This window comes from Panonychus citri, unplaced genomic scaffold (assembly GCF_014898815.1).
Source record: "Panonychus citri isolate SS breed McGregor unplaced genomic scaffold, ASM1489881v1 Contig00070, whole genome shotgun sequence".
In the NCBI taxonomy this organism is placed as follows: Eukaryota; Metazoa; Arthropoda; class Arachnida; order Trombidiformes; family Tetranychidae; genus Panonychus; species Panonychus citri.
In genome coordinates this window covers 1-56,194 of record NW_026515475.1, presented here as the reverse complement: position 1 = coordinate 56,194, position 56,194 = coordinate 1, and the positions used below count along the sequence as shown (strand labels likewise).

Sequence of the window (56,194 nt, the reverse complement as noted above, 5' to 3'; positions counted from 1 at the left end):
CAAAGTCAAAGTTATCAACTAACCAATCACCTTGGTTAGCTGGATATGTTGATTTTTGTTACTGAATCGTCAGAAAGCAACAACAGATTTTGAAAGATTTCTGAAATTTAGTTAATTCAATTTACGGCAAGACGATCGAAGATAAGAGAAAGCATGTGAAGGTCGAGATTACTGAAAGATTTAGAAGGAACGATGATGAGGAAGAATCTGGTGAAAAGTTCATCATTCTTGATGAAAGTAAAGTGATTTTCCAGATGAAAAATAGTTCCAAAAATGGATAAACCAATGTGGATTCACTGTGCTTGAAATAGCAAAATTGAAAATGTACCAATTACATTATGGAGAGTTCAAACCTTATTTCAAGATAATATCAAATTATTATATACTGACACCGATAGTTTAATCTATCATATCAACACAAACAATATAGATGAGGATCTCAAGAACTTGTCTCAACTCATGGATTTCTCCAATTACCCCCAGTCACATCATCTTTTCTCTAATGAGAATAAGAAAAAAATTGGATTCATCAAAAACGAAATTGCTGGTGATGAAATCGTTGAGTTTCTTGGTATAAAACCAAAACTCTATACCATTAAAACGTTGTCTGACGTAAAAAAACGAGCCAAAGGAGTCCCAAGAGTTTCACTGAAAAAGATAAATTTTGACGATTATAAAGACTGTTTATTTCATGAAACAACTGAAAGAGGAACAGCTTCTAGAATCCAGTCAACAAACCATAATATTCAAGTTGTTAACCAATCAAAACTAATGATTACCCCCTTTGAAGATAAAAGATTTTATCTTGATAAAATTAATTCATTACCATATGGTCATTACAAAATTTCAAATTTATAATAAGCACATTTAATCAAAAATTCACATATTTATTCAAAAAAATTTATTGTTAATCATTTTGCTAATTCAAAGAATTAAATATTTTTTCAGTACATGAAACAATTTTGTCTCATTATTAATATGTTCACAACCGCGAAACAACTTGTAAAAGTCATTTAGATCATAAACTGAAATTACAAATACAAGACAGAAAAATCCACAAGCAACTGATAAGTTACCTTGATATTTATTAGGTTATAGATAGTAATCAGATATTTTCAATAAATGTAAGTATTGACCCTTGAGGTTTCCTTCCGAATGAATCAAAATAATGGACTATTTTATTCGTATCGAGATACATTGCGACCCAATGACTCTCTTTATAACTTTCATCTAAATTGATAATGATTGCTTTATCTTTACTGAGATTTGTTATAATCGATCGGGAAAACACCAGAACCAGGGAACATCAGTAAGTAATTCAATTATATCGTTTGTAGTCAACATTTTTAGTAATCCAAATTTATGTTATGGTCTTTATCAATTGTAATTAGATTATCGAATTGAGCAAAAACGATAACTTTAAGTGATTGTTTCAATCGATCACTGAATTAAGTCTTTTCAATCCCACCAACACAAACAGCAAATTGAAAGTAGTTATGAAGTGAGTATCATTAATGCAAGTCTTGAATCTAGTAATTTTATGAAATTAATGTCCCAGCAAGTGAAGATTTTACAGATTTGGCATGTACAATGCTCATATTCATCTTAGTGTTAAAACAGTTGCTGGGCAGTACTTATAGAAGCAACAGTTAAAACTGTTACTAATTTTGGCACTGTTATTTGAACAAGTGACTTATCTCTTGGCTCAGTTAATACCAGCAAGCCAATAATACATACCATTACCAATCTTATTTTGAAGATTGTTTTTTCCGATTTCCAACCCAATGGATTCCGGATTTCAAGTGTGAAGCTAAATTTACGATCATCTTTGACCTGTATTTTCGTTTACATTCTCCATTATGTGAACAGGATAAACTTTTAATTAACGGTGTTCCATTAACATTTAGATTCACTAAAAGTCCTGATGGATTCTCATTAATCAAGTATGACTCAGCTGATACATCTAAATATGAGATCAAATTTGAGAAATTTTCTATACACATTAAACGTTAAATTATTCCTGAAGCTCAGAAAGTATAATTGCAGGTCTTGAAAAGGTCCTGCAGTATTTCACAACAAGGAACGATACTAGAGTTTTCTCAATTCCTTCAGGTCAATCATCTGCCTCAATTGAGAATGTATATCATGGTGTTTTACCTCGTAGAATATTAGTGGGCTTAGTTAAAGATGCTGCTCAAGAGGAAAGTATATCTCGATCCTTTGAATTTAAACATTTCAATACGAATTTCATTTCACTGAATGTTGATGGGAATATGATTCCATCAATTCCGTACTCACCTAATTTCAATTCAAATTATTATATGAGAGAATTTATTAATTTGTACCGATTCTTCGGACAAGATGAAGGTATCCCACAACTTAATATCACATATGATGAATATGGTAAATCATCTACTTTATTTGCATTTGATCTCACCTGATGGATCAATTGTGCTGAGAATGGAAATTATCTGATTAAAAGAGGTAATATAAGACTTGACATTAAATTCAGTGATCGATTGAAACAATCACTTAAAGTTATCGTTTTGCTCAATTCGATAATCTAATTACAATTGATAAAGACCGTAATGTAAATTTGGATTACTAAAATGTTGACTACAAACGATATAATTGAATTACTTACTGATGTTCCCTGGTTTTGCTGGTGTTTTCCTGATCGATCGATTACAACAAATCTCAGTAAAGATAAAGCAATCATTATCAATTTAGATGAAAGTTATAAAGAGGGGAGTCATTGTCGCATGTATCTCTGATACGAATAAATAGTCCATTATTTTGATTCATCGGAAGGAAACCTCAATCAATACTACATTTATTGAGAAAATATCTGATTACTATCTATATAACCCTAATAAATATCAAGGTAACTTATCAGTTGCCTGTGGATTTTTCTGTCTTCTATTTGTAATTTCAGTTTATAATCTAAATGACTTTACAAGTTATTTCAGGTTGTGAAATATATTAATAATGAGACAAAATTGTTTCATGTATTGAAAAATATTTAATTTTGAATTAGCAAAATGAAATGATTAATAAAATTTTTGAATAAATATGTGAATTTTTGATAAATGTGCTTATTATAAATTTGAAATTTTGTAATGACCATATGGTAATGAATTAATTTTATCAAGATAAAATCTTTATCTTCAAAGGGGTAATCATTAGTTTTGATTGGTTAACAACTTGAATATTATGGTTTGTTGACTGGATTCTAGAAGTTGTTCCTCTTCAGTTGTTTCATGAAAATAGTCTTTGTAATCGTCAAAATTTATCTTTTCAGTGAAACTCTTGGGACCTTTGGCTCGTTTTTACGTCAGACAACGTTTTAATGGTATAGAGTTTGGTTTTATACCAAGAAACTCAACGATTTCATCACCAGCAATTTCTGTTTTTGATGAATCCAATTTTTTCTTATTCTCATTAGAGAAAAGATGATGACTGGGGGTAATTGAGAAATCCATGAGATGAGATAAGTTCTTGAGATCCTCATCTATATTGTTTGTGTTGATATGATAGATTAAACTATCGGTGTCAGTATATAATAATTTGATATTATCTTTGAAATAAGGTTTGAACTCTCCATAATGTAATTGGTACATTTTCAATTTTGCTATTTCAAGCACAGTGAATCCCACGGCTATTGGTTTATCCATTTTTACGGAACTATTTTTCATCTGGAAAATCACTTTACTTTCATCAAGAATGATGAACTTTTTCACCAGATTCTTCCTCATCATCCGTTCCGCTTCTAAATCTTTCAGTGCAATCTCGACCTTCACATGCTTTCTCTTATCTTCGATCGTCTTGCCGTAAATTGAATTAACTAACAATTTCCAGAAATCTTTTTCAAAATCTGTTGTTGCTTTCTGACGATTCAATGTACAAAAATCAACATATCCAGCTAACCAAGGTGATTGGTTGAATTTGATAACACGGTGTACTTTGTTGACTTTGATTCCAAGCATAACGTAATACTTGAGAGCTTCATAATGGATTATATATTTAGTTTTCTTCAAAAATTGTGACAAGTTTAGTCGATGGTAATGATTTGACTCTTGATTACGAAGCTTTGTATGTAACTCTTCTGGTAGTTACTATACATTGAAGGATCGATTTTCAATTTTTGTGTAAAGGAAAGTCCGAATGAGAATCGTGAAGTTCAGATGGATACTCGAGATCAACTTCGAGTATATAACCAACACTTCCTGAACCTGCTGTGTTTAAAACTATCTCTAATGGTACGTCACACCATTCAAAACCATCCACAGGTAAGTACTGAGACATAGCATAACCATAAAGATTATTGACGTCCAAGTATAACATTTTACTTTTAGATTCTGTTTGATTGTAATCGGGTAATTCAGGGTCATTAGCTCTTGCATATCTCTGACTTACCATAGTCAAACCACCTCGGATACCTGATTCGATCATCAACAACATATCGACATCAGAAAAAATCTGAAGTTCAATTGATGTTGTTTTTAGAGCTGCAGCCCAAGTGAGACCAGGGGATGAAAAATGATGAAGAGGATCAATACCGAAACTTTTAATTGCCATCTTTCGGAAATTTTCAAATATTGCAGCTAATAGTACGACATCAGTTTTAAGGTATATGTCATGGAGATCTCTTAATGATGTACAATCGAAGCTAATCCAAACATCCTTCACGTGGTTGTAAACCTCTTCTGAAATTGATGACTCGGTTAGATGTGAATAGAATTTATCCTTCGGTGGTAATGTCTCTCAAACCTCTCCATTGAATCCAGGTACTCATAAGGTAAGCACCCTTTCTTCATAAGAAGTGATAAATCACCTGTGAATATCTGATTCAGATAGAATAATTTATCATCAGTTGTTAAATTGGCTGACAGAGCATCCAAACTTGCTGAGAGGAAAGCAAAACTATCCATGAACTTGAAATTGTCAATGATGAAACCGATAAATTTTTCTGTTGAATGAGCAATAATTTGAGGTTTCTCTTTGAACATTGATGAGTCAAGAGCTTTGATGATTATGTGACCATCAAAGTTTTTCAAGTTATGAAAAACAACTGGAATTTGTGTCGGAACTTGATACTCTAGATTACAGGGTTGATGAGCTGCACCCCTGAATTTACCAGTGAGATGATCATGATCACGAACACGAATATCAGATCCTAATGGTTTGGAACAAATGTGACACGTGGTTGCTTCTTTGAATTGTTTTTCTTCATCGTAAGTTAACGAGAGAGGTTTGATATTCTGTACAATATGATCACGAATGAAAGGTTCTAAGCTTATGATTTTTTCTAAGAACTTTTTACCTGCATCATCACCAAGGTAAAAATCACTACAGATAATAACACCGTTCCAATCAACAACAACTAGCCCGTAACTACAAGGGACTAAGTCACTGACTTCATCAGGTTCACTCTCGTTTTTAACATTCAAGGTTTCAAAGTCAGCATAAATACTAACTGGAAATTGAACTTCTTTACGATATTGGTTTCTCTTGAGTGTTGAATTATTGACATCAGGTAAAATCAGTCTTTGTGCTGTTGTTTTTTGACATTCATTTGTATGGAACAACAATCTTTCTTTTGTTCGGAACGAACAAAAACAACGTTTACAGAAGTGTCTTGCTCTTTTATCATTATGTGATGCTAATCTATTGAAATGTGCAATTGTATAATAATGTTGATTATACAAAAACAGATCGACGTGTTTTTCCTTTTCTAGATTACAGATTTTGAGAGGAACAACAGCTTTGCTATCTGGATAGCAAGTATATACGTTGACGGAAATGTTGTTTTTCTTTGAAATCTTCAATGTTGTCGATAGAACAATACCACGAACATTAGAGAAGTCATACTGTTTTATATATTGTGTATAACTGCTAATTCGCCCACAGTTTTTACTTGATTTGTAGACCAATGAGCACCGCACACATGAAACAATCATTGTCTGTCAGGAGAAATCAAACATTTTTGTTTTAATGAATGATGGAAAGCGATCATATCCACCGAAACGGTTTGAATTTCATCAGCAACGTCAAAGTCAGATTCGTCCGTTCCAGAATCGTTGAGCAACCGACGATCGACAAATTTCCACGCATCGTTAATATATCTTATCTGTGCCAGCAACATGGTGTTGTCAGACCAACCTTCCTTATCACCGATTGCTGAATCATCACGTCCGATACCGACCGACGACCATCAACGCCAGCTGATTTCATCAAATTGATAACCGCCTCAGTCGACGGCCCAGAATGATCAGGCCTGGAGCCGAGCCGACAGCTGAACGCCGACAGAGCACTCGACGGTCAGCACGACAAACACACCGCGAATTTGTCGATTTTGTCCAGAATCACCACACACGACAAGAAATCAATTCCGTATTATTTGTATCGACGGAACAGGTCTCGTTCTGGCAGCAGGTGATGGTTCGCGACGGCACAGTAATGGCGCAGTGATGGCAGCCGATGAACCGGTGATACCTCGACGACGAGTTAACGGATCGAGCCAGGTCCACGTTCATTGCATTTATTGTAGACGACCGACAACCGTCAGTTGAAATTGAGTGTCTCTGCGAAATTAACTGTGGCGAATATCATCGCCTCAGAACACAGAGACAGTCACCGAGCAGGTCAACAGACACTGGTTGGCCCGCCTGTTGGCGGACCAGCGTGCATCCATCATTGACACGAACAATCAGCAGCAGGTATGCAAAATCGGCCGCTGAAAATCGAGCTCACAAACAGGACAACAACACCACGATTGACGGGTCGAGTAGCAACCGAATACTAAACAGATAATCAGGCATCAGGCAGTCCATCAGCATATCGTTTCATCAGCTGAAGAATTAATCAGTTCCAGTTCAGTTCTTCATGCCCATTCAGATCTTCGACCAGAACACTGATTTCACATTGAAACCCTCCCACTAGTCAGTTAGTGTTACGTCCAGCACGATAAGAATTATTACCACACGAATCTCGCCGATATTTCGAATGTCTTGCAGTTCATCATGACAGTTATTTGCGACAGAATGCACACTCCGCCTGAAGATAACGATGATGAAAAATCCCATCGGCGTCATCTCCGGCGAGAAAAGTGTCCATTCAGGAACGCCATCGTCGAACGCATCATGTCTCGCAGCCCACCAATCACCGTCACGCATGAGATACGCCGTCGATGCTCAATGACCGTTTTCACCAGTATTAACCTCACCGAATGATATCTCGATGCCGTATATCAGATATTCCGAAAGATCATCAGAACGATCATCAACGTCCAAATCATGGCAGATTTGAACCAGTTGTGCACTTTTCCGATGCAAAACCAACGTTGCACCATCTTCAGTTCTGCATCTGAGTATTGAATTCTTTCGGTTTTATGTCGACTTTGACATATCAGTCCCACGACCAGTTGAATCTATTACGATCCGATATGGTCAGAATTACACATTTAATATTATCAAACATTGCACCGGAATACTAGTAGTAAAATGACCGTTATAATTATGAAAATGATGATCGTAAAATCATGTTATGTTTCATGAAGATCATGGTATCGAATGAGCTGACTACCGTCAGCATAACATGATTTTACGAATCATCATTTTCATAATTATAACAGTCATTTTACTACTAGTATTCCGTGCTCTATTTTTTTGATAATATTAAATATGACCAAATCAATCTGGCCTGATTATCGGATCGATAATATAGTTTCAATATGGTCAATAGGACCAATAGATATCAAAGTCGATAATACAAATCGAAAGAAAAAATTCAATGCTCAAGTATTGAACTGATAATGGTGTGCTGTTGGTTTTTGCATCAGGAAAATTACAGCAACTGATTCAAAAGTCTACCCATGACAATTTGACATTAATGGAAACGTTCCTTATCGAAATAACTTTATCAGAATATCTAATATAACACATCAAGTTATAATTCAGTAAGGTTCAATACTGAAAAGTTAAAACAATGCATACGATTGAAGCATCAACAGTATATCTCATATACATGAAAGCTAGTAGTTGATTAAACTTACACGAGGTGGAGCCACTTGTCACCGACAGATGGCAGCATTTCCATAATACTTTTTATTTTGTTCAACAGATGGCGACACTTTCTAATTAACTTACTTTTCTCACCAGAAGATGGCAGCACTTCTGATGATTTTCGTTTATCATCATTTATCTTCCAAACGGATGATAATTTTTTTATTCTAATCACAAATAAATGTTCAGAAAACTCATGTCTTCATGATGAGCTTGCAAAGTTCATTCAGAATATCATGAATTCAGTGTAAACTGAATTCTTATGTTCTCAGACGTAACTATTGCTATGCAACTACAAGTATATATAAAGGAAGGGTTTCAATGTAAAATCAAGTATTCCTTGTCTTGATGTTAGATCGAAAAGATCCTGAATAGGCATAGAGAATACCTTTAGGGACTGTTAGGTTTAATTCTTGCTGATACCATTAAACGATACCTGCTATTGGATACCTGATACCTGATACCTGATTATCCTGTTTAAGTATTTGGATTCCTGTTATTTTATATATCAATCATGGTATTTATTTGTCCCTGTTGTGACTCAATTTTCCAACTATTGGGTGATTACCTTTCACATACCTGCAACTGTAATTATTCTTCGTGTAGAATGATGGATACCTTCACTGGTCCACCAACTAAACGACAACGAACTGCAGACCAACAACAGTCATCACAATCAAGCTGCTCCAGTGACTGTTCTCTATGTTCAGAAGCATTGAGAAATATTCCCCGAACTCCTGAACAAATTTCACCAGAACCTCCAGAGCTTTTTCCAGATCCACCGATACGAGTTGAACCTGAAGAGATTGTACTATCTAGTCAATCTACAATAGAAATATCTTCTGACGAAGAAGATGAACATCAATTGGACCCTAATATTAATCGACCATCCGTTATCCAATTTGCTCCGAGAATCGATCAAGGTACTTCACCAATTCACTTTTCAACTGCACCATCACCTGCACCATTACCTGTACCATCACCTGAACCATCACCTGTACCAGAACCAGAACCTGTTCCATCGACATCACGAGTGCCATCAAATATGCAAATTGGTACTGGTATTTCTTTATCGTGTGAAAAGTGTGGGAAGACGTATACAAGACCAAAGTATCTAGAAAACCATTCACGAGTATGTGGTTTATCCATTACTTTTGACCATCCCGAAAATGCTCCTAATCAATATGCTTCATTCAAGCTTATCAACTCAGCTTTCAAGAGATATCTGGTCCAATATCGTGCATCAGATATTGAATCTCCTGATATAAGTGAAGTTATAAAGACAAAATTTGATGAAATCAAATCTCTCTCAACATTTTGATTGATGAATTGGTGCTATTAAATTCAGTATCGTAGTTGTTGATTCGAAACCAAATCAATGGAAAACTGATAAAGGAGGATTTGAGTCTGACTTAACACCATGTTTAGCTGGTACAGATAATGATACTATAATTAACGATACATTAGAGTTTATGTGATCGTATTGATCAATTTACTCAACGAGGTTCTGGTTGGACTATTAAGAAAGTCTTATTTCTGACTTGTTTGCTGGTAAATTCAAACTGTTTTGTGGATGCCAACATGATCAGCTTCCATCATTCATTAAAAACAAAATGTTTGAATTTCCCGCAAAAGTTTGTTCCAGTATGCACACCTCTGCCAGTATGGACACTTGTGCTAGAAACCTGTGCTAGTATGGACACTTTGTGCTAGTATGGACACTTGTGTCAGAACCGGTCTTTGTCTAACTACATTGATGACTTTTTATTTTTTTTCAGACATTGATGACTTGGGTTCATCAGATTATCAATGAAAATCAATTACAGCACAGTTTAATAAAAAAAATAATTATCTTATTGATGGTTTTTACAATTAAATTCACTGAATTTAAATTAGCTGATTAACTTTTCAAGGAACATGTTATATAAGATTGCCTGATTGGATCTCTCAAAATATTTTTTCAATTCTAGGATGTAATCACTTCGTTCTGGTGTTAACATGAAAATTGGATCATAAAATTAATTCAAAAATTCTGATTCCTACATGACTTTTTTGGTAGTTTTCATGAAGACGAGGTGAAAGTTCAGTTACAAACATGGCTGGCCCATGAAAACATTGTTTATTATTTTCACTGTTCCCTTATGGATAAATCAACTTAGTCGATTTTGCTTTTATTTTCATTTTATTTGTCTTTCTCCTTCTTTCTATTTCTCTCTTCCTCGAGACAATTTGTCCAAAATTTTCATGTCAATCTAATACCATCATTCTCATGAATACAGCTTTGAATTACAACCAACCGTCTTCAGGGAATTTTCTATCTTGTTTCATTATGTTACCAGAATAGAAATAGAAACGAATTTTTTTCACCATTATCCTATTTTCTTTTTCTATTAGTCTTTCAAGATTCAGATCAGACGAGAGTTGGTTTTACAAAATTGATCAGTTATTCTCTTATAGCTAATTATTAATAACTTATCTTTATCCAATAATGATTCGTACAAGGATAAAGTCCTTATAACATACATAAAATGTATTTTTAGTTTTTATTCATTTTTGGAAAAAATTTTCATCATTAAAGTTACACAAACTTTGAAACCATGATGATAATCATTCAACAAAAAGTTCTGGCTCTAATTGTTTACCAACTTTGAATATAATTCCAACTGAATAACAGAAAAATAATTACCATGAATGATAAATGGTAAGGGAAATGAAAATATATTATAATTAATTTCTGAGAGAGATGAATTAAATTTATACCAGAATTTTAACATTCAGCTGATCTAATTGCTAATTGTCCTCTTGATAATCACCTTTGAGTCGCATTAAAACTTACAATCGTCATCATCAAAGATAATATATAACTGTCTTTATAATCAACATTGAAAATCAACTATTGGTTTCAAAATGTTAATTATCATTTTGTTTCGTTTGACTTTTACCATTGTTCATTTGATATACAAATCATCTAACATTTTGGAAAACAATTGAATCAATTATTCACAAATAAATTACTAACCATTAATAAATTATATTAATGGCTCAAAATGATTAATAAGGCAAATTGATTGATTATAATCAATTGAAAACAATTAATCAATATTAATGATGTTTAACAATAATGATTAACTATCAAGTTGATTTGATTATATAATAACAATAATGGTTTTATTAACTTCTGATAATCAACATAACAGTAGCTATCATATGATAATCATCTTGTTATTATAAATAATAATAAAATGATGAGCGATGATCTTGATTCCAGAATAAATTGTTGGTTAAATTAATTCAATTCCCTATTGAAAATCATGATGATAACAATGGTGATTCTTGTTGACAGATAACCTTGAAAATTATCAACCATATGATAATCAACATCATCAACTTCATCCAAAGTAAATGAAGATGAAGACAGAATATCTTAATAAAAAAAAAGTTCTTATCATTATCATGGAAATCAGGATAATCTTATTCGCTTCTCTCAATGAGAAGATAATGAGCAAGATGAAAGATGAAAAAACTCTTTGGTGTTTACATGAACAGTCACTTTCTTTTCTCTTTCTTTTCTCTTACTTTTTCATCTTTCTTTTTTTTTTATTACCATGAACGAGGACGAGATCAAGATGCTGATGCTGTTGTAGTTGTGGTGGTTTTTTGGGTGATGACTGAGATGAAAGAATTGATCCTAAAAATAAAATGATCCCATGAAAGCTTCATGATAGACTCACATGGTCTTTCTCATTCAGAGTTCTCAGATTTTCTTTTCATGTCAACCTTACAATTTATATTCTGGTCTCTTTCATCGTCTCATTTTTTTCTCAGGTTCATTTTTCATCGATAATCATTTGAAATCATCAAAGTCGTGAATCAGTAAACGTCATAGAGAATCAATCATATGTTCATATAAAAAAAAAGATGATTGATTATCATTGAGATTTTTTTGTTGTTATTTTGATGATTGTGATTAAATATTTTACTGATAATCAATAAATTGACGTTGATTGTGATATAATAAAAGGGAAATAAAATGATTCTCTCGTATTTACCTTCGTTAATATTTAAACTTGGTCGGTGTGATTTTCTGGTTCCTTCAATTATATCCTGAAATAATTCAGATGTAACTGAATTACGTCCTTGTTTGGTCATTTCAACATATGATTCAGCTAGAATATCATCATCCACCCCCTTTTTATCATCTTCCACCTCTACTTTTCCACTAACCCCCTTTCTTTCATCATCATTACTCCCACTCTCTTCTTTAACATCATTATTTTTATCATCATTTCCTATTCTTGATAATAATTCATTAGAATTCTGAGATAATGGTGATAATGGTTCACATGATGATACTGTTTTAATGATGCTTGATGATGATGATGATGATGATGATAAAGTTAACGATCTTTTTTGTTGAGATGAGACTTGATTGTTATCAGTAAGAGCTTGACCATTGTCCATTGTTGATATCTTAATCACCTTATCGGCTTGTAATGAGCTAATCAATTGATTTAACTGCACTGGTTTTAAATTACTTGTCAACCAATGTTTAATATAATCTGGATGTTGTCTCAAATAATTATCAACAGTTTGCCTGCCATCAAGGGTTGACTGTTCACTTCCCTCCATTTTTAATATTAAGAATTAAACTTTAATTGTTGTCACAGAATTCAACTATTTAACTTGTATATTTTTGTCACGTTGCATAATTTATATCAGCACACTAATTGTTGGAATGACAATCAGTTAAAACAATGTTTCACATTTTAATCATGTGTTGATCGTGTTAGGATGTTGATGGATTGCCATTGATAACATTTTCGCAGAGATCAACTGTTTACCTTCATTGACAATTTCATTGGTTTAAATTTTTCTCTTTTCTTCTTTCACTTGTTTACAATTCACTGACAATTTACAATTTAATCATAATAATGAAAACTTTTCTCATATTTTACTGAATAAATCAGAGGGAAGACTTAAGAAGATGATGAAGATGAGATGTCTGATGAGAGTGTAAGATAGAATGAAGAGAAAAGAATAAGCCATGAAATTCAGGCTCTCCTTTTTCCACCCCACCCTAAATACTCTCTCTCTCTCTCTCTTTATTAGTCTCCGATTTCATTCATGAGGCTGCGTATTTTTTTCACTCTCTTAATCTATGTAACTTTTTCTGTCTATTTTGTCTTTCTCTCTCTCTCTCTTTCTCTCTTTCTCTCTGGCCTCTTCTTATCATTTGAGTCTCTTTCTCTTTTTTCCATCTCAGTTATCTGATTGAGCTCCATGACAATCACTAATAACTTTCTAGTTTGATAATTATCAGTTTTAAACGATGTAGTTTGATTTTCATTCTTTATTAATACATTGTAAGTATATTGTGGTTTTTTTTCTTAGCCAATGTGAATATTAAAGCTCTTCTCAGTAACTTTCGCCAAGTTATCAAAAGGTTTAGTCGAGTTCCTATTTGATTTAGTCAGCCTCATAGATGGCAGAAATTTTCTTAATTCTTTTTCAATGAATTGTGGAGAGTATCAATTTATTTGGCCAAGTTCTCAGAACAATTAGTGAAGTATAACATGAATCTGATTAAAGATTTAATTGTTTTGGTTTCTGGAGTTTCCCTCAAACTAGTTACTAATTTTTATGATAGATGGAGACTCATTTCTAAATTTTTCACTTATCTGATTCGTAACAAAGGGCATAGTAATGGGTAAGATAACCTTAACAGTTGGAAGTGGAGCTAAGTTAGAGGCCGTAATATTGAAGTGTTTTGCGGTCAAGGAGTGTGGACCTGCTAGACTAACTACCAGTTGAGGCCAGGATTTTTCGTTACTCTGACACAGCATCCATTTGGTTGGATCGATTCACCCACTAACCTGGTTTCTTTCGCGTTGGTACAATTCTGATTAGAGAGTTTGATAGGTTTTCCTCTCGATCATTTTCTGAAGCACTTTTTTGGTTCGCGGATGATTGTGGTTCAGTTTGTTGTTCATGATGACTAATTGTTTCCAAGATTGGGTTTGATGTGATTTTCTAGTCAGTGTTATTTACAATGCGTTTGATGGCTGATAAAAAGTGTGGATAGCTTAGAATTGCAGTTCTATGATAATTTTGATAGCCAGAGATGAGCAGGTTAAGCAGTAGCGCGTTTACGAAGGTGCTTCAGAGCGATTATTGAAGCAGGTTTCCGACTGTATTGCCGATTTGTTTGTTGCTTGAACATTATTCAACCTGGAAATAATGTTTGACCTTTCACGTCCAGAGCAGGACATTTTTGTAATGCCTGTTTCATTTTCTTTCATCTTTGAGCGAAAAATCGTGATAACACACAGCGTGATTGAAGTGCAGATGCCGGCGTTTGATTGCAAATAACTTTTTATTTCTACGAATTTCTTATCAAAAAGCATATCAAATTAAAGGACAAAGTCTAATTAGAATAGTAGATGGAATTTGAAAAGTTATAAATTTTTTCCCTTTTCAGAAATTCAATTATCATGGACGATGTTTTTTTTTAAGTTTTCTGTATTAATAAGAGTATAGAATTTCGAAAACCAAAATTTGAGTGCAATTCTTGATTTCGTATGATAGCTCAGTTTATCAGCTACAATTTTGTTTAAAGAAAAACTTGATATCGACTTTAACTTCGAAGATATTGGCTGAGACACAATATAACCTACTGAAAATAACCAAAAATTTGTCAGTTTTCACTATGGTAAATCATTTGATAAAACTCGGTAATTGGCAAATATGATTTTTTTTTTTTTTATTAATTATTAACGATTTTCTTAAAACATGAACAATAAAAGTTTCAGCAACAGTTTTAGCCAGCAAAGGCGGGGCTGACATCTTAATACCCATGACTGGGGTTTGACACTTATGATATCAGAATCTGATGAACCTTTGGATTGGAGCTTTCTTAGGACCTGAATTGGCTTTTGCCATAGAAGTTGCGCTCGAAGATGAATTAGGTCCCATTGGTATTGGACCTAATTTACCTTTACCTTGGTGATCCTGATGGAGATGATCCTGAACCTGGGGCATGTCCTATTCCGTTATTGTTTGTGGTGGACTTTGAAGATGAGATGATTTAGCTACACTATTTGAGGGGCCTTTGAATTCCACCAGAGCTGAGCTCGACCCTGAACTAGCACTCGAACCAGATCCAGTGTTGGACTGAGGAGCTTTACCTGATTTTGATGCATCACTAGAAGATGATGAAGCAGCTGCAGAACTAGATGAAGATTTAGCGGGTGAACTTTGTTTATCGTTAGAGCCTGAATCACTGGTAGAAGATGAAGCAGAAGAACCAGCGGAAGATTGAGCGGCGGAATTTGTATTTTTTTTACCGTTAGAATCTGAACCACTGGTTGATTCTGAAGTTGAAGTTGAACTTGATCCTTTACTAGAACTGGAACCAGATCCATTGGATGATTTAGAAGCTTCACCTGATTTCGATTTATCACCGGTAGATGAAGCAGCAGAACTAGAAGATTGAGCTGTTGAATCTTTTACCGTTAGAGCTTGGACCACCAGTTGATCCTGAACTTGAGCTTGAACTTGAACCAGATCCTTTTCTATAGACAGAATCAGCACCAGAATCGGATCAGAATCAGCATTAGAAGTAGCAAGAGCACCAAGAGCACCAACACCAGCACCACCACCAGCACCAGCACCAGCACAAGAGCACCAACACCAGAACACCAGAACCAGCACCAGAACACCAGCACCAGCACCAGCACCAGAACACCAGCACCAGCACCAGCACCAACACCAGAATCAGCACCAGCACCAGAGAACCAGCACCAGAGCAGAATCAGCACCAGATTTAGAATCAGCACCAGAAGCAGAATCAGCACCAGATTTAGAATCAGCACCAGATTTAGAATCAGCACCAGACTTAGAATCAGCACCAGAAGCAGAATCAGCACCAGAAGCAGAATCAGCACCAGATTTAGAATCAGCACCAGATTTAGAATCAGCACCAGAATTAGAATCAGCACCAGATTAGAATCAGCAATTGAATCAGCACCAGAATTGGAATCAGCACCAGAAGCAGAATCAGCACCAGATTTAGAATCAGCACCAGAATTTGAACACCAGAATTTGAATCAGCACCAGAATTTGAATCAGCACCAGATTTAGAATCAGCACCAGATTTAGAATCAGCACCAGATTTAGAATCAGCACCAGAATTAGAATCAGCACCAGATTTAGAATCAGCACCAGAAGAATCAGCACCAGATTTAGAATCAGCACCAGATTTAGAATCAGCACCAGAATTAGAATCAGCACCAGAAGCAGAATCAGCACCAGATTTAGAATCAGCACCAGATTTAGAATCAGCACCAGATTTGAATCAGCACCAGATTTAGAATCAGCACCAGATTTAGAATCAGCACCAGATTTAGAATCAGCACCAGAATTGGAATCAGCACCAGATTTAGAATCAGCACCAGATTTAGAATCAGCACCAGATTCAGAATCAGCACCAGAATTGGAATCAGCACCAGAATTAGAATCAGCACCAGATTTAGAATCAGCACCAGAATTTGAATCAGCACCAGAATTTGAATCAGCACCAGAATTGGAAGCAGCACCAGATTTAGAATCAGCACCAGAATTTGAAGCAGCGCTAGAACTAGAACCAGAATTAGTATCAGTTCCAGTAATAGAACTAGAATCAGATTTAGACTTGGATTCAGATGTCATTGTTTTTAACCTTTTCATCATATTATCGATTGAACTAATGTCTGGCATTCCAATAAGCATATCGGGCATAATAAAGTCATCTTGATCAGGAGTAAAATCGGCATCAACATTATCAGCACAAGGACCACTACTAGCACTTTCTGAGAAATAGTTGAATAATAATAAAAGTAAAACACTTAAATTGGCTAGTCTTAAAGCCATTTTGTTAATCGTAACTTTTCAATTTCAATGTAATTGAATAGATGAGATGAGATAGTTGACTGATAATTCTTTTGGAATCTATCGCTTTTATACCTAAAAAGTCCAGGTGTCGAACTTTAAAGTCTCAATTGCAGCTAAAGAAACATAACCTTTCAATAGCATTGTCAGTTTCAATAAGATAATTTTGATCATTATTTATTTTAGGATCATTCGACCGTTCACATTTGGAAACGTTTATCAACATAGTCTATTAAAAAATAACGTAACAACTTAATATCCGAACTTGTGACAATTTAACATTTCTAGGCTATTTATCAGGTCAATTTTTTATTTGCGATTCAGCAGAGAAAATGTAAAATTCTGGTTTGAAACTTTTCCATAAGCCATTGATAAACAGTGGCCTCTCAAAGTCGGAAAAGTGGTATATGATAAGACGACATTTAGCTGTTATGCCCTGTATATTCCAGTTAATTAATAGTTTTATTAATCAGTTTCAGTTGCAAACTGTTGAAACATGAAAGTGCGAATAACCTTGTCAATATATTCCAGAGGCTTCTGAATAAATATTTTTAGGATCATTCGTACACTTTCACATTTGGAAAAGGAAACGGAATCAGTTGGAAACGTGGTTAACATGAGAATAACCTTTACAAAAGTTCCAAAGGTATCTGAATAAATATTCTCGAGTCATTTTATTTTTTAAAATCATCACTTTATTTTGTAAATATGATTTAATTTTCATCATTGAATGAGACCTACACAACAAACCGTCAAACCAAATTTTCATAGATTTTTAATCGCTAAATTGATGATTGATATTTTTTACAAATAAAATGGACCGTCTAGTTTACGGTGGTTTTCCTCGTGGACAGTTTCGACCTCTTCAGCAGCTTCTCGTGCAAACGCAATTCAGTCCCTAAGCAGGACCAAAATCCAAAAGGTGCATCAGATTCTAAAATCATGAGTATTAAAGCTCAAAGAGTTTCTGTGAGTGTATCAGCCTCCGCCTTTGCTGGCTAAATGAACTTTTTTTGTCCATGTCTTAAGAAAATCGTTAATAATTAATAATAAATAAAAAATATCAATATTTGACAATTTTTTCATTCGAGAAAAGTACATGTATTAGTACTTTAATGGCCGGAAAAATATTTTTCTTATTAAATTATTTTTAAGATTAGGTTAGAAAGTTATCAATATTGGTGAAACATTTAATAGTTTTAGAGTATTTGATTGTGCTATTGATATAAACATAATAAAAAGAGAAATTAATTGTTGGATTAGATCAGATTTGAATTTCATGTTGATCTTCCTCATTATTATCGACTTGTCTTGACCATGTGAAATCGTTAGATGGACGTCTAAATATTGCCGATGATTTGATTTTCATCACTGAATAAGGACCAACAAAACCAACAATTAAACCAATCAACATGAATAAAACGATTATGCCAAATGCACCAACTCCAGTAGTACGAACATTTGGTTTTTCAGCAATCAAATTATCTTGATTTACTTCTTCTTGATTCTGTTTAGTTTTCATTTGATAATTGTGGCAACTTGTCGATTGATTGGTGACAGTTTTATCATCGAACACGGAGTACTTGGTCAATTGACAAGAAGCTGGTTCTTTTCCTTTTGGACAATAATTGAAAGATTTACATTGATCATCATCTCCTTGTTTGTAGTCGAAGCAAAAGGCAGCACATTGATCCATGTCCAGGTCGAGTTCTGTATGTAAGACTTCAGTAACAATCTCCGAGCCAGTTAGTTGATATTTCTGAGACAATTTAGCTATTAAAATTAAAGAGCAATTGATTAGTTGGTTGGTTGATTTCGGTTGAGAAATGAAAAACTTACGAGTATAAATGGTACATTTCGAGTCAAACTTGGTATTACTTTCAGAATAATAGCCACCAAAAGTACAAAGACCATCACAGAATCCAAATGAAAAACATTCTGACGTTTTAGCACATTCAGAAGCGCAGTCATCGACCCATATTTTTTTCGAAACCGAAGTCGGTACCTTGTAAGCCTTATTAATTTGTGGAGTATAATCAGAAAGATAGTTCTTTGAGTAGGTCTTACAATGTTCTTGAAATGTCAAATTACGGCTGATTTGTAATTCACTTAAACTGGACACGATGCAAGAGAAAGAATCTGCATTATCACAGAACGTAAAAGTTTCGCAAAAAATGTCTTCAGATTTTGAACAAGCTCGATAACAGTCACTAAATCGTTTTATGCTTGGAACTTCGACAATGTCCAATCCATTTGGAGTCAGTGCACCACGAGAATCGAACATTTTGTAAAGTTCTCTCTCTTTCTCTTCAGATCGCTTATCAGCAGCCACAACGTCGACTATTTCATAAGTGTATTCTTTAAAAATGATTCAGAATTCAAGAGATGAGAGATTAATATGTGTGCTAAACACTATTGGATCACTTTTTAAGTATTCCCATTAACAATATATTACCTGAGTCTTCTTGTCCTATGGTGAATTTCTCATTAACGATCTGAACCAAAAGACTATCATGAATTTCTCTTAACGACTTCTCTTGGCCAAATCGATTTAAATTTTTCAGAGGAAATTTGAAAGCTGAACAATCGGTTCCTTTGGATGACGTAGTTGACTCCGTAACATCCGGATTCTCAGTGCTAACACATAAATTTTCATTTTTACAAAAGTAAACAACACTAGATAAACGTAAAAGGGTTAATTAGCAATTATCATAAAAACGAATTCAATAGTTTGAATTAGGTATTACCTTCCAGGAGAATAGTAAGCAGAAAAATATCTTAGACATTCATCTGCGCTTTTGGCTGAAGTTTTATGCAAAACTTTTATCGAACTGGTTTTTATATGTTTGTAATCAACGGAAAATGAATCTGGAAGATTGAATTATATTGCGAGTGATAAATTTTGTTAAAGTGAATCGAGATCATTTTCTTACCAACTATATTTGGAGCCTCGATAATTGTAACATCCGCCTCGATACGATCCTTGGAAAAAATAAACTCCACATCGACAATTCGTAATGGTGATAATTTGTAGGTTTTTATCAATTTTTCCATAAGATATTTTCGCAAGCCATAAGTCATTTGCTCACTTTTTTTGATACAATTTGATTTTTTACCTTTAAAGTAAAGTGAAAAATAAAATGTTCATTGCCTTTTACTCATTGATTTTATCAAGCGTTCTTACCAACATCACACAATAAATGGATAGTAAGTGTAAGGCGCTTAGTTGGATCAGCGAAACAATCTCCCAATTTGAATGCATCCTCGTATTCACTATCAGGTAGATCAATATTGACATCGTAAAAATCACGCTGCATCGATTCAATTAATTGGAAAACTCCCTGTATTAAGAAGATATACTTTGTTATTCTAAAGTTGACAACTTAGGATTAACTCCACTTACCAAAGAGTCTTTTCTGTAAGCATTTCTAGTGGCTGCAACAATCATGTCATCAGTGAAAATTTTTTCTGTCGCCTGAAAGAAATAAACTTTATCGTATCTTTATTCAAATTTTTGGAGTTAATGTGTCGACTGGGATTCTTCAATTGGATAAAAATTGAGTAATGAATATTGCCAATCTAATAGCATTCAATCAAATTACTTACCGATGATGATAAGTAAATTGTTGTTACAACTTTGTCATACTTTCCACTTTCGATAACTTTGTCTATTTGAACAGATTCCCAAACTGCAACTTTAAGGCCTGATCGTTGTTTCTGTGTTTGGTTAAATGATCAGTTTTGATTACTTTTCATATGAATATTACACTATTTTCGCTCAATACATACAAAAATAACTTGACCAAGATACTTGGGTATTTTATCTAACCAATTGAACGCTTGACCCATTTGAAAATTACCATTAATGTCAATGCCAAGAGATTTCAGGTCAATTGGGAAAACTCTACAATCTCCCGACTTTGATAGGAGATATTGAACACCCAAATTATAATCATATAGATAATTATTCGTGTGCCCAAGCCGTGTCTCAGCTAACCTTATGATTTTACCTTCTAAATCACCATGAATCTAAAATAAATCGAGTTGATATGTTTTGTGATGAATCAAAGTTAATTGTAATTGGAAATAATCAACCATATACAGCCGTGAAAATTGAGTTTGTGCTTTTTATTTAATTCATTTGAGCAAGTTGATTGATAAAAGCAAATTAATTGATAAAAATGTAGAGTTGCTAGTGTTAAATTTATCTAATCAATCGTTGTGATTAAGTTAATTTTTGCCAAAGATGTGCAAATGATTTAAAAAAAAGCACAAACTCAATTTTCACGGCTGTATACTCTTACCTCTTTCAGTGATGGATATTTGTTGTTGCTGGCTGTGTCTTTTGCGATAAAATGAATTTTTGTAGAATAGATTTCAGGAATTCCAAGATTATCTTGTAGATAAACGGGACAACCAACTCCTGGTGTTGGCTGTAATTAAAAGTAAATAATTAATACTCATCGAAACAATGACATTTACTTTCCAATTTACCTGAACCGATTCAGCCAATTCTTGAAAAGTTACTGAGTTCAGATAAATATCTAATATGAGTGATTTTCGGGTATCTTCTTGGTCGGGATTAAGAGCGAGGGCAAGAGGATTGTATTCAGTCAGTTCTATCCTGTTTGGCTCTGTCACATCGCCGAATTGGTCTGTTGAATAGTTAACCAGTAAAAATCAATCAATTGGTTGATGTTCCCATGAAGATAATACAGAATGTAGAATAAACTTACCTTTGTAATAAGCGGTGACTTTAATCTTTTGACTTATTATTTTGCTTTGCTTATGCATCAATGCTCCTCTAATTATGGTGTCATTTTCTTCTTTCTAGAATGAGAATAATTATTTTAAATTACAGCATTGGTGCTCAAATTCCAACGCACTTACCCATCGAGAATCAGCAATACGATAAATAAATGAAGGACCAATAAGAAGAATCGTATTGATCATTGGTTTGGTTACTCCAGGTAACATTTTATCCCAATCAGATTTGTATGAATAAAGATCACAATCATTATCTGAATTGCAGTTAAACAGAACGATAAAACTTTACTCACAATTGATAAAAATCATCAGTCAATAATTAATATTTGTAATAACTTATCTATTGATTGACAATTTGATTTGATCTTAATATTATCTATGGGTCGATATGAAAACAAACAATAAGTTGATAAGTTGATCGAAAGTAAAACTGCTCAAAAGAAACAATCAACTACACGTATTGTTCATTTGTCGACCCAAGTTATTAATATGTGGAATGGGTGTTTTTTTATTTCGTTTGGTATATTAATGGTCGGAGCTAATTCTTCAATAAATGCTGGTCAACATATCAAATGCTTGAATTGGATAAAAGATGAAAATGAAAACTTACTTTGCATAACAAGTCGCTTGTTATTATCATAAGATTTGTACGAGTAGAAAATAGTTGCATGAGTGCCCTTGGGTTTTCTGACGATGTGACATCAATTTTACCTTCGAGTCGAGCCGCTGAAGAGATCATCTCTTCAATCTGCCAAACTTTACCACTTTCCTGGTAATTTTGAATTTACAATAACAAACTGTTGATAGTTTAATTAATTTATAAAATTATTTACCTGATCCGTTAATGATGCATGGATAATTCTCGAACCTTGGTTAATCTCAGGACGAAAATCCATAAACGACACTTCAAAATGGAAAATGAGAATAACGTTAGTAATTAATATCAATAAGAAATAAATCATTTCTATGAGTAAATAGTAAACTTAGAAGTTTAAAGTTCGATAACTTACTTGAATTAATTAAAGAAAAGTTAAATAGACACAAAATAAGAGGTAAAAGTAGCATTTTGAGCTTCGACTATTGACAACTTGATGATTCCAATTAGAAACTCGATCAATATTCTGACACCTTTGTTCATAATCAGTCGTATTTATCGAGTGTTAATATTAATAAGTTTTCTTATCTTGATTATAACGCCTTAATTAGTGTTACAAATAATTATTACACAAAATGCCAAATAATTACGCCCAATTTTTTGATAATAAATGATTGTTCTATTCATTCCTTGATAATTTAACTGAAAATCAAAAATGAGCTTTATAAATGTCTTTGAATCTTTCAAAAGAGTTGAATTAAATCAGCTAAATGATATAAATATTATGGCAACTGAATTGGAATCGGAATTGACTATTAACCCAAGCAGAATAGCAAAATAGTTCCTTAATGTTAATAATTGTTGAAGTTTATTAAAAGTCATTCATAAATGTACATCTTGTCATTGAATCTCTTGACCTAACCTAACTTTTTACCGACAAAAAATGGTACAAGATTGAATTTAGCTAACTAAATGATATATTACATTTGTTTACATGGAAAAAAAAATGAGTTGAATAATATCAAAATATTGGATTCTTTATTATGTAAATACTTGTTGAAGTAGAAATGACTTTATAATCAAATGATAATAGATTAACATGTAAAAATTGTGCTAAAAAATAACCAGTCTAATATCAAACTCTTGATTGATCTTCATCATCAACCTGCTTTGACCATCCAAATCCAGTCTCATCTTTTGAGGTCATTTTAGACCGTCCAACTGATACAATTGATTGAAGACTTGGTAATGTTTGGAATCCTTTATAAAAAATTGGAACTACCAATCCAACGACTAAACCAGTGACAAGGAAAAGCATTATAATGCCGAATGCGGCTCCGGAACTTGTCCCATTAGTTGATCTTCTTTCTCCTGACTTATGTTTATTGTCTTTCTCAGTGGTTTCAATTAATTCATAGTTATGGCAGTCATTTGAATCTTTTTTTACAGTTTTTCCATCCCGAACAGTATATTTTGACAGGTAACACGAACTGAGTGCCCTTCCCTTGGGACAGAAATTAAATGATTTACAAGACTCGTCACTTTCCCAACCGTTACACAGGGAAGCACATTGTTCCAAATTCAAATTTAATTCTGTATGGAAAGTTTCGACCACAGTTGTATCTCCGTTCGTTTGGTACTTGTGGGCAGCTTTAGCTAAAGAGAAAATGAATCAGAAATTAGAACTAGATTAACTTTATCGATTGACCAGTTGAGTACTTACGAGAAAAAATGTCACATTCTTCACTATATTCTGATGCTGAGTCAGTATAATAGCCTGCAAAGGTACAAAAACCCTCACAGAACTGGAATGAATAACATTGATCTGAACCATAACACAAAGCCGCACAATCAAACAATGGCACAGTGATCGAAATGGATGTTGGTGATTTGAATCGTTTGTTCTTGATTTGATGATAGTCGAGTAGATGGTTTTTCGAGTAAATTTTACACTGATCATCGACGATCGCATCATCGATTTTATCGTAACTCAAACTGCTAACCAAACATTCAACTTTTCCAGAATAATCACAGAACGAAAATGATTCACAAAGATTCTCATCTTCATTTACGCAAGCATGATAACATGATGCAAAGTCTTTTGACTCGACAACCGTTTTAACTGTCGATGGGTCTGATTTAAATTTGCTGGAATGTCGGGATAAAGCGAACGGGAATTGTGTCTCTTCTCTAGCTGATTGGGTAACGTCAATCACATTGTTAATCTTGAAGTTATGACCATAGAAATAAACAGTATTATACTCTGCTTTGTGCAACATATTATCATGGATCTGTTCAAGGGTCAGTTCGTGTTGGATTCGGAACAAATTTCTCAACGGGAAATCCCACACATTGCATGTAACACCCTTAGGGTCTTCAAGTATTTCCTGTTCTCCTTCAATGGAATAGCAATTACCATAAGTTCCCTTATTACAATAAATTACTGATCTAATAATAAATTAGAAATATTTAAGTTTTATTTGATAGAATTTGTAATATTATCAATGATTACTTACTTGGTCGGAGCACCGATTGATCCTCGAACCTCGAGACATAATTCCTCATCCTTTACCGATGCTGGCGATAGTTTTCTCAGGAAAGCTTCATTTATTTGCTTTGACAGCTCACGGAAATGCTCTGTAATGATTTAAAACAAAGAGAATATGAATTAGCAAATTTCAAATCGCTACCCTTTCATCAACTCACGAGTAATAGTTGGTTTTTTGAGAAAAGTCATAAAAACATCGATTCCGTTTGAACCAAATTTGAGGTCAACATTTGAAATTCTTAATGGTGATATTTTTGCATCATTAAGTATAGTATATTTGAAATTCCGTCTAAAATCATCGGGTCTTTCCTTAGCTAAATCATAACATTGTCGATCTAAAAAAATGTATTAACACATTAAGAACGGTAAAAATTGATATTATCGATGATGTAAATTGAAGACATTAAAGCAACTGACCTGGACATGATAACTGGAAATTTAATTCAATTTTTGCGTCAGATTCAGGAAAACAATCACCAACTTGGAATCGGGTTTCAAATTCTGCTTCGGAAACTGCTTTTTTAAAGTCATAAAAGTCTCGAGTTATCGTTTCAACGAGAACATAATCACTCTGACCGTAGAAAAGTTCAAGGTAGAAACACAAAGATTAAATGATCATATAAATGCAAGAGTAATTATGAATTGTAATACAAAAAGTGATTCAATTAAATGTAAAGAAACTATTAAACTTACCGCCGAACTTTTTTTGTAAGAACTTCTAATCGCTCCAACGAGAACATAATTATAAAATGTATCACTATCTCTCTGAAAAGTAGATATTAAATTTGAATAAATCGGAACTTTCTAAATAATAATGGATTTAAACTCACTGAATCAGAGAAATAAAGTGTTGTCACAACTTTAGCGTATTTTGTTGATCCGATTGTTATATCATATTCAGTTGCTTCCCATGCTTTAACTCGGAATCCAGGTCGATGTTCCTTATATAATAAGTAAACGATTTCAATAACATGGTATTGATAATTTGGTTGTTTTCCTTTCTTGTTCATCAACTTACATAATCTACTTGTCCCAAATAGAGGTAATTCTTATCCAGCCAAAGTAAGTTGAACAATGAATAATATCCTTTTTCAGAGACACCCGGTGATGAAGTTGTTAAAGGTGATATTAAACAGCCATAGTCTTCTCGAACATGAATCAGTCCTAAATTGTAATCGTAAATGGCATCGACTTCGACTCCTTGTGCTGTTGTTATGAGTCGCATAATGGACTTATCATCGTCAATGTAAAACTATCGATTGAATATAAAAATAGTTGAAATAGTGTTGAAGTTTCAATAACTGGGAATCAATTGTTACCTCATTTCTGGTAGATGATGATGTTGGTCCAACAATGTTTTCCACTGCAACCAGTTGAATCTGGTGAGCGTGTAAAATAGGTAATGGTGTACCTGGCGACAAATAAACTGGACATCCTATTCCTGGAGGAATCTGAGCGATCTTATCTAGTTCATCATCAGTTTCCTCATTAATATAAATATCCATGATAAGGTTTTCCTTTTCCGATGAGATTGGTACTCCTGGATCGCGACCTTCAAAGACGATCCTACTAGCTCTAGTGATACCTTCGTATGGGTCAATGTTTTCTAATTGGCAGAAAAGTTAATCACTTTTAGATCAACGATAAATCGTAACTCTAATTAACTTACTCTTGTAGTAAATAGTCATTTTGAACCTTGCGTTCATTGTCACCGTGGAACTATGCATTTGTGTACCTCTCACTTCGTCGTCATCGGCGGGAGACTGAAGAAAAGTATTGAGTTTATTAAAACCAATGGCAAAGTAAAAGATCAGATTATTGAAACAATTGAAATTCAATTACCCAGCCAATTGAACTATCATCTATACGATAGATTATCGATGGTCCGAGCAATAGAATCAGGTTCAGTAATGGCTTGGTGACCCCCGGCAGTTGCTTGTCCCATCCCAATTTGTAAGTGAAAAGTTCACATGATGTTTCTAATCAGAATAACAATCAATGCAGCGATAAAGAGAAATTAATTGTTTATTGTTAACTTTTTTTCTGGTTTTTCTGGTTGATTGTAACAAGTGTATCAACAGATGATTAAGTAATCAATGTTACCTAATTGTGATTAACAAAGATAAACACGGTAACTTACCTTTGACAATCAAACGTTGATTATTTCTACCAGATGAATAATGAACTTCAGATGAATCAGTTTTAGATTCAATTTCAATTTTACCCTGAACATTAGGATTTACGGAAATGTATTCTTCAAGGAAAAAGGTATCACCCGAAGACTTTTTGAGACAAAGAGAATCGATTGAAAAAATTGATAAAAATATTAATTCTTGGTGTTAATTTTATCCAAAAACAATCAACTTACTTTATCTGTCAAAGTTGCATGAATGATAAGATTTCGATTGGATATTTTCAAAGGTAAATCAAGTAGTGACCCTGGTAATTGTCAACAATTGAAAGAAATAATTAAAATGAAACAAAAACTCACTTGACTTTCTTATTGACTAAAAGATTGATAACAATGATACCAATCAGTTAATTGTCAATACTTACCAGCATTGGTGAAAACAAAAGGTTGTGTTACAGTCAAGATAACAATTAAGATTAATAACATTTTAAGAGCTGATTGTTTACATGGACTATTATAAAGATTAAGACTAAACGTAATTGAATTACAATCAATAACTTTGACAGTAAGTCAAGAAAAGTTATTGAATCAAATTCAACTTTTTCCTCTGGCAGAATGATTGTAATTATTCAATTTTGTGTTTTAGTTTTCTTTTTTCTAATTAACGCCCAATTATTGATTGTTGATTGGGAATCAGTAGGATTAAGGCTCGAATAATTCAATTAGTAAGAAAAATTATCACGATTATTATCAAAACAGCCCATCAATGATTACTGATACATTTAATTCAGTTCGTAATCAAACATATTTGTAATAGTTTTGATTCATCTCGAAAACAAAACAGTAGTTGATTGATAATGTGATAAACATGAATGAATACTGATATAAGATGGCAATACGCTTGATTCATTTGTCTAATTGACCAGTTAACTGAGTAATCAATAATTTAATAATGGTTGATTCAATTTTTTTTCAACAGACTCTCAATTAAATCAAAATTTGGAGACTTAAATCAATTAAATGATAGTAATTTTCGTAAGCAATGAACACAAGTATTGAAAATTGTGATTCTTGCACGAAGAAAAACAATCTAACCTCCTTATTAATTTATTGATCATTTCACGTGTATCAGATTAATTAAGTGCAATTTATTAATCTAACGTAATTTTTTAATTTTTAAATGAGCATTCAGCAATGATTTACTCGGTGCTTTAATAGACCGTTTTTCCTAAACAATCAAGAGCACGATTGATGAATTACTTTCAATATGAATCACGTAAACAATAATGTTCAAACTTATTTATCTCCATTACAATGATACATTTAAACGCCCTTCGAGTTATTTTTTATGTGTGATAATGAAGATTAGTTATTGATGAGACAAGAATAAATTGTGATTGTGAGTTTGTTTGTAATCAAGTTTTCTCATTGAATTAGTTCATTGTTGGAGTTTCTTCGACTTTTTTTAGTCCGTAATTATCTCGATCGGCCTCCCGAAATCGGAAAAGTGATACATTTTGATGCAAAAATTTTTTCCAACCATTTAAAAGTGCGGAACTTAGCAAACAAACTTAGCTAATCGAGTTTTTGATCTGGCTTTCCGTTCAGGAATAGTTGATATTCAAAGGTGCGGATAATCCTTTGACTTTCAAAGGAAAATTTTGGACTTTTTTGACTGTCCTGAGATCAAGTTCTAGTAAAATCCCGATGCCAAAAATGGTAATTATATCAAAAAATTAATCTCTTGAACTAATTGGCCTTAAACCACTGACTGTTTGTTGGATTCGGTAAATAAATTGGCCTTATGCTAAACTTATTAACATTTGACGACTAACGGACAAGATTTTTGACTTGAATTCATTTCAGAAATACAATTATTGTGAGAAAAGCTCTAAGTTCTAATCATTAAAATATCTAGGACATTACAAGTGGAACTTACAACTGAAACCTCGCTAACAAACTCTTTGAAACCCCCAGATCATGATTATTAACAAAACTTTTGAAAACTTTTGATAATCCAGCCAAAAGTCCGCAGACCTTTGGACTAACTTTATTTCAGGAAATTTGTGAGATTTATGAATTCAGAAAAAGTTTTTCATTGACAAATTTGTTTTCTGGATGAGCTTTTTAGGCGATACTTTCGATACTTTAGATTAATACTTTTCGCGAAAGAAACTCAACAATTGTCAAATATTGGTATTCTATTAGGGTGTTCGATAAGTCGATATCCTAACCATGTTAGACCTAATTGCGCGAGACGGTATCAGGCCAAAAATGACCTTTACAGTGTCGAGGTAAAGTAAGAGAAAGAAAATTTTTTTTTCTTCTTTGGTTCGCAAATGCTGTTGAAAAAACCAAAAAATCGCGCGCGAAATTTGAATGAACGGAAAAACGACCTTCGAAAAAAAGCTCTCTTAGACACAAATAAAGGCCAAATCAGATGAAACTTTTTTCATGGTTTACTGAGGGTTCAGTGCATCTGAAAATGGTATAAGTTTTTCAAGATTCCGCATAGACAAGCTTTTTAGGGCAAGCAAGATGGATGGTCCATGGAAGCGGACTATGAACGGGTTTTGGCCTCAGCCCTGTTTGTTATAAGTTTTTACAAAAAATTTTCAACGGAAATACATGTCTAAAGGTCTCATGTCCTCATTCTAGGCATTCAACATGCATTAAATTAACTTTTTCATTCGAAAATATCGACCTTAAGTAACTTTCCCACGCCGTTAGGTTTTTCACGGAAAATTCAATGGGCTTATGTCCAAGAAAAATCCGTATGTTCGCCGAACTGAGTTTTTTTCTTGTCTTTCGCTTAGTGCATTTTATTGTGCGTATTCTGATGATCAATTAACTTTTCTGAACTCGAAAAAATTCAAATATGAAAAGTGTTACACTCTTTAGAAGCAAAAAAGGCCGTAATTTCGACCTTTTTTTTAAAAAAGCCGCCCTTTTGGTACAAGGAGGGTATTGGTAAAGTGAGTCTACGTTCTCAAAGGTTAACCACTGTAGGGATCAAATGCGCTAAAAAAAATTTTCTCAACTTCCTTCTAACATGGTTAGGATAACGACTTTTCGAACACCCTAATATTATAACCTGTGGGGATATATTTATTTATTATCTATTAACGATTTTCTTAAAACATGAACAATAAAAGTTTCATTTAGCCAGCAAAGGCGGGGGCTGACATCTTAATACCCATGACTGGGGTTTCGAAACTTATGATATCAGAATCTGATGAACCTTTTGGATTTGAGCCTTTCTTAGGACCTGAATTGGCTTTTGCCATAGAAGTTGCAGAAGAAGAGCTCGAAGATGGATTAGGATTGGATCCAATTGGTTTACCTTTACCATTTTTTGGTAATCCTGATGGAGATGATCCTGAACCTGGGGCATGTCCTATTCCGTTATTGTTTGTGGTGGACTTTGAAGATGAAGATGAAGATGAAGATGATTTAGCTACACCACTTGAAGCTCCTTTTGAGTTTCCACCAGAGCCAGAATTAGAAGCACCGTCTGAACCTGAGCTCGATCCTGAACTAGCACTCGAATCAGATCCAGAGTTGGTTTTAGCAGCTTTACCTGATTTCGAGGTATCACTGTCGGATGATGAGGCAGAAGAACTAGCGGCAGATTGAGCTGTTGAACCTTTTTTACCATTAGAACCTGAGCCACTGGTTGATCCTGAGCTTGAATTAGCATTATTAGTATTAGATTTATTAATTGGGCTAGAGTTTGGAGTTGATTTAGATTCACCAGTTGTTGTCGAAGCCTTCGAATTCGCAGTTGCTTCGCTTGACGAGCTTGCACTTGATCCGGAGCCTTTTTTACCAGAGGAACTTGAGCTATTTGCTGAGCTCGAGCTAGAACTGTTATTGGTGTTTGGTCTATTGCCTGGTTTTAGACTATTAGTATTAGTTTTGACTGTTTTCATCTTATCATCCATGATTGAACCAAGTCCAATCTTAGGAATGCTTCCTAATATACCAAAAGCGTTTGTCATATCGGTATCATCATCATTGTCTTGTCCATCATAATCTTGCGCAGTGGTCTTACTATAAGTCCCTGAGCTCGAACTTGAACTAGCACTCGAATTAGATCCAGTGTTGGATTTAGCAGCTTTACCTGATTTCGAGGTATCACTGTCGGATGATGAAGCAGAAGAACTAGCGGCAGATTGAGCGGCCGAACTTGTATTTTCTTGACCGTTAGAATCTGAACCACTGGTTGATTCTGAAGTTGAAGTTGAACTTGATCCTGAACTAGAACCGGAACCCGATCCAGTGGATGATTTAGGAGCTTTACCTGATTTCGATTTATCACCGGTAGATGAAGCAGCAGAACTAGCAGAAGATTGAGCTGTTGAACCTTTTTTACCGTTAGAACCCGAGCCACTGGTTGATCCTGAACTTGAACTTGAACTTGAGCCATCTGTATCTTGTGTATTGCCTGAATCAGCATCATCTTCTTCACTAGATTTCGAGTCCATCATTGATATTAATTTACCAGTTTTAACTGTTTTCATCATATTATCCATGGTTGAACCAAGTCCACCCATAGAGAAGAGTTCTGATCCCCTTGAAGCGGTTGAAGTGTCGGTTTCATCATCGTTGTTTTGTCCACCATCGTCCCCTGTTTGAGTGGTGGCCTTACTTTTTGATCCTGAGCTCGAACCTTTACCTTTTTTATTTGAAACTGAGTTAGAACTAGAATCAGTTTCTGTAGCTACGGTAGATTGGTCATCATTCGATGAAGCGTTTGAACTAGTAAATGGACCTTTTTCTCCTCGTGAACGTGAGCCAGAACTTGTGCTACTTGAACTATCTGCATTCGATACACTTTTTGAATCAGAATCAGAATCATCTTCTTCACTAGATTTCGAGTTCATCATTGATATTAATTTGCCAGTTTTAACTGTTTTCATCATATTATCCATGGTTGAACCAAGTCCACTCATACGGAAGAGTCCTGATCCACTTGAAGCGCTTGCTATATCATTTTCATCATCTTGGTCTTGTTCTTCATTATCTCCTGTTTTAGCATTGGTCTTTCTACCTGTGGTAGATTTAGAACCAGAACTAGATTCAGAACTAGATTGAGTGCCCTTAGCTGAGTTATTTTGGTCATTCTTTGTTGCAGTATCTGAATACGCCGTTGATTCTGCCATTGCTTTCGAATTTTTACCATTTTTATTACTTGAATCATTATCATCGTCGAGATTAGAGGCTGAATCATCATCTGTATCCAAAGGTCCTGGTCCAAAGCCAAGAGACATGAAATCTCCCATTGAAAAGACAAAGCATCGGTATCAGGCAACATTTCCATATCAACATTCAGAGACGAACCATCCATATCTTGTGAAGAGATGTCTGGTTTAGTTTTGCCCATTGAACCCTTTTTAGAATTTGTTGTGGAAGCTGTTGATGAGGTCTGTGAAGAACCCGTTCCTTTTTTTGCAGAATAATCATCGGAAGAACTTTGGTCGTTACTTGATTGAGAATCTTTATTCGTAGTTGCTGATGAAGATCCTGACATCGAATTAGCACTTGCTCCTGTTGTTTCTGTCGTTCCAGAAGAGCCACCATTGGAGGTACTTTGGTCGTTTCTTGGTTGAGAATCATTATTGACGTTTGATGACGATGCTGCTGCCGCTGCCGCTGCTGAACCAGAAGAACCAGTATTATCACCACTACCCGAACTATTAGCAGTAGCTCCAGAAGCCGCTGTAGCACTGCTACTAGCCGCTGCACCTTCTGAATATGAGGCGTAGGAATAGTTGAATAGTAATAAGAGTAAAACACTTAAATTGATTAGTCTTAAAGTCATTTTGTTAATCGTAACTTTTCAATTTCAATGTAATTGAATAGAAGAGGTGAGATATAAAGTAGTTGACTGACAATTTCTCTTAAAATCTATCGCTTTTTATACCATAAAACAGTACATGTGTCGAACTTAATCAAATTGTGAACGATCTTGATTCTATTGATGATTCAATATAAAAGGTTAATTCAATCAGCTGAAAAAGCAAATGATGTTTAGAGTTTAATCAGATTTTTACTATTTACTTTGAGAATTCAATTCAGATCCCATTGATATTTTACCAAAAATCCTTCGGTGCTCAACTGTTATTCCAACTTTACAATGAGAATAAAAATTAACCTCATGTGAGATTTTCAGGAATCGGTTCAAATAATATTCATATTCATTCAACTGGTTTCTCGTAGTACAATCATGTTTATTCATCTTTGAACTTGAGTTCGGAAATAAACTACAATTCTTGACTGTTTTTCCCTAAAAAAAACTCGAAGAGCCTAAGGCTCAGTTAAGTTTGATCTCAATTGATTAATCAATATCTTTGGATAACTTTAAATTACATATGGATCATTCTTACTAATTAGTAGTCTCAATGGCTAATTGAGAATCAGACAAACAATTAAACAAAATGAGGATCCATGATATTAAATTAACAACGAAATTGTGAATATGATTCATTTTAACTCATGACGATAATTGAATAGTAATTGACTAACGATAAACGAATTTTTGAAAATCGTTTCCCTATGAGCCAAGTACTTAACGAATCAACTTATTACAATTGTAACCATTTTTTTTATATAAATAATCATTTAATTTGACTGTGAACATAATTATCCAAGAAAAAAAACTGATTAATATATTAATTTAACCTTGATGAAAGTTATATGTACTCAGCTAAATATCCTCAGGACAATTAATCGTATCCTTTTAATTGGATATTAAGTTGATTGGTTTTAATTTTCACGTAGGCACTTTTCATAACATAATAATTTCTTAATCATATAATCAAACTAATACGTTGAATCAAATATTTGGTGGTAATGATAAATATTAATTGTTACAATAAGTTTATGATTTAATCCGATAATTTAAGTTAATTACTCTGGAGCAAACGAGAAAAGATAAGTGTAATTGCCTCAAATTATTGATTATCAATTGTGAATCAATCAATTTCAGTTTGGAAATAAGTTTTAATTGATTTTAATTGTAATGGTTAAAGTGATTTAGTTAAATCAAGGTCATTGTTAACACCATGGAAATTAAGTAAATTGTTAAGTGATCATGGTTAACATTTGAACAATAGAGATGTTAATTGTTTGGGTGATGGAACTTTAACCAAATGATTTACCAGTAGATTTCAATTATTGTTCAATATAAACCTGATACCGGCGACAATTAACAACAATTTATAATCGAGTAAATTGTTCTTAATTGTTAGTTTAACTTTTTTTTTCTTTTGTTCTCATCAGCTAAAGTTCTTGAAGGACTCACCTGAAGTAGAACCGAAAAGAAATCAAATCTTTTCTTCAAATTTACTTTTCTTTTTTTTCTTAATTGTTATTGTTCCCTTAATCCTATTATTATAATTATCTCTGGTTGTGGTTGTAATAGTAATCAGCTTATATTAATTGTTGGTACTTTCTTTGGTTGATCATCAAAATTTACTCGCTGGTAACATGAAGTTAATCACATTTGATTACTAAATTTTCCTAGAGCTTCCTAGATTTGTTTTGTTCAGTTGATTGAGATGACAATTGATTTTTTTTAAATTTCGTGGGAATTAATGATTAAGTTGATTGTGCTGGCTGATTTGTTTCTTTATTTACAAGGAAAAAAAATTGATTAATCCGTCAATTTAGTTGCGAGCTGAAAATAACACGAAGTTAAATCAACATCTGATTTATTTGTGGTTTTTTTTTGCATTTATCTCAATCAAGGTAATCAAAGTGAATCAACAAAAACTAATTGACTATTAATTGTGTTGTCATATTGAGGTGATGATGATTAAGTTTTGGTGGTAATTGAAATGATACAGTGAACAAACAAAGACAATTTGGTGTTGATTTGCTTTCTTAATTTGTTGTTAATTTTTTACAAGTCCGGCTTGAGATATTGTCAAGATGTTGACTGTGTGTTGATTGATTGTCGTTGTTGTTGTTGTTGTTGATTGTGATGAGTATTTGTTAATGATCCGTTGGTTAAACGGTGTTGAATTACATTTAAATAGTAGCAAATTATGATGACTATGTTTAGAAGTGCAAAGAGACACTCATATAAAGGAAGTACCCTGGGTACCGTACAATTAGATGATGAGGTTAATGATGATAAAGATGAAAGATTTAATGATGATTGTTGTTGGTGTTGATGTTGATGATGATGGTTGATTAACGATGAATGAAATAAAGTAGATGATGATGATGAATACATGATTAGGAAATAGAGACCATGGAAAAAGAGAGCAGTAAACTCAATCAGTCTAAGGGTGAAGATGAATTTTCCCACCATTGACGGGGCTTGAGATCAACATTCGCAGATAATAGGGTATTGTGACCGAATATGAATACACCCGCAATCAGGTCACAAAGAGGGTAGAAAACGGTCAAGGTACCAGGATAGTTTTTAAGACCCAGATAGACAAGACCAACATTGGCAAACGTCCTAAAAATCTCGATAAGTTGAATGTATCGGCGTTTTTTCATCAAAATGTACATGACGGTCTCAAGACATTCCATTATTTTGGCCCAGAAAAAAATGTAAACCACGTAAACGGAAAAGAGCCGTTTGATTTCCTTGGTTGAAGTGTCAATCGGCTCACAGGACCAGCAAATTGTCCCAAAATTGGTTGTCCAAAGAGCCAACAAAAGGCCAACACCATGTACACCAAACTGGTAACCATTGTAAACCAATAGATGTGGATAAAGGTTAAAGGGTTGCCTTAGGGTCATCCATTTGGGTCCAAATACTTTAACGAAATAATAGTAAACAATGAAAAGGACAATCAGTTTTTTAGCAGTTTCTTGACTATCCTTTACATTGAAAAATAGTTTAACATCCAAATCGCCCATTTGATTGTGTGACATTTGTTTCTACGTAATAATTTGATATTAAACACTAATTAAATAGTAAACAATTAATTACTCATGAGAAAAAGTAAACAAATGATGTCTGATTGAATGAAAAGCCTGTTAACACATAGAGAAAATAATGAGAAAAACAAGACGCGTGTTTTTCTTATGGTGGAAAATTGAATCACCCGTTGATTAGAATAACAATTAAAAAAGGATCACTTGGTAGACAACAATCAGTTAATTGAAAAATTGAAATAAAACACAATAAATAAAATAATAGGAAAAGGAAAAAAAGACAATCAAACTGATAGTTGGTGAAAGAAAATTGAGAAACAATAATAATGAGAAGCAAAGTAGATGACTGATGATGTTGATTGTTTTGTATTGGTTGACTAAATGTTGCTATCGGACAATCAGTTGATCATTTGGTTAGTCAATTGTAAACACTACAGAAATGAACTTATGTCACCCAGAAAAAGGGTTAAAATGAGCTAACAACAGGTAACATTTTCCAGGTAATCGGTTGTTGTTGTTTCTTGTTGTCCTGATTGGCGACTGGTTTTAGGATAAGAAAACTGTTCCTTCAAGAGTAAGAAAAGAAACTTTTTTTAGAAACAAACCAGTCTTGTCTTTTTCTGGCTCTTTCTTTTTCTCTTATTACCTGAATTCATGAAGAAGATGAAAAAAAAAAGGTAATCATGATGATGAGAGTTCTAAATTTACCTTAATATATTAAGAATTAGATGAAGTTTCGCCTGGTCACCAACTAATATAAATTCCTTGAACTAGTTTCTCTTTTTCTTCATTTAGAAAATGATCGTACTTGATTTAGAACCAATTCTAATTAACATGATTAACTGAATTAGTTGGTGGGGGGTGAAGATGATGATTCAAATGATAACCTTGAAAGATACAACGGACATTTGATCGTTTCAAGTTCTTAATTGATTGTTGATTGAATGAAGAATCAATTATTCGCTTTAATCACAGTTAATGGAATAAAATCTATTTTCTAATTATTGGTCAAGTTGTTTATTAATATTCGTGTTTTGTTTGCGTGATATTACAAAAAAACTTTGTTCGTTTGACATGTACGAGGTGATATGTTCAAACTCGAAAAAAAGTAATTACATTTTCGATGTGATTAGAATTATTATCAGAATCGGTTTGCTCACATTTAGTACTTTATGGTTTTGTCCAACGAATTTCAAAGTAGTGAAACTTTTTCGTTTTTTTTTTTCAATTCACGAACATTTCGTTCCCCGATTGTTCAGTCTAATTGTTCAATAGATTAACGGAAATAACATTTTAACTTTTATTTCCTTTCTTTTGTGGTTAATTTATTCATTTGTGATGTTTCCTGATTGACGAAACCAAATCTCCAAGTTAAAAAATCCTCTTGATTCATAACATGAAACCAAAACACTTTCTTTTGGTTTTTAATTGTGATCATGATTTGTAGAGTTTTCCGAGCTTTCGTTTTTTTTTTGGTTATTCTTTGATCAGAAAAACACTTTGACCCAATTTCTTAACGATGATTAGTTGCACCAATTGATTATCGCAAATATTCTTGGGTCAATTTTAATTTAACATCATCATCATCGACTAATTTAAGGTAAGTGTTGATCAGCGGTTGTGGAGCTCCTTCATTACCGAGGGTACGAACGACACGTTCAAATGGAATAATGTTTCGAATCTTTTTCGAACCAAGGAAAGTCTAACATTAGATGAGAAAACAATTTGTCAATAATCATCGAATTACAAGATTAATTTAAATAGTAGTTACCTGATAATGGAATAACTGGTCAATTTCATTCCAGCGTTTTGTCTTTGCCAGTGCTCGAAGTGCAGTCCAATAATATTGTTTGTCGGAAATGTTATGATTGTTTCGAATCGTTTGTGGACTTCCAAAGTGTGTGGGTGGATTTTTACTATGATGAACAATGGAATAGAAAAGTGTACTGACCACTGATGACCCTAAAAACGATGAACCGGGTGGTAGTGATTCAAATCTTTCATTTGCCTCCATAACCTTAGAATCAGCTGAATCAACGGGTAATTGATATTCGAAGAGAGTAATTTGCTCCATGATTGTTGGACAATATAATTCATCTTGAAGATCTTTAAAAAAATTATTGTAACAATGTTTCAAATGCTTAATTTTCGTCTCCATGTGTTGACATTTAATTGCAATGGAATAATTAACAATCGCTGCTTCTTCCGAGCGGCCCAACATTGCAAGGAAATCGGTTAAATCTTTAGATCGATTGGTTTCTCGAAGTAAATCAATATAATGATCAACAGCCGTGGGTCTAATTAACAATTCCATGGCAAATATACGCCAACATAAAGTTTTCTCAAGAAAAATGATCACCGCAATTATCGCATCACCATCATAAGTATTAATTGCTGTCTCTAAAAGAGATAATTTATCCTCTTTTGATTTGAAAATTGATAAATTGGGATTCTCTCCGTTAACTAATTGCTTTACACAAGCGTCAATCTTACTAGTTGAACCTGAAGTTGAATAATTTTTACTTGAAATCTTTTGGATCGATTGATTAACTCGCTCAACTGCTTCCTCTGGACTCATCAATTTAATTGTATCAGGAACTGTAATAAAGGGAAACAATAATATAGCAGAATAAGAATGGAAATATAGTAACAGCAATCAATTGAATCATCGTGAGAAGGAAATTAAATTGATTACCATGAGGCTTTGACAGGATTTCCGTTGGTTTGGGTGAGGTGCTCGTGAATTGTTTCTGATCACATAATGAATCAATATCCTGAAGATTATTAAAAAGAGAGGATAACAAAAGATTAGAGAGGGAAAAACGTGAGTTAATTAACTAGACAAGATGATTCAGATTAAAGGAGATTAACATGGGCAGAGAAATGTAATTATTTTCAACAGTCAATGTCATTGATTGTTGACTCTCATGGCAATTGGGACTTTACAGTGAATATTGATGCCATGGGTTAGTAATCATTGAATGATCTTTGAATGATTAACTAATTAAATAGATGAGGATTGTGGTGGATTCAGGCGGATGGTTCAGGTTTTAAGAGATTATCTTCCTTACCGAATCATCTTCAAAATTGAAGGACATTGGCTTTGAATATTCCCAAAAATCATCGACTTTACCTGACTCAGGCCTACAGAAAATAGAGAGAGTGAAAGTGAGAGAGATTGTTATTTAAGATTAACCCTGGATTAGAAATCATCTTATCAAGTCAACCTTTATTACTTCTGGTAATTAAAGCTGACAGGAAAATGATGAAAATCTATTCAGTTAATTAGACACAGATGATATTTGATTATCATGAATGAATGAAAAATTCAAGGGTAAAAATTGATTCAATGAACCACCATAAAAATAGATAATGGTAATAAATTAAACAGAAATGTTTTCTATTCAATTGATGGAAAATGATGGAAATTATTACTTACCATAGTTGAGGTGATTTACTCGAAGACATTGTTAAGAAATTAATTTGTTGATGGCAAAAATTAAAACACAACAATTAGCTATTAGAAATAGAAATAGAAAAATAAATTGTTTGGTTTGGGAAAAAAACAAAACAAATCCAATGATTGAAAGAAACCAATTTGTCAACTAAACATTTTCCACTTCATGATTAACACAATTTTATGGGAAACATTAATTACTCATTATTGTACAGGAATTATTATCAAATTAGAATTGATAATTTAGTGAACAATTGAATCAAGAGAATTTAATTAAGACATTTGATACAATTGGATGATGAAGATAACAAACATCATCTGTTTGTTTATTTACCTTAACGGTCACATGTTTGGATCGAGTTGATTTTTTTATCCAAATTCAAATGGTTTTAATCAAGTTTCGTGTTAATTTGTTTTCTAATTTATTAATTAGATGGTTTCTTCATTTATTTCTTTTCATAAATAAGATTACTGTTATTTTTGATTATGAATTGAGAATTGAATACGATTATTTATTATTTGATTTGTTCATTGGAATGAAATTAATCATGTTTTGAACATTTTATTAGCCAAATTTGTTTACTTTTTAGTGTTTGTTTCAAGTTAATTACACAACCCGAAAAATGAAGCAGAGATACCGAGATTAATTAGAATAACATGAGATTAATGATTATCATTTGGATAAAAAATATTAGATTAACCAGTTTTGGAAAAGTATAAGAGATTAAAAGAATTGTCCAGTTTTGGCCTCGAGTATGGAGAAAACACCTTTTTCCTTTTGAAAGGATTTGTACCAGCAATGGAAATGATAACTGATTAGGCGACCAGTGGGAAAATTGTGTTCAAAAATTGTTCGTAGCTTATTTTGATTTCACCTTTTCGTTCAACGTCAAAGGCTGAAAATGCTGATGTTGCTCCTTGTAGGGTGACACAAAGAAGGAGAAAATTGTCAAATATAATCGATTGGCCAGTTGGATCACCAAATTTCTTCATTAAAAGATGATAAGTGGACTCTGATAAACGGTAACCAAAAGAGTTGAGAGCATGGTTAAGTTCATGTTTAGCAATTGAACCACTTCGATCAGCATCATATTGACGGAAACAATTAAGCCAATCATTGATAAATTTCCAAAGTTGTTTAAACTCATTGTAATCAATTGTTTGACTTCCATCTCGATCAAACATACCAATCATCATCTTAATCAATTTCATATTAAATGGTTCCCAAGTACCATTGCTTAAAGCTTTTTGTAATTCCTCAGCAGAAATTTGTCCAGATCTATCTTTGTCAGCAGCACCAAAAATTTTATATAAATCAGCTTCCGAAGGCATAGGAGTGGCCATAGTTAACAACAAAATTAATCTTGATCAAAAAAAAATCAGAGAGACAAAAACAAAATAATTAAACACTAACAAATAGAAAAGATCTTGTAACGATCACAGAGAAAGAGAAAAAAAAATTCCAAACAAAGGAAAATCGGAGAAGATAAAATCTTTGACGAATTGACGTTTCTATCCAAAAAATCTTTGGAACTTTTTCACTTGAGGTAAAAAAATTACGGTTTAAAAGGGTAAATTCAATGAGAAATCTACTGATTGCCAATTAATTGAAATCAAACAAACAGAACAATAAAATCACAATCAAAGTTATTAATCAATAATCAGTTTTGAGAAAATTGCGTAACCGATATTTTAAAAGTCCAAATATCGATACAAAGGATCCGAAGTTCGAAGTTAAACTTTACGAATGAAGATGGAGCCACAAAATTCCAATTCCAATTCCATATGACAGTTTGTTTTGTTTTCTCTCAATTTTTGTTGATACTTTTTCATTCATTGTTATGTTTTCAACTTTTTCGCAAATTATTTAATTATTTTCACTCATTTTAATCGCTATTTAATGAGAGACCATATGAGAATTTTTAATGACAATTCCAGGGTAAGTAAAGTTGAATATCTTTGTGTAGTTTTTGTTACCTTTTCACATCTCAATGATTCTCAAGCACAATGAGCTTCAAATTTCACAATTTATTGTTGATTTTTTATTCCTTTACAACCACAAACCATTTAGTTTATTTCATCTTATGTAATCAAGTTAATTCTATTTTCTATCTTGTGCTTGATTTGATTTACGTAAACACAACAAATACTCATTAGAGGCTCTCTTTAAGATTGTGTAATCATTAGTGATACTTTTCTGGTAATTTCTTGTTTTACTCAACAAAATATCACTTTGAATTCAATTGAATTTAATTCATTTGATCTTGATTGTTTTTCTGTTGTCAGACAATTTTTTCTTGTTTAAAGTTACTTTTTTTTATAATATTCAATTTAATTCTAATTACTATACAATCTCATCTTTTATTTCTCAGTTCCATTTTGTCTTCTCAACTGATGGTCTTCAGTCAACAATCAGTGGACATTATTTGATAAGTTTTCTCTATTATCTATTGTGACCTGATAATCTATAATGAAGATGAAAAAGAGATTAAGTCAAAATATTGTTCACCGTTTACGGAATCGTGAGCTTATGGATATTAAACCAAGAACTTCTAAACATTACACCAATCGATGTTTCTATCAAAATATTTTCCCAAATATGTCTGTGATTAACATCGATAAACCTCCATGTTTTCTTAGGAAATTTACGCCCGATGGAAAATATTTGATCGCTTTCAGTAATGATCAAAGTTCATTACATGTTTACACTTATCAAGGACCCGCTGTAGCTAATGAGCTACTTGAAAAGATCAACATTGAGGGCGATTTTGTCGGTGGAGAGCGAAGTAGATTGGATGAATCAGCCTTCATTCAAGCAAATATATTTTCGCACTTTTTTAAGCTCAAACACATCGTCAATTTAACTTCAAACTACGAAAGATTAAACCGGGAATGTAGCCTGTTCACCAATGATAGTAGATATGTGATTGTCGCCAGTTCTGCAACAATTAACGATCAGGTATTTCCAAGTTATTATGATGTCCTTCGTAACAATGAAAGTATGAGTGTAAATATTAGATTTTTTCTTGAAGATTTTTGTATTTACCTAATCGATATGGTTAAGGGTAAAAAATGTGATCAACTGATTTTCAAAACGGATTATATTATATTATCTCATAATCAAGGACTCTATCTACACGATGATACTCTTGCCGTTCTTTCAATTCAACACCAAACTATTCACATCTATCATATTGTTGATAGTAGTACAACTGGTAAAAAATTTCTTCTCATCAATTCCATTGGTCGATTTTGTTTTGAAGATGATTATTTCGTTATTTCATCTCCCTTTGAAGAGGTTAATTCAATTTCTCCACCATCTTCCTCATCATTTGCATCACCTAACTCAACAGCATCATCATCATCATCATCATCATCGTCTTCCCTTACTGCTCGAGCCACTTCACCCGATCCAGCTTTCCATGAGGTTTTCATTAGTGCATTAAAACACCGATTTCTGGCCTTTCTTTATCGTCGAGCTCACAAAGAATCACAAACAACTGGAAATGTCCATCCGCTGGTCAATTATCATCGTAAATTTGAACACTATCTCTCATTAAGAATGTCCAAAATGCAGCTACTCGACAAAGATCATTTACTAATAAAATACGAGGTAAATGAGAGTATCACTTCACGTTTACTCGATAATCATAATCTCTCATCCTATTTTGTGGCCTATCAAATATCAACGGCCACCATTTTACAAATTTATGAGAACAATTCCAATGAATTGTTGCAAATATTTGAAAATTTTTGTGACTATTTTCGCAATACTCATTCTTATGTCTGTTCTGCTGGGAACAATGTATATGCACGAACGATTGCTCAGAGATTTAAAAAGTTACTCACTCGTGATGGTGGACCCACAGAGGCTACTCGTCGAATCTTATCTTTACTTCCGATTTCCGCTCAGTCTTATACTCCTTGTCCTTATCTTGATTTATCGTTATTCAGTTATGATGATCGTTGGGTTACTCCAATGGAGCGTCCAAAATCTTGTGGTGAATATCCAATACGATTTTATAGTCGAGATGATGGATCCTTAAGGTTCAAAATTCACGCTGATCATCAACATAACGATTCTCCTTCAGCGTTGAGATTAGTCGCTTTTTCCTTTCATCCATACGACCCTTTTGCTCTTAGCATTCAACGAACCAATTCCGATTTTGTCGTTAATCTTCATATAAGACACGTACCTCAACGACTTTGACGTTGTCACCTTGTCTTCTTAAGACTCCTAGAGCTCCATGTTGGAAATGTTACATCGCTGGAAGACCAACACAATTCCATTGGTATGATTACTGTCCCTTCGCTGCTGATCAAGAAGATCAAAGTACCAATGATGATCAAGCTGATACTCTCGCTGTTAATCAAGTTCATCAAACTGGTGATGAGATTGATTATATTCAAATTGACTGAATTATGCTGATAATTTCCTCCGTTTAATCATAAGGATGGGGATGTAATGTAAAGTCAACTTTTGGAAAGAGAAACCAAAGGATAAGAAATCCTCTTTCTTTCATCAAACATCACAACGGTCACAGCGATGCAAACATTTCGCTCTCTAGATAAAAGCAATTGGAAGGTGATAAAATATTTGAATGTTCATGGAAAAGACGGATTTTCCCATTGTTTCTTCATAAATTGATACGGATTTGAGTAAAGTTCCATGTTGATTGATTTCAATCCAAAATCAATCGGACTGTTATCTAAGATGAAATTTATCTTCATCGTTTCCGTGTCGAATACATTTTTCGTGATGAAGGTTACGGAGTAACTTTTCCGTCCAATTGTAAAAGGTGTATCAGCATCCAATCGGAATGGGTAATGAGGACATTTTCGGGTTATATTAGACAAGATTATATTGTGACCATAGCAATCAATATGATCTTCTTTAGACTTGTGGTTCCATCCGTTCGAATTGCTCAGAGCAACCAGTTAATGTCCATCGTAATTGTGTTTCATTAATACAATTGTCCAAATCTGGAGCCAAAACCAAATTTTCGGAGTCGAAATACTGTTCATTCAAAGGGCAAACTTTTTGACCATTAAGATTAAAATTGTGATATTAATTAATTCATCAAAAAATTCAAGAAAAAAGAGTTATGATTACAAATCAAATTTAATTTTAATTGGTGAAACAGTTAAGTTGTATCATCAAAAAATACACTAGAAAAATGCATGAGAAAAGGTTTCTCAATTCACTTCCTTGATATTTCACCGTGCCTATGGATTTAAAATCTATTTTTCCCATTTTTAAGTACGTTAGTCAACTATATTCAATCTTTTGAGTGGTAAGACGATACGAATTATTGATACGGTACAAGAAGTAGCACAAGAAGCTATAAAAAGGAAACATTCGGATGATAAAACTCAATCAGGTTCAGATATAAAAAGGAGAAAAGTGACTAAAAGACCGTATATCACAGGTTATAATTTCTTGAAATGACCATCCAAAGCAAATATTCAAAAGAGGCAGTTCTTTCTGAACTAGATTTATTCACAATACCCCCTGTACAGAAATCAATAGAAAGAAGCTATGAAGTACAATACAGACCGATATTTTCAATTTTCAGCTGATTTTTTTCTCGGCTTAAGGTTCGGTTTGATTGTCTCAGGTCCTCCGGGCCTTTCTTTGGTCATGGTGACCCTTATTAGCAAAGACATGACCTAATTTAAACAAACACAATCAACTGAACAATTAAGTCCATTTTAATATGTAGCTTGAACCTTAAGCCGAAAAAAAAATTTCAAAAAATAAGCAGCTTTGAGTGAAAATGTTGAGCTGACAAACACTCGTATCGTCTTACCAAAAAATCATGTTTCACCAACCCCGATCAATTTATCTCAGCTTAAATTGTTGTTTCACCAACCGAAATTAAACTCAATTGATCTTAGAATCAAGAGAAAGTCAAGATCAAATTTTGATTTCGACTTTTATTTCTCTTTTTTTCTAATCTAACTCATTTTTTCCGAATTTTTTTTAATGAATTGGTTTATATCATATTGGTCTATTATTTTTCTACAATTTTCGCTAGCGTAAAGAAGATTTTTTTTTCACATATATTTTGTATGTCTAGGCGGAATTCCCTATTTAAATGGTCTTCATCCTTTAATTGGTGAAACAGTCAAGTTGAACTCAACTGATTTGATCTCAGAGTTAAGCTTAATCTCAGTTGGTGAATACTACAGGCCTAAGATTTGATTTAATTGTTTCTTTTTCAAAATTTCTCTTAATTGGTTATATTTCCATGGAAGTTGGTTAATTGGAATTCATATTTTGTGTCCAATTGCAATTAACTGATTAGTGAAATTCTGACTGTTCCCTATTTCCGTGTTTGCTACCGCTGAACTTTTACATTTATTATTAGATCAATTTAATTTCTCAGTTTTCTCTTTTTTCATTGAATTTTCATCCGTTTTCTTTGAAGAAAAGTATTCATCTCATATTCTTATCCCTTGGTCAATTTCGAGTGCAATTCATCACTAATTTACTATTAGTATAATTCTAACACAACAATCAACTCTGTCCATAAATATAAAAAATGTAAACTTTAATTTTACATTGTATTCCCACCTACGAATCAATTAACTACCAAACTAATTGTTTTGGCAGTTAACCAAATTCCCTAACTATTATACTTTTTATGACCATTCAGTTTGTAATTACTAATATTATATCACAATTAAATTATTCGTGGTTGACAAACAATCATTTGAAATAAAATTGAAAGAAACATTGATCAGTAATATGCATTGATTTTAATTATCATCTTATTTTACAATTAGTTACCTTGGCAATTGAATTAGTTGAACATGATTTTAATTTTTCAGTTATTTAGCTTTCATTAAATTTAATCATTTAAATTGTTAATAAATAATAAACATTTTCCAATGGGATTTGGATGGTTCAAGTGATAATGATACATTTGGATTAATATAAATAAGTCAATAAATAGATTGGTTAAATTGAGACTTTACAATTAACAAGAGTCCAAAATTACAGTTGAGACAATTATCGTTATTACATTGGTTGAATAATTTGTGTGTAATTTTGAATTAAACTTTGTAATTAGAAAAAAAGACCAGAGGAAAAGAAGAAAATTTCTTCTATTGTGATTTGATTGCTCGACAATTTATCGACATTCAGATTGTATCAGAAAAAGAATGAAGATTTTCAAGCTCATTAATTAGCTGAGAATCACTTGTTTCGTAGCAATTTACTGAGTGTAATCGTTGGTACGAATTGATTGTGCTTGTTTTTTTTTCAGAATATTAATTGCGATCCAATCAGGACAACGAACTTGACTTTCTAATCGTTCGGGACTTGTAATGATCTATTTTCATAATTGAGCAAACTTGTGAAAATTTATAATTCTTTTCAATTAGTTGTACCATTTATATTTTTCGAGGATCACGAAGAAGCAAATTGGATAATAAAAGTTGCTAATCTCATTGGTGTTAATCGTAATATATCAACAAATGATAAACCAGATTTAATCACTTTGAGACCAGTTAATGTTGTTTCTGTTAACTTTTTTATCCGATGTTGAGTAAATCTTGATGCAAGTGATGATTTTTCAACTGGACAAAGTTGATTGTTTTCAAACAATTGACGATTATCAATTTTACAAGTGAATCCTGGTCGATGGACAATTAACAAATTTGATTCGGAGGGTTTATCAAAATCATTTGTTCGGGGTAACGATCTAATATTGACTAGATGAAGATAACAAGGCATTGGTTTGTTTAAGAAAGTTAATTTGGATGCTAATGATTTATCCTCGGTTCCATCGTCAGCGAAAACAATTGGAGGATAAATTAAATCAGTCAACAAATGAAACGAGAGTTGAGATAAATTTGGAATCTCTTGAGTTGAAGGTGAAGGTGAAGTTGATTTGAGAGTCACTTTTCCATCAGAGGTGGTAAGTTTTTCCACAACAAGGAGAAATTTAGATCGCGTCAACTTATTATCGACAATTGATTCGCCTAAACCACGATAATCATCGTAAAGAGTCCGACGATCCAACATCATTTCGAGAATACCTTTAGATGGACTTGTGACACCTCGAGAGTGAGATGTTAATACAGTTAATCGGCTCGTTGTGTCTTCGATATAAGCTGCTGATGTCATTGGATAATAATTGGCAGGAATTCCGACATCATTGACAAACTTTCGACGAATCATTTGGTATCCATTTGAATCAGTGTAAAATATTGGACTATATTCTTTGCCGTTCAAGGAAGTTTCCTTATTATCTAAATCAGTTGAGATTCTCATAATTAGCTCACGATCTTTGTACTCTGAATTGTCAATATTTAGACTTAAATCAATTTCTAAAGCAGCACCAATAGGAGCTTTGTCATGATAAACACGGAAGGTGATGATTATACTGGAAGAGTGAGAGACAATCACTTCGGACATAGTTGGACCCTTAATAAGACGAATGATTGGAAATCGGTCATGAATATTGACCAGGTCATCATCCGCTGTTGGTTGAAACAAGTAGGCGCCAGAGTGAAAGGGGACAGATTTGTAAGCGTGTAAACTGACGTGCATTGAATGGCTCCATGAGCCCGATGAACTTTTGAGAAGTTTGGGAAAACCAGTTGACCGGTCAAATAGAACAGTTAAATGAGGTGTTGTCAGTTCAATATCATCTTTGAATAATTTGGGGAACACAAAAGTCGATCGAAATGTTGAATCACCTTCCATTGAATCAAGAGATCGAGTTTCACTTGAAGTATCATCCATTAAGATGAAAACTTGAGACTTTGCTGCAATATCTTGTCCTCTTGGTAGCATTTTGATAAGGTAAGTTTTCAATGAGAGTGCTGGTAATCGGCTCATGAAGATGATTTCAAATTCTCGGTCATCCAAGTTAAGACTACTGTTCCAAACCGGGGAAACTTGAAAAGGAATCGTTTTCATTGTTTCTGCATCATGTAAAATGATAGCATCATGGCGACATTTTATTCTAATGGGAAACAGAATCTCTCTGGGATGGCTATTGAAGATGACAAGTTTTCGAGATGATTTATCAGGAACCGTAAGAGGAATATCATTTATCGGTGAGTCCCATGAAGATTGTTGTACAGTGGGGAAAAGGAATGAAGGAAAAACAGTCGATTGAACATTTCCTTTCTGAGAAGAAACTAGATATTGAACAGCGTGAACCATGACCCTGAAGGATTCAACGATGGATTGATGAAGTCGAAGACCATAATCTTGCATAACAAACTCTTTCGATGTTCCAGTGATGGCATCATGATGTTGGAAAAGACCCAAATTTTGACGAGCTGTGGTCAGAGATTTATAATCTTCAATGAATCTCTCAACAATTCCTTTGTTACGATCTTTTAGCTTAATAGTTCGAGCCAAGGAATATAAAATTTCAGCACTTCGAAGATAATGTTCCAATGATCGAGAGAGTGATTTCCAAAAAGGTCGCGTAGTAAAATATCCAGTCCAGTAAGATGGTCCAGCTCCCGAATAAATATCAGCATAGGGCATAAAGTCGCCCACTAGAGTCCAGTTTATTGCAGCCTTTGGATTACGAGAACCTCGAGTTTTGACTTCGTTGAAATAGTCGCTTAAAGTGCCAAAAGTTATTTGAGTCGAGTTAAACTTTTGTGGATTATCGTTGATATGATTCATGAGAGCGACAAAATTTTCTCTCTGTTGATCCCATTCGGTCATCTGATCGTATCTAAAGTCATCACCCAAAGGTATGAGGGCAACATTGTGCGTATACAGAGATGCGGTTCGACCATATTGACCGAGAAGAAGTCGAGCCTTTGAATCGACATTTTCATTCGAGATCACAGTAGAACGAGATTCCGATGCTTCGCCCATAATCCGGCGAAAATCAAATTGCAAACAAACATCATTCTCAGGTCCACAGGTATGTTTTATATTGTACAAAGCAAAAGGTGCAACATGACAAAGTGGAGGTTTGGATGAGGATAAAAGGGGATAAGTAAAATCAGATGCTTGTTTCCACCAAAATTCAAGTGCTTGTTTCTCAGCTAATCGTTGTCTCCATCCAAAATGAATCCTTTGGATGACCATATGATGAAGCCCAGATGAGCTTAAAAAGGTTGGATAAGTACCACTGTGTCCAAATGGATCAACAGACCAACTATTATTTGGCGGTGAATCTAAGCCAAGATTGACTTTTAACCATTGATGACCTTCAATTAGTTGATCAATAATCGCATGATAATGGGCAATTGCTTCATCAGGCATAACCCATCCACCAGTAGTTATCTCCAATTGTCCACGGGCAATTTGATCTTTAACCATTTGACGAACAGTAGATGTAGAAGATAAATCTTTCCACCATCGAGCAAAAAATGATATTTCCGTCCACATGAAGGTAAAATCCCGATACTTATCCAATCGATCAACCATATTATTCAAGATATTAGATGTTGTTGTTAAATAATAACTTTCAAACGTTTTCAACCAACCAGGATCATTGTGTGAATGGGGGATGATGAATATTTTAAGTGGTTCACTTGATGGATCCTTTTTAGCCTCAAGGTATCTTCTCTCAAAGGTTTGATTCCAATAGAGACGAAATGATGGTTTAAAATTAAGATTCTCATAATGTTTACTCGTTAAAATGAGCTGATCATCAGAAATCTTCTCACTGTTAATTGTAATGCACTTTGAATCTGGATAAAGAAAAAGGAAAATGTAAATGAGGAAAATGTAATGTTAATATTTATGAGTTTCTCTCTCTCTATTATTGATGAGAAATAAAAAAAATCTCTCGTCTGGAACTGTGATTAATTATTGATTCTAATCAAAAGTATTTGTGATTGGTAACTAAATTACACTAATGGAATAGAAAGTAAATAGAAAAATCCATTCATAAAAAGTGCTTATTGGAAAAGGGTAAACAAGATTCTTAAAGGAAAACAAAATCTCTCAGTATTTATTTTTCTCTCATGATTTTCTAGAATCGATCATGTAGATAGAAGTTAATTAACTTACCTTGAAATAATGAGTAATTTGATTCTCTATTATCATAGACTAAATATTCAGTTGCTTCTTGTGGAGGGTCAACATTTTTACCGCCATGAAAGGTTTTCCGTTGTTGTTGTTGTTGTTGGAAGTAGGGAGAAGGTGATGATTTATATTCAGAATAACTTATCGGATGAGTAGGAATCGGACTTGGGCTCATAAAATTTGAATATAATCCAATTAGAAGACAGATAATTACGATTGAAAAAAGGAAGAGAAATTTGATTTTGAACCTTTTCATCAGTTTCAACATTTCCATTGGACTTGGTGAGAGATGATGAGTGTTTGTGTGTATGTATGGAAACACACACACAGAGAGAGAATGAGAGAGAAGACAAAAAAAATGATGATTAACAAAAATAAAACGCGAGATTTTTAACCAACCCAAATGAGAATCAGATTAACTAATCTCCATAGGAGAGCAACAATGGTAATCAGTTGGATTGTTTCATACAATTAGAAAGATATGTAAAGGAGTTAATTGTCACAATTTTTATCAAAACAAAGTGGTGAGATTAATCTATCCTTGGTAAATGAAATAAAACACAAGATTAACAATTGATTAAGTAATAAAATGGATACGAATTATGTTGTTGATGATTCACTAAATTTCAAGTCTTTTTCAAGATTTTGATGTAACATTGACAACACAAATGGAAAAATATCTTAACCGGAAAACAGAAGAGATGAAAAGTATTGAATGGATTAAGTAGAGATGTTAATTGATTGTATTGAGCATAACAACAATTTGACGATAATTAATGATAACAGACACAAGCAATTTAAAAAAGGAAACCATTTAACTGGATATTGATGAGTGAAGATCTCAATGTAATAGCAACATAAGAACCGAGGGAATCCACAACATTTTACTTCCAATGTTGTGATTGTTTAGAGAAATGGTGAACATTTTTATTCCCTTCTAACAATTAAATCAACAAATTGAACAGGTTGAAAGTGAAATTAAATGATGATCACAATTAGAAAGTTGGTTAATTAATTAGAATAAGATTATCAAAAGATTGGTGAGAGAAATAAGAAAAAAAAACAATCATGAGTCAGAAAAAAAGGAGAAAAGGAAAAAGCAACAACAAAGCAAAAGAAAGGAGAAAAAACTGACAGATCTTCCTTTCTTTTCTTTCTTTCTTTATCTTCCTCTTTCTCTTTCTCTTCCTTTAAGTTATTGTTTTCTCAATTAGCTTTGTATTAGCTGTTCACTGTAACTGTTGTAAATGTTGTCTGACAAGTTAACAGGTAAAAGGAACCAAAACAAGTACAATGAGGACTCGGGAGTAGGAGGAGGATGAGGATGAGAAGGTGATGGATAAGGTTAGTGGTGGGTAAGGCGTGGAGAGGGTTTTGTGAGTGTTAGAGGTAAAAGGGAGAGAGAGAGAGAGAGAGAGAGAGGGAAACCTGAAAATGGAGAGAGATGAAAACGTCAACAGAAAACAGGGCGATTCTTTTTTTGTGGCCAAAAAGTGTAAAATTTTGACGGTGCGATGTTGATTGTAACAATCAAGCGAATAACAAAAGTTGAATCTGAATACAATTCATTGGAAAATGAAACTCACCGGAATGATGACTCTCTCTCTCTCTCTCTCTCTCTCTCTCTTAACCATCAAGTTCAATCATCTTCTTTCATTGTGATTTCTTGATCTTCTTCCTTGATTGTGATTAAATTTGTTGCCTTATTAAAAACCATAAATCAAATCAATTCACTTGTTTATCATCTTAATCATGTTCATTGTTCATAACTGTTGATCCGATTTCCAATCAATCCAGTTGACTTCATCCCTGAGTACTTACAATTCCAGGCTAATAATTATCATCACCATGAATTTAATAAGCAATTACAATCAGCTAATTATTGTCAAGGACTCAACTGATTAAAGGTCCAACCAAATGATTTCCACTAACAATCAACTAATTACATTTACGGTGGGAAAAAATTTACCTTTTTTTTTACCAAGTTGATAGTCAGCATGAGGTTAAGATATTGTTTGATTTAATTTCGTGATTCTCATTTGATTGTTGATCATAATTATCAATTGTGAACCTAAATGGTGATAATTTTTTTACCTTTTTTCGTTGATTGCGGAAGCTTAATTTCTGTTTCAATTTTGATTTAGTTCAAGTAAATAAAAAAAAATAACATCAAATTATTATCGAAACAAATTGAACTGGTTTTCAATTTATAATTTCTCAATTTAGATTAAATCAAACGTTGATTAGCTGATTCATTAACTTTTCTCATAATAATAACAACAAGAGTGTAGATTAACCAACTAATCCAACCTTAAGCAATTTATTATTAATAGATTCAACTGAAAATACACTAACCCTTGATTACTACAATTATCTACATTGATTAAAAATTGATTCTAATCTGAGACTAAGAGTAAAAAATTAGATTCTTGCCTGGCAATTAACTTGACCCGAACATTAGATGAGAAGCTAATTAGAAGTGAAATTGCAACAATTAACTGCACTTGAATCATTTCTCTGAATAATGGTCAGTAATGGTCATTTCATTTCTCTAATCAGTTCAATCAAGTTTTGGTTTATTGATTCTCAATCAGTGAAACTTATTATTAATACAATCTAGTCTCTTAAATGTTACATGTTTACTTGATAAACTAGATTATTGTTTCATGATGACAATCAATTGGCTCAATACCAAGAGAAAAATTAAAATAATCAACTTGATTTATTGTAATCAGAGAAACGATTGCCACAGCATTCGTAACAAGTGATTGTGATTAATTGTAAACAATTAAAACATTCATCACGAGTTGTAATTGTTCACAAGATACAAGGATTAATTTGATGTATTTCTTTGATAATGACGGATTATTGGACTATTAAAAAAAGGGAAAAGCAAGAGAATCAAATCAAAAGCAATTTAATTGCTCAGAAAAAGTAATTGTGACAATTTCAGTGAATGAGAGTAAATAACCCAAATAATTGTGTTTATTTATTGATGTTTATTATGTGATTTCTGGTTTTTGATTGACAGATTTTTGGATCGTGAGTTTGAATGAGCTTCGCAATGATAATGATCAGATTTTGTGAAAGAAATGTTTCCAATCATAAGGATTCAGTTCTCGTGAAAAGTTTAAACACAACAATCAGTTGATTGTAACTCGAGTTCTGGTTGATATGAGTTAGAAAATTTTGACAAGGACTGTATTTATTACACAAATGAGAGCTTAAGGCTGAAGAGATATAGCTGGTCGTTATTATTGGTAACTCGATATTAATGCAACAGACTAATGAATAAAAACTTGGACACGATTTCCAAAAATTTCTCAGGTCTGAACTAATCCAACTACTAAAATAGCGATCCTGAGTAAAAGCTCATGAACCGGTCAATTTGAATTCACATGATTAAACTTTTTTTTAAGAAATTGAATTAATTTAATCCAATAGATGGCAACTCTGGAATAAGAATCGAGCCAACAGACTTGGGACGATCAAACAATCAATTGAAATAGATTTTTCTTTTCGGTGAAAACTTCTTTGTATTTCTAAAGTACATGGTAATTAATTTACTCGCCTAAATTGATGAACGAAATAGAAGTAGCTTAGACTCCGAGTTAAAATTCTTATAGAAAATGAGATAATAAATTTAATTAAAAATGAATTTGAATTTTTTTCAAAGCAGATACTTTCGAGTTCAGAGTTTTATTCATTCGATAACCTTAAGTAGACACCGATCGTCTTTTTGGCCTAAAATTAATGAGTCGAACAGCTCAACTTCTCAAGACTGAAGTTTAGTTACAAAGGTAAATACGAAATCGACTAAAAGTAATGAAAAGTTAATTAACTTGGACAATTGGTGTAAATGAGAATTCGTTGGGATCGGTGATGATTCTGAAATTGAACCATATCTTAGTTTAGATGGGTTGCTGTTAGTTTGGTGTTAATTGTGATAATTGACTATTATTATGAGGATGATGGTTAAAATTAAGGAAATTGTGTTTTGATTAACTTCCAATAGATTTTTTCTGGACAATTAATAGACTCACAAGTTTGAGGAGTTTAATTATTCAAACAATTTTAGGATAATAAAGATTGAAGTTGACAATTAAATGTTTAGACAAGAAAAAGATGAGGATGATGATTAAAATTAAGGGAAATTGTATTTACCTTTTGGGATAAATCGTTGGTTAATTGTTGGTTTTGATTGAGTGATGGTGATGTTGATTGTTGTGTGGGTTGTAAGGGTGTTTTTTTTAACTGAATTGTTCAGTTTCGTCCAAATAGGAATTCATCGGGATCGGTGGTGATTCTGGAATCGGTTAATGGATTAATAGAGCTTGGGGTTAATTGTGATGATAATTGACTATTGCTGGCACCAGGCAATGATGTTGATTGATGTTGATTGAAATGATGAGCTGGTTTTTGTCGATTCTCTTTTCGCAACTGAGTAAACGATTCACATTGTGTATCATCTTCCTCTTTGATAATTGATTCTTCCCATAGAGACTTTTCTAGTGACTGTTTCTAAAATTTAACCCATAAATCAGGTGAATCTTTAATTGTTGATGTTAATCTAATTTGATTGGCACTTTTGGAACTAGATTCAGTCTTTGGCACATCGATTGGGTGAGTATCATTTAGTGATGACAATTGATTCTTTTGTGACTTTTCATGTTCCAATTGATTTGATGGTTCATTTTCATTTGATTCTTTTGTTTGATTTACTCTTGTTGTTAATGATGATTTACTATCAACCGTTGGTAATTTATCAATACAACTTGAACTGAATACCAGATCACTTTCGAAAAGTTTGTCAACACCATTTTGATCATTCCCTTCATTTTGACTAGACTTTAAATGGAAACCAAGTCCAGCGATCGAGGATCTGGACGTTTCTGCGATCTCACCAACCGAAAAACCAACACCCACATTGTTTTTAGGTAAACTGTCGAGTAGATCTTTGGTCGTTGCGTTATATTAAATTATATTTGAAATGATTTAACAGTGAAACTCCATAGGAGATAATTTATTATGAAATTTTGATTTTCCCAAAATTTTTTTATATGATTTATCAATGCAAAAAAAGATGATAAAAATTGCCTAATTTTCGAATTAAATTTGATAAAACTTTCGAGGAAATTATCCTAAATATCATAGATTAGTTAAAACTTTTTCTGCAATTTAAATTAATTTTCGCAATTTTCTGACCTTTAAAGGTTCTAAAAGGCCACTTCGAAAATTTGATATCAAAAATAAAAAAAAGTGTATTTAGATCAATAATAATTTATCGAAATTAATATTAATAGTTTGATTTCGCTATATTTTATATCATTTCGTAGCTTTAGTGATTGATCTTTCAATTCTAAAATTTTTACCATTAACTAATTGTTAGTTTTCAAGAAATTACCCAAAGAGTGAATGGAAGCTAAAAACGACATTACTTATGTGGATACCTAATAGTTCAGCCTCCAGTGAATCTCATAAGAATGGCGGAAACATAATTTGGCCCTGGTTGTCGTTTTTCGTTGGAAAGTTTTACCTTTGGGAATTAAACTCATTTGTTTCCTCGAAATTTTTATCAACCTTGAATCAAATTTTGACGAATCATCAGTTTTAAGGTCACTAAATGGGTCAATCTAATGTAAGATCATTTCGTCTTGGAAACAAATTTGCAGAGTTTCAAACTTTGTCAAATTTTTTCATTAATATTTAAGATTTTCGAATTTATTTTTATTCTGGTTTTTTTTCTTATTCTAGTTGAATGGAAGGCAGACCGCGTGGAAGAAGAAGTAGTGG

General features: G+C 33.1%; 9 protein-coding genes, 1 long non-coding RNA gene and 1 pseudogene across 12 annotated transcripts; 2 read left to right on the top strand and 9 right to left on the bottom strand.

Annotated features, from left to right (window-relative positions):
* Nucleotides 1-4,137: 4,137 nt before the first annotated feature.
* LOC128386445 (uncharacterized) lies at nt 4,138-5,960 on the bottom strand. The gene is made up of 2 exons (XM_053345478.1): nt 4,835-5,960; nt 4,138-4,706 (listed from the first exon to the last, which is right to left on the bottom strand). The coding sequence occupies exons 1-2, from the start codon at nt 5,958-5,960 to the stop codon at nt 4,138-4,140; spliced, it is 1,695 nt and encodes a 564-aa protein (XP_053201453.1).
* Nucleotides 5,961-15,104: 9,144 nt separating this feature from the next.
* Nucleotides 15,105-16,970, bottom strand: LOC128386442 (clumping factor A-like). The gene is made up of 2 exons (XM_053345475.1): nt 16,424-16,970; nt 15,105-15,634 (listed from the first exon to the last, which is right to left on the bottom strand). Exons 1-2 carry the CDS (start codon nt 16,968-16,970, stop codon nt 15,105-15,107), a joined length of 1,077 nt encoding a protein of 358 aa, XP_053201450.1.
* Nucleotides 16,971-18,077: 1,107 nt separating this feature from the next.
* LOC128386444 (uncharacterized) lies at nt 18,078-22,917 on the bottom strand. Its single transcript, XM_053345477.1, is given in 17 exon segments — nt 18,078-18,761; nt 18,828-19,346; nt 19,444-19,664; nt 19,736-19,856; nt 19,922-20,104; nt 20,173-20,329; nt 20,392-20,463; nt 20,595-20,705; nt 20,778-21,017; nt 21,293-21,421; nt 21,483-21,643; nt 21,725-21,818; nt 21,879-22,009; nt 22,366-22,435; nt 22,438-22,524; nt 22,589-22,659; nt 22,766-22,917. Coding segments are annotated over 17 exon segments (2,931 nt in total). The 5' UTR covers nt 22,821-22,917; the 3' UTR covers nt 18,078-18,252.
* Nucleotides 22,918-23,371: 454 nt separating this feature from the next.
* On the bottom strand, nt 23,372-27,646 carry LOC128386443 (uncharacterized). The gene is made up of 14 exons (XM_053345476.1): nt 27,455-27,646; nt 27,267-27,337; nt 27,039-27,180; nt 26,741-26,877; nt 26,568-26,661; nt 26,218-26,504; nt 25,917-26,150; nt 25,729-25,839; nt 25,592-25,663; nt 25,316-25,469; nt 25,057-25,233; nt 24,867-24,987; nt 24,074-24,798; nt 23,372-24,006 (listed from the first exon to the last, which is right to left on the bottom strand). Exons 1-14 carry the CDS (start codon nt 27,513-27,515, stop codon nt 23,486-23,488), a joined length of 2,907 nt encoding a protein of 968 aa, XP_053201451.1. The 5' UTR covers nt 27,516-27,646; the 3' UTR covers nt 23,372-23,485.
* Nucleotides 27,647-29,298: 1,652 nt separating this feature from the next.
* On the bottom strand, nt 29,299-33,000 carry LOC128386440 (serine-rich adhesin for platelets-like). The gene is given in 2 exon segments (XM_053345473.1): nt 29,299-32,024; nt 32,027-33,000. Coding segments are annotated over 2 exon segments (2,661 nt in total). The 5' UTR covers nt 32,854-33,000; the 3' UTR covers nt 29,299-30,190.
* A 1,640-nt stretch (nt 33,001-34,640) lies between these two features.
* On the bottom strand, nt 34,641-36,483 carry LOC128386437 (elongation of very long chain fatty acids protein 1-like; annotated as a pseudogene).
* A 437-nt stretch (nt 36,484-36,920) lies between these two features.
* LOC128386436 (spermatogenesis-defective protein 39 homolog) lies at nt 36,921-39,686 on the bottom strand. Of its 2 annotated transcripts, XM_053345470.1 has the most exons (5): nt 39,367-39,686; nt 38,999-39,071; nt 38,623-38,701; nt 37,699-38,525; nt 36,921-37,629 (listed from the first exon to the last, which is right to left on the bottom strand). In XM_053345470.1, exons 1-5 carry the CDS (start codon nt 39,393-39,395, stop codon nt 37,468-37,470), a joined length of 1,170 nt encoding a protein of 389 aa, XP_053201445.1. In that variant the 5' UTR covers nt 39,396-39,686; the 3' UTR covers nt 36,921-37,467. The 2 variants fall into 2 exon arrangements, with proteins under 2 accessions (XP_053201445.1, XP_053201446.1); XM_053345471.1 differs by lacking the exons at nt 38,999-39,071; nt 39,367-39,686 and adding an exon at nt 38,874-38,976.
* A 172-nt stretch (nt 39,687-39,858) lies between these two features.
* On the bottom strand, nt 39,859-41,046 carry LOC128386439 (programmed cell death protein 6-like). Its single transcript, XM_053345472.1, has one exon. It carries the CDS (start codon nt 40,726-40,728, stop codon nt 40,201-40,203), a length of 528 nt encoding a protein of 175 aa, XP_053201447.1. The 5' UTR covers nt 40,729-41,046; the 3' UTR covers nt 39,859-40,200.
* A 148-nt stretch (nt 41,047-41,194) lies between these two features.
* Nucleotides 41,195-43,727, top strand: LOC128386435 (DET1 homolog). Of its 2 annotated transcripts, none has more exons than XM_053345469.1 (2): nt 41,195-41,323; nt 41,757-43,727. In XM_053345469.1, the coding sequence occupies exon 2, from the start codon at nt 41,855-41,857 to the stop codon at nt 43,592-43,594; it is 1,740 nt and encodes a 579-aa protein (XP_053201444.1). In that variant the 5' UTR covers nt 41,195-41,323; nt 41,757-41,854; the 3' UTR covers nt 43,595-43,727. The 2 variants fall into 2 exon arrangements, with proteins under 2 accessions (XP_053201444.1, XP_053201443.1); XM_053345468.1 differs by lacking the exon at nt 41,195-41,323 and adding an exon at nt 41,345-41,584.
* Nucleotides 43,728-46,724: 2,997 nt separating this feature from the next.
* LOC128386434 (alpha-mannosidase 2-like) lies at nt 46,725-51,744 on the bottom strand. Its single transcript, XM_053345467.1, has 2 exons — nt 50,387-51,744; nt 46,725-50,064 (listed from the first exon to the last, which is right to left on the bottom strand). The coding sequence occupies exons 1-2, from the start codon at nt 50,673-50,675 to the stop codon at nt 46,799-46,801; spliced, it is 3,555 nt and encodes a 1,184-aa protein (XP_053201442.1). The 5' UTR covers nt 50,676-51,744; the 3' UTR covers nt 46,725-46,798.
* Nucleotides 51,745-54,571: 2,827 nt separating this feature from the next.
* LOC128386441 (uncharacterized) lies at nt 54,572-56,175 on the top strand. Its single transcript, XR_008324897.1, has 3 exons — nt 54,572-55,024; nt 55,249-55,338; nt 55,791-56,175. It is a non-coding gene; the product is annotated as an uncharacterized LOC128386441 (long non-coding RNA).
* Nucleotides 56,176-56,194: the final 19 nt, after the last annotated feature.

Excerpts from the sequence above, each read along its gene's own strand:
- LOC128386445 (XM_053345478.1), bottom strand. The coding sequence starts at position 5,960 with ATGATTGTTTCATGTGTGCGGTGCTCATTGGTCTACAAATCAAGTAAA. Across the intron at positions 4,707-4,834 it reads TCTGAATCAGATATTCACAG|AAGAGGTTTACAACCACGTG; the intron begins GTGATTTATCAC and ends CATCAATTTCAG.
- LOC128386442 (XM_053345475.1), bottom strand. The coding sequence starts at position 16,970 with ATGGCTTTAAGACTAGCCAATTTAAGTGTTTTACTTTTATTATTATTC. Across the intron at positions 15,635-16,423 it reads TGGTGCTGATTCTAAATCTG|AAAAGGATCTGGTTCAAGTT; the intron begins GTGCTGATTCAA and ends TTCTGTCTATAG.
- LOC128386443 (XM_053345476.1), bottom strand. The coding sequence starts at position 27,515 with ATGTTATTAATCTTAATTGTTATCTTGACTGTAACACAACCTTTTGTT. Across the intron at positions 26,505-26,567 it reads AATGACTATTTACTACAAGA|AAAACATTGACCCATACGAA; the intron begins GTAAGTTAATTA and ends TCTGCCAATTAG. Across the intron at positions 24,988-25,056 it reads CAAAAAACCAACTATTACTC|AGCATTTCCGTGAGCTGTCA; the intron begins GTGAGTTGATGA and ends AAATCATTACAG.
- LOC128386436 (XM_053345470.1), bottom strand. The coding sequence starts at position 39,395 with ATGTCTTCGAGTAAATCACCTCAACTATG. Across the intron at positions 38,702-38,998 it reads TCAATTTTGAAGATGATTCG|GATATTGATTCATTATGTGA; the intron begins GTAAGGAAGATA and ends AATAATCTTCAG. Across the intron at positions 38,526-38,622 it reads AATCCTGTCAAAGCCTCATG|TTCCTGATACAATTAAATTG; the intron begins GTAATCAATTTA and ends CCTTTATTACAG.
- LOC128386439 (XM_053345472.1), bottom strand. The coding sequence starts at position 40,728 with ATGGCCACTCCTATGCCTTCGGAAGCTGATTTATATAAAATTTTTGGT.
- LOC128386435 (XM_053345469.1), top strand. The coding sequence starts at position 41,855 with ATGAAGATGAAAAAGAGATTAAGTCAAAATATTGTTCACCGTTTACGG.
- LOC128386434 (XM_053345467.1), bottom strand. The coding sequence starts at position 50,675 with ATGGAAATGTTGAAACTGATGAAAAGGTTCAAAATCAAATTTCTCTTC. Across the intron at positions 50,065-50,386 it reads AAATTACTCATTATTTCAAG|ATTCAAAGTGCATTACAATT; the intron begins GTAAGTTAATTA and ends TTCTTTATCCAG.